The following is a 72,089-nucleotide window of genomic DNA, read 5'->3' on the forward strand; positions in this document are numbered from 1 at the left end:
AAAAGCTCAGTCTTTTCTCCTGAAGGCGTTTGGCTTGTGTGGGCAGCCGAGTCGAGCTTGAAGATGATGATTTTGGAGTAGGGGCTTCTTTCTTGGTTGGCACCCTCTAATAACTCCTTGAGCTTCAGTGGCTCCTGGGTTGTTCCTGAACAACCAAACCAGCTTCCTCTCATCTGAGGATGGCAGTCCAGGTCTTCTTCCAGATCTTGGTAAAGTGGAGACATGAGCTCCACAATTTCAACAACTATTTAATTATCATATTTACTCAAGATTAATATAACTTTTTATCAAAAGCCCTGAATGTGGAACATTTGTCCTCAATAATCCTCCCTAGGGTGGATTTGAGTTGGACACATCCCTCATTAACACACCAGATCAGAGGTTTGCAGCGCTGCATACCTACCCACTCATTTTGGTCCAATGTCAGAAATTGTAAAGCAACTTGAACATTTAATCTTAAAGAACTGCGTTGCAGGTTTCCTGTCAGTGATAGATTATGTCTTCAGGTGTAGTTTTGAAGCAGTAACACACCTGAGAGTAAACCTGCAAAATCACCCTGTGATGCAGCTAGATGCAGGATGCATGACCCAGTCATGACTTAAACTTTTCTCCTTTGAGTTTTCTGTCCTTGTGCAGGTGATGATGATGATATCTTCCTCCTTTGTATTCAGGCCACGTGGACGCAATTACTGTGTCCCTGACCTACATATAAGATAAGCTGTGCAGGCAAACCTTTCAGTGAACATCTGATTTTTGGAGAAGTTCATCCTGACAGCAGGAAGGAGGAGGACACAGCCAGCGTTTCACAAACCAAACACTAGTTTGTCTTTTTTGTCATAATTCAATTTATTTGTTTCAGTCAAAAGCACGTCAGTAGAGTGATTTGATTAGTTTAGAAAACTTACATTCATCTAAATGGAAAAATAGATCTCTCTTAGAATAAAGAATCAATCATTCAATAATCAGCATGACTGAAAAATAAAATAAAATAAAAACAACTCGTCTTCCCTTCACCGTAAACTTTGAAACACAGAAGATGACAGCGGTTCAGAAGCAGCAGATAAAGACAAACAGCAAATTGTCAGGTCCTTCATCGCCCTATCACTCGGATTTTCAGTCACATCGACCTACAGAGGAAAACTGGTCTGACTCTCCATGTATGGGCTCAAATTGTGATCATAAATATTTTGTACATACTTTGTATGACAGCCAAACCCATCTGTTCTCTGATTGGATTGTTAAATTTGTGATTGACGTGACATTGGCCAATCAGATGAAAGGAAGAAAAATGGGGTCAGCACGTGTCAGAGCTAATCCATTTCTCGCATATTTTTAATTTTCATAATAAAATATTTTCATCGGTGTCTCTAAATGTGTCCAAAAAAAACAAATGAGCATTTCTTCAGTTGACCCAAAAGCAGCAAGTTAACTGCACTGCCACACTTAAACCACCGGGGGGCAGCACAATCAAGGCACACTACCACAGGACATAAAACATTTGACTGCACTGAAAAAAAAATTAAAAATAAAAGATGTAAGTGCTCTAATGGACTCTGCATTAGAAAAAAAATTAAATGTTACATAATGTTTGCTTTTTCAGACAGAGCAGAAAACCTGCTGCTGCTTAAGAGCAGGTTTATTTTTCTTCTAAATTTAGTCAAATTTCCAGATAATTGAACATCATCATAGCAGGTTGATCCTGCTTCATCCCCCAGCTGGACCGAGCAGGTTTCCAGCACGATTGCACAAACTTAAATTAGGGCCCGTGATTCACTTATACTATGGAAGCACAACCTCGACGTCCCACGAAGGCTTTAACGTGGCGTTGGCAACAAGCGTACATTGTGCAAAAAACACGGAAGAGGGAACAAATTTTGGTCTCTAACGATTGAGCCTTTGCAGATTCAAACAGTCGTTGGCGTGTTGAATAAAACATGGAAACATCAGCATGTTTACTGCGACTCTGTAGGCACATCGAAGCTCCACAACTTTCCTTCGTATGTGGACTTAAAGATCACCGTCGCCTCTCCCCTCCCTCATTTTACTGCTCAGCTTGAAGTGAAACACGTCCTCCTCTGACTCACTGCATCTGGACAGTCTACTAATGTTCCCCAATGATTTCCCGGGGTGAGGGGGAAGGAACACAACACCGCCCACCTCATGCAGCATTTAACAAGTCAATATCTCCCCCTTCTCCTCCTCCATGTCCACTCCCTCACACTCTGTGTAACCAGCTCCACCCAAAACCCCTGTTTAAGGCTCCTCAGTGTTCACAAACATTTTGAAATCTGCAGCCATTTTTCTGTGATTTAAAGCTCAATGCTAAGGACACCTCGGTGATGATAAATCTGCCACTGTGTGTGCGCGCTGTGACTGCTCTGCAGTGGCACCAAAAGCAACAAATAGATGGCTGAAAGCAGAAGAAGATGATGGGTGCTATGGTGAGAATGACGGGATGGCAGAGAGCGAGGCAAGGAAAAAAAAATACAAACTGAAGCATCACGTAAGTGAGGAGGAGCAGAGCCACAGCTGTTTGAGGGAGAAACTCCACCCGCGAGCACTTAAACACTTGCTGGAGGTGTAGTGGTTTTTCTAAACGGGCAAAGAGCTCTGCAGCTTTTAAGGTCCGGCATGCAGCACGACGACACGGCTGAGGGAGTTTTGTTTGTTGCGAGTGTAAAAACAAATCGGGCTTAATCAGAATTCACATCCACACAAAATGTGCCTGTGAACATTTTTCACTGGAGCGGTTTCATCCTGCGAAACCAAAAAAAACAGACACAAAAACTGAAAACTGTCGCAAGTGAAGATGGAAGCGCAGCAATCGCCTCGCAGATTTCACACCCTGTTTATGTCAACAAAACCTCTAACGAATTTTCCTCCTCTGATGTTTTCCTGCCGCTTTATGAAAATCTCGTGCCAAAAGAAAGTCTGAGTCACGAGGGAAATATGAACGTGAAAACGGTGCCAAAGCTGTGTGAGATTTCTGTGGGTGTGACCGCTTGTTTACTGTGTTTTAAGGTGGATTGCTTCTTTACATTCACTCTCACCCGTCGCCATCAGTGACCCCAACTCTAACCCGTGATTCACTTAAACGATGGAATACATATTCGTATTTGTAATCTATTAAATTTGGCAATCAGGGAACCTCTCTCGCCCAGACAAGTCTGGATCCACTGATGCCAGGCAGCAGCTTCCACAGCTGAAACTCAATTTCCCAACGTTCCAGTAGGACTTCTACTTAAATTTTGGTGTGATTCACTTGCTGAGGCCCACACAGCCTCTAGGCTGGATGAAGATATGTTGAACACAATTCTGCTTGGACAAGTTAACGTGGCTGGTTTAAAAATCGGGAACTGGGGAGGCGCTACTGAATGTGTGAAATACCCTTTAGTGCTTTTAAGAAACAGGATCAAGTTAACGAGTTTAAGGCAACAATGAGAAACTCTTCAGAGAGCGAAACAACGTGACGGCCTCTGATCAGAAACCAGGAACGCTGGTGCAGGAGCGCCCCACGAAGCTCTGATACATGATAAAATAAATATAAATAAATTAAATATAAATACTTATATCTAATGATTATTTATACAATGTGCTTAGCTGCGGTTCACTTTAAGATACCATGAAGAAACAGACGTTTTCCTGCCTTGGCGTCGCCCGTGACACAGACGAGCACCTTCCCTCCTGAAGGTCAGGTCCATAAAGGCTTTCATTTACGAGTTTCAGCCTCTCTCACACAAACAGACACAAACACGCTGCACTGCAGAGGAGTGTAAAGGCCAGAGAAAACTAATCCCCCGTCGTTGCATAAGATGCTGTAATTCTGGCTGATGTGTTTGCTGCGACGCAGACAAACGTCGCTGTCCGTGCAGCCGCGATGAAACGAGACGCCGGGAAAAAGATGGTGATGGATTTTCGTTCTCCGGAGGCTGAACGTTTGATGAATGGATGATGAAACGTGTGGGTCTTTATGTGTTTGTGTTTTAGCTCAAATGAGGCAGGACTGCCGTCAGTTCACACAGTCATGGCTTCGGAGTGTTCAGTATTAAATTAACAGTCACATTAAATAATCAGAATTAAAAACCTAATGATGCTTAATACTTTTAAATGAAATCTTTTCACAATAACAGCCTGTTACATCAGATCTTTTTGAATTGTATGTGCTGCTAAATTAATGTTTATTTCCTCTTTTTTCAAATGTTGTAAAACAAAACAAAAACCATTAAAGAAACATATTCACAGACTTCAGGAAATGAGGAAAAACTGAGCTGAACACTCAGTTTGAGACATTTGTTTCTCTACTCTTGAATCTTTCTGATGTCGTCGAGCAGTTTTAAGGGAAGGGAAGCTAACTGTGAATAATAAAAAGGTCAGTTTTGGCTGTTCCCAAATTTCACACAGGGCTTTACGCATGTTTAGAGATTTGTGTCTCTTCCTGGAATTAGAACTGGGGCGTGTAAACCACTACACTGTGGAGCCACTGATGTTACTCTAGTATGGAGCTTGAAATGAGCCAATTGCATCAACTTTGAACGGACTCAGTTTGTGTTGATTTACAGGTCAAAATATCTGTGCTAAAATCTCTTATTGTGAAAAGAATGTTTAATAATAAAACCTAAGCTTGAAAAAAAGTCATTTTTAGTGTAATTGATGGCATTATTTGGAGTTTGTTTCATTATTTGTCTAATACTGAACACTCCGCTCATTTTAATGTAATAACATCAGGAGGCTTGAATCCGCTGCTTTGCTCCTGCAGCTGCACAGCTCCTGATGCGACAGGTGAAACACATTTATTGTTAAACGCCGTCACAGAGCAGAGATGAAAGCGGGCAGTCGAGATTGTTCAGTCTCATCCAGTGATTAACCTCGACAGGCCTCTGTGCACCGCGGCCTGTACTGGGCCGTACTCCACCACCTCTCCGTCTACTGTAATTATTCCTTTGGGCGAGTACGGCTCCAGCCTGAGCGCCCGCACCTTAGTGTACACCAGATGTTGGCAGTTAGTAGTCAGATGTGCACCCTTCTCCATAGCTAGGAACAGCCTCAGCAGCGCGGTGGGCGATATCCCCGCTCTAACGTAAAAAAGATGAATGACGCCGTCGTCCGGGGTGGCCTCTGGTGCCGCCAGGAGATCCTCCGCCAGGTGGGATTGGTACATGGCCAGCATGAGGACAAAGTCTTCCTCCGGCACCACCACCCAGTCGTCGGGCAGCGGCTGATCCAGAGGTGGCAGCAGGGAATCGTGTGGGCCGGGGAGGGCTTTGGTGACGCTTCGGGAAGGCGTGCTCTCCACCCGCCTCACTTTGAGGGAGTTGTTGGAGTGGCAGGAGTTGTGGAAGGAGGAGTCTCTTACAGCAGGTAGTGTCACGGGGGGGACCCGATCCTTGCAGAGCATTGTGTTACTCCTCAAAGCCTCCTCGCTGTTGTGGTCCCTGGTGGCGGGCAGGTAAGCCAGCCTGCCCTTATAGACACGGAGAGAGGCCAGCCGCACCAGCGTGCCAATGGTGAAGCGGACGGCGCCAAAGTGACGGTACTTCTCGCTCTCTATATCGACGTCGGCTACAAAGCCCCAGGCCAGAGACAGGAAGGAGAAGAGACGGGGGCTGGAGCAGAGATGGACGGAGACCATATCCATGTGGGACACCAGACCTTTGCAGAGCAGGAAGCCACAGCTGACCAGGAGCTCCTCGCTGGTCACAGGAGAGGCTCTGCAGGAGGAGAGGGGACATTTAAACACTTCATGGCAGCTCCTGCTTTCAGACACGACCACAGTTAGGCTGAAACAACCACATGAATAAATTATAAGTGATTTGCAAGTAAATTATTTAGGATGTATTGTGGTGATTAATTAATGTCGTTGTTAACTGTACATCTTCAGCTGTTGGATAAATGTGATTTTTAAAAATAACAACTCACAACAATATATCAGTTAATCAAGAAAGCAGTGTGCATATTATTAAATAATCAGAATATTCAGCCTTAAAGTAAATATACGACAAGATTTTGAAACGTTGACATGTAAATATGCAAGTTAGACATTTAAAAACCCAAAGACCACTTATATTTATTTTATTGCTACAGCTTAATTTAGAAATCACCTCTACAGGCCACATTCTCCTTGTGTTTTTTGTTCTGTACAAGCACATTTATGCATTTCCTGCTGCACACTCAGTCACATGGGAGGGGAGCAGGTTTAAGGGTTCAGCATTTTGCCCAAGGACACGTCAACATGCAAACTGTGGAGGTGGAGATCTCCTCCACAGACTTACTGCGAAATGACCTGCTCTACCTCCTGATCCACAATCCAAGCTTTATTTATAAAAAGAGAAACATCCACCTCAGAACAGCTTCCATTCTGGTTCCATTTAATCATTATTTGCAATGAAATCTATTTAAAAGTGAGCGACGGGCTTTTGTAATGTAAAGCAGAGGCGTCTGATCCAAACTGGAAACATATCTAGACCCTCAACTAAACTAAAGCTGATTTTCAGTGTTGATTTATGTTTCAGTTCATAAAATATCAACAACAAATCATTTGAGACTCTGCAGACAGAGTTTCCCCTCATCAGTCTGGCAGGAGGAGGCAGTTAAAAAATCTGGTTTCAAACACAAGATAAAGACACCAAAATATAACAGAAAGGCTCCTTCTGTATTTTTAGGAAGTGGGTCAAGGCATCCTTGTGTTTTTGTAAGTGAACTTTAAAAAGTGGCGTTATACAATACAGGGCTAACGGTGACCTTGTTGTGCTATCTGAAATCACTGAGGTGGGGGAGAGAAGAGGTGGAGCCCCTACAAAGCTCAGAGGGTGGGGGTGTAGGCGAAGGACAGTGTGGGCCTTCAGATAACAAAGACGACCCCATCTGGGAGAACGGATACAGAGGTGGAAGGTCACGTTAACACGCACCCACAGATTTGCCGGCTGTTACAGCCAACGGCCAATTACAGCGAGGAATGGACGTCTCAGCGGAGCTCAGATATCTCCATATTCAACATCCTGAATTTATTCATCAGTCTAGCTTTCCAAACAAACTCATCTACATTTTCACAGCTCTGTTACTGTATAATCACGCTCTGGTAAAAAGGTCAAGAAATAATCTGATTATAAGGCGATTTCCAGCTCATCCTGCTTTGCCTCTCAGTTTTATGTGTTAAAGGTATTAATTCAATTTATAGAGCACCGAACCACAACATGATTTATAGACGTGCTCTTGGATTGTTTGGGGTAATAAAGAGCAAAGAAATAAACCTTTGTGAGCAGCGTGCAACTGTGTGCAGATTTCAGCAACATTTACTTTCAGAGAGATAGTTCTGTCAATGTCAGAAGAAAGAGCAAGACGCGATCAGAGAGCAGCAGGATGCTGTTTGTGGCATAAAAATGTCAAACATTTAGCAACATGTTAGCAACAATGAGGTGAAATAAAGCAGGTTAACAAGAGAGATTCAAATACCCAAAATGAAAAACTGAATGCCTACCCAACGAACAAATATTGAATAGTCAAATATTTGGCCAATCATGGTACACGATCTTAAGTTTAGTGATTTACCTAACAAAAGAAAGCTCACCGGTTTGATCCCAGGAGGAGACACAAATCCCTTTGGGGTTGTGCCAGAAAGGCCATCTGATGTCAAAAAAACAAAAACAGAACATGTGGAGCTACCTGCCTACCTTGTGAATAGGGAACCAGCCAAAAGTAGCTCTTCATTGTACAATACCTTAAAGTATAGAGTAAGTGCACAGCAACAATGTGGAGGAGAAGCTCGGTGTTAACAGAAAAAAGCTTCAGATGGAGGCTCAAGAACGGCAGCCATCTTCCTTTGACTGATGTCCACCGATGAAAAGCAAAGTGTCTTAAAGGTGTTTAGCACATAAGTCATCGCTTGAGTTTAATCTGAGAACTACTGTTTCTGTGGTGTCGTGCGCAGCCGTATTCACTGTGTGTGAAGTGGACAGGAACATGAATGAGAACAGAGGGGGTCCCAGTATGCAGCCTTGAGGAACACCGAGGTTAAACTGCATTTATTGTCCACATTTCAATGCACTAATTTCTCTCCTATATTAAACATGCAGTGACATTAACTATAACACACACTCTTCTGCTCACTGATGATGCATCAAGGTCTATTTGTGGGTCTCACTCATGGATAAGAACATATAAAAATGACCTCCTGGATCACTTGACCTGTGTAAACATTTTCTAATTGCTTTAGGTTCTCAATCACTAGTTTAAAATCTCATTGATTACAACTAATAGATTAGATTAGAGTCCAAAAGAAGGATAAAAGTACAACTGCACTAAAAATGTGCTTTATCCTCTTAGACTTTGACTTACATATTTATTCACATTTTACAACACAAACATCCCACTGTATTCAACAACTAACTCATCAGGAAAGTGTGAAATTAAGTCATGGATAGAGGGAGCCAATGGGCCGTTTTCCATATCTATCCATCTTTTATTTACAGTCAGTAGGTCTGAATGTTAGTGTAGCTCACTGAAGTGGTTGGTCTCTTTCAAACTGGAATAATGGTGGTAGCTTTGAAGCATTGGGAGACTACAGCCTGTGACAGACACATATTGAAGCTGCTGGTGTTAGTTAAGCGGCGAAGCCTTGCTGCACCCATCCAGGACTCCTGTCAGGGCCTGCCGCTTCCGCGGAGTCTTCTGTCATGTGTCCACAGCATCAGTGGTGCGCCTGGCGCTGTGGGCTTTGCTCTCTGTCATTTCCTTGTTATTCCTGTCTGAGTGGGCAATAAATCTGTTGCTCTCCTGATGGGATGACGGATGTGGTGGGGGTGGTACCGTTGTGACAAGCGATATAGAACTGTATGGCTTGCCATTGATGGTTGGATGACGTTGTAGCTCCTGCTCAGAAGCAAATTAGACCCTCAGCCAGCAAACCTGCACACTGCCAGTGTTTTGCATAACACCAAATACATTCTAGCTGTCGCTCGTTTGATCCACGTAGCCTCGGTGAACCCGACATTCAGCTGGGAATAATACCAAATACAATCTGGCCAGGGCTACTGCAGGACAGAGAGGGAGAGATTTTCTGGATGCCCCGGGACTGTGAGAGGAGAGTAAACAATGCAGAATCTGGTCCCTTCCTCCCATTGTTGCTGCCGCTCTCACTGGAAGACTATTGTTTGAGATGAGAAGCTGATTGGCAGATGAAAGAATAAACCACCAGTGAGAGGTGTTTTCTTCAGTTTGACTATATTCACTTTAACTTTTATTCAGTCTGGAATCCCCCCCCCCCCCCCCCCCATTATTATTTTTTTAAATCCAAGACAGCAGGACAAAAAACTGCTTGACTACAAAAAACACCCGCCGAAAAAAACAACACTTGAGTGAAAAATTATTTAATTAAATAAAACAGCGAGGCGCTCAGATAAAGCTCATGTGACCTACAAAAAAAGAAGCAGGAAGCGCCTCAAAGCACTTAAACAAGCTTTTTTCCCCATTTCCCACATGGTGACTTTAGAGTATAAAGAGCAGAATATCTAAACACACAAATAGAAGCCACAGTTCAAAAGCTGTTTACATAGAGGGACGCAAATTTGTATAGAAATGGACCAAGAAGCCACATCTTTATGAAACAAACCAACCACCTGTAAGAAAATTAACTGCGTGTCACATGTTTTGGTACCAAACGAAGGGATGATTTAGGCACGTACACTCTCCAGTGGTGTGAGCTGCCTATTAGTGGAAATAAATACCAGTAAGAAGAACTGAGAACACCTGACACGAGCCACTTAAACAGAGATGCAAGTCCTTAACCAAGAAACAATTGTAGGCAATGGCTGTTGGAGACCAACTGCAAGTAGCTACAGTGACCAACTGGTCAACTTAACCAGCAACACCCTGAGGGCAACATGTTGCAATCAATCAATCAGTCTGTGTTGATTTGTGCAACTTGTCTGTAAAACATCTCTTTGCAATTGGGGCCTCGACTGGTTTGCAACTGGTTGCACTCTTGTTATATTCCTACATAAAATCAAGGCTGTGTTTGTTAATCATGTTTCAAATCTTCAAATCCAGTTGCTTTGAAGATGGCAACTGACTGCGAGTCGCCCATACCTGGTTCTTTCTTTGACTTGACCATTTAAAAGATTGTTGTCAAGACTGTTTCGTTCACTGCACACAAATGCAATAATTTGGACGTGCCCCAGTGTCCATCCACTGTTTTCTCTAATGTGACTGCAGCATCATGTTAAGATGCAACAGAAACGGCCGCACAAAGTGATGATTTGGCATCGTGCCCTGCTAAGAGTGACAGTCCTGTTTTATGCTTCTGGTAATTACAAGGAAGTATGAGTGCATAAAGAGTCCTGACACATCAAGAAGATGATTTAGGAGTCACTGGCCCAGCATGTGAAGGCAATGAGTAAATTATGTCATGTAACCAATAAATGGTTCAGTATTTACTGCAAACTGGAAAAAAATACAACAAAAAACAAGGTATGCTTCTTCTTCTTCTCATCATCATCATCATCATCATCATCATCATCATCATCATTATTATTGCACAGATAATTAAAAAAAGGAAAACATAACATCTGCTGCCACTGACCTTTTAAATAACAGCTTTTAATGTTAATATTTTATTCCAGATGTTTCCGTGTTATGATGTTATATTTATTGCATTTAACTGTTTGGTTGATGGTTGAGTGACTTCTGCTGATTGTAGCCCTCAGGGATCATTACGATGTCCTTGACCCCTGATGTACTGCAGGTTTCAGACTCAAACCGATGACACTGTACTTCATAAACAACGCCACTGGTCTTTTTCTTTTTAGACAGTAGTTAGTAACAGTTTATGCTACATGAACATTTACAGATAAACGTGGTCTGATACATATGCTGATATCAGCTGAGGACAGCTTTATTATTAGGTGATATGTGGTTAACTGATTTTTAAACTCCTCCCATCAACTGTGTTCTGAGTGTTTGAGTTTCCCACTAACTACAGACCAAACTGTGTCACTGCAGGGATAGTGTGTGATACGCGAGTAAGCTGCTTGTATGTATTTGTGTTATAATAAATGTCACTGCATGTATAGAGTAAACGAGTTCCTTTATCTTCTGTCCCTCTGACTTCTTCTTTCTGTCCTGTGTTCAGGCTGAATGATCTCCAAACAATAACCCATTTGAATGAGTCATGAATAATTAATTCAGATGAGAGGAGTGCATTTTACAACGAAAAGCACCAAAAGGAGTCAGGACCATGTGTGTCTGAGGTTCAGCTGTGCAAAAGATGCTGTATCTACAGCAACGCTGCACATAAATACGTCCTATTGATTTCTGTAACATGTCCACAACATTTTACAGAAAAAGCTGTTGTTATATGACTGATGAGAAACAGAAGGTTCAACAGGCCCCACTGAACCACACTTAAAGGGATCAGAGCCACGATTCAGAGTCCTTGTCTGCAGATCTTTGTTCTTACGTGAGAATAAAAATAGACAGACCTCCTCCTGCTACAATCACTTGCTAAGAAAGTAATTACTAATGACAGCTACTGTTTGGTTGAAACTACACACTGCATGTGATTTAAATCACTTAACCACAGGTATGTGCATGCTGCTCGTGTAATGGTGTGGCTCAGGCTGGTATGTTCACAGACTGGCTGGACTGGTTTCGGTGGAGCTCTACACCAGGGGTTCATCATGAGAAACGAATCATTTTTTACTACCGATTAATCTGCTCATTAATTATTAGCGTAATTTTAAAATTGCAAAACCAAAAGATCTTTATTTTTAAGATGATGTTTTACTTTATCTATCCAACAGTCCAAAACTGGAAAAAAAAAGGTTCAAGGTTTTGAGGTTTCTACAGAGTGCTGATGACTGATTTGTGCATGTGTGTGCGTGCCTCACCCAGAGTAATGATGTATGGATGCAGCCAAGGCGTTGCCTGATCCACCAGGAAGGATACCCAGCGGTGTCCGGATGGCCTCCTCCCAATCTGGCCTCTCTAGCAGACCATTTATCACCTGACGCACACAGAAAATACAGCCTCAGTAAGGTGGCCTGAAAAATTTACTGTGTCAGCTAGCCAGTGACAGATATACACTGTATGGACCAAAGTACGGGGCCACCTGCACATCAAACCAGCAGGAGCTGGTGACCGTGGAAAGCCATGCAATTAAGATTTTGCGCTGATGTTAATGCAAGAGGAGGTTTGGAACTGTAAGGCTGAGGTTCTGTGGTCCCCACACACTTCCACTTTGCAATAATAGCACTTAGAGCTGATCATAGAATATTTAGGAGGGAAGAAATTTCATAAACTGACTTGCTGCAGCAGCGGTATCCTGTTACAGTCACACGCTTGACTTCAGTGAGCTCTTTAGAATGATTCTTTTCACAAGGTGTTTGATGAAAGCAGCTACATTCAGATATCAAGAGAAAGTGTGGCCCAATTTTGTCCATAGTTTACTTGCATTTACAATGTATTTTTTGCTGAAAGTACAGTAATGCAGGTTGTAAATATTGATATCATATCAACAGTTTATGATACTCTTAGAAACACCTGCAGTGCATGCAGCAGTGCAGCAGAGTCGAATGGCATCTGCACAGCAAGTTTCCAACCACCAATCCATCCATACACTTTTTTAACTGCTTGTCCAATTCAGGGTCGTGGGGGCCTAGAGCCTATCCCAGTTGTCATAGGAGAAAAGGAAGGGTACACCTGAGACATGATGCCAGTTTATCACAGGGTTAACATAAATTAATCACCAATCAACCGAATACGCACGTCTTTGGACCGTGGGAAGAAACCAAAGACCTGAACAAAATCCATGCAGGCAGGGGAGAAAACACAGAAAAGCTCCTGCTGGCTGAAATGTTCAAACTAGGAAACCTCTGTGTGGGCTGACAACGCTAACCAATGCTACACTGTGTTGCTGAAATTTCTAGCATTGTATATATTCTATGTAGCAAGTATTTTATGAAATACTGTGGTGGGGAGAAACAATAACCCATGATTTTTCCCATTTCAACTCTAACACGTCATTGTCATCAGCTCCAAAAGTCCGGTATTGGTCAGGCTCCAACAGTCAGCATCCAGCCTGGTAGCACAATCTTTTGTAGTACTGTGGAGTGCTAATATTCATGTGCTCACAGAGAGAATAGAAAACTAGTGTGTTTACGCCATTGTACTCACTCATTTTACCTTTTAGGAATGCAATTTTAACCATTTTAGACCGAAATAACCCAGGCAGAGCCTATGTACATTTAACCTAAAACTGTCTGTGTGATGGATGACTGTGAGGTGAATTTGGTGGGTTGAGTAGCTGACTGCTGTTTCTACTGGCCTGCTCTTTTTTGATTGGCAGGCTACATTTTTAGTTATTTGTCTAATAAATGTCAGAAATTGCCCATGTCTTTAAAAAATGACCATACAATCAAAACATTTATGCCCAAAAATGCTGATTTCACATAATTTGCTTTTATGTAAAACGATGTAAAACATTATTTTTAATAGAATCTGGCCAAATGAAACATACTTGACTGTCATACATACAGTTTATAAAAAGTATATTTGAATAAATAAACAGCTGAGTTCATATATTCCAGCTGGATTGGTTTTGAGATTACGGTGGTGTTTTTGGTTATGAACATAGTGCACGTGTGTGTCTTTACCTCATACAGAAGTCCGTCTCCTGACATGATGACTAAAGCGTCCCACTGCGACAGGTCGGCCTCTTTCACCATCTCCCGAGCGTGATTCTGCCGCTCTGCAAGACAAACAGAGAAAATATGTAAAGTATGTTGACTCATGCAGGTTTGTCTTTCCTGGAAGAGAAATCTGAAAAGGGGGACACCTTCTCAAAATGTCAGCTTCATTCCTCCTCAGAGGAAGGTCATGGTTGGCCCTCAGAGGTGTAGCTACTTGTGTTACAGCTGAATAGCATAGCTGTGCGAGGACGGCCAAAAGACAGCAACATGACACAAACACGAACATCTGAGGCAGTCTGAGTAGATCCCTGCTCCTCCTGTAGTTTTAGTCTTCCTTCCCTTCAGTTTCCAAATTAAAGTATCACCGTGGGAGGGAAAGTTGATATATGCTCTTAAATGAAGCGCCTGTCACACCGCCAATTAGATTGAGAGAGCTAAATTACTCAGGAGCACTCTGTCAAATTACTCCGAGAATGAATAATCTGATGCGCGTCTGTCGCTAATGGGCCAGCTGCTTGGAAGGTACAGGAGTAAACTTTTCTACTTTTCTACTTTTTGGTGTTCATGATTAAAGCTTAGACTTTAAAATGAGGAGAAAAAATCCAGATGGGTACAAAGCAGGTACACGTGTACAAAAGTTCAGAAAAAGGGTGACAAATCCCCCCAAAAACTAATTATTGTGGACATACCAACAAACCACAACATCAAAACCACGAGTATTTAGAAGGTTTTGTGTTTGTAAGGCTGTCACACGTGTAGGGCTGTGCGACATGACCAAAATCTCATATCCCGATATAAGAATTCTATCGTCCCGATAACAATATAAATCACAAAAATGTAACATTTTCTGTAAATTCTGTGAATCTCGGGCAGCTCGACTTGCGGGAAGTGTTTCCAGCTGCGCGTCATGTAGCTGGAGTCCAGTGTTTTAACAGATGTATGAAACTTTACATTTTTAGACATAAGTTGTAACGGCCACCGTTTTCTTTGTGAGTATTTATTAAATGGTAAATGGCCTGTATTTATATAGCGCTTTACTAGTCCCTAAGGACCCCAAAGCGCTTTACATATCCAGTCATTCACCCATTCACACACACATTCACACACTGGTGATGGCAAGCTACATTGCAGCCACAGCCACCCTGGGGCGCACTGACAGAGGCGAGGCTGCCGGACACTGGCGCCACCGGGCCCTCTGACCACCACCAGTAGGCAACGGGTGAAGTGTCTTGCCCAAGGACACAACGACCGAGACTGTCCAAGCCGGGGCTCAAACCGGCGACCTTCCGATTACAAGGCGAACTCCCAACTCTTGAGCCACGATTGCCCACATTACATATTACACAGCGTGCTGCGGGGAAAAGCCTGTCCTAACGTTTGAGTCTAAGGTCTATTTTTTAGCACCTGGCGGCTCTTTTTTTACTTCTCATCCGTAAATAATCTGCTCTTTCACGTGATTCAGTTTATTTTGAAAAGTCTCAACAGGATCTTGAGCTTTATTGTGAAAGGTTTATGTGGAACATAAACAAGCGGACACGCAATGGTTTTACCGTCGTTGTTGCTAACCACAACACATAAAAACAGGCGCTTGTCCGTCCTTAGTGTGGTTATATAAAATATAAGAGACAGAGAGAACTTTAAGAAATTAACGATGGAAAAATATTGCCGTAAAAAGTTTATTTTGCGACACCACGAAACAAACGATAACGTAAAATAAAACATAGACGTTTTTATATCGTCATCCGATATATATCGTTATATCGAACAGCCCTACACACGCGTGTCACATCTGAACATTTTATTGCACAAGCCTCGTGAGTTTTCTTAATCAGGTTTTTGAATATTCCATTCGCGTTTGTCTGCTCTTGTAGGAATCCTCTGTATCGCTCTTTCACTGTCAGAGTCTCCTTCTCAACAGTTTCAAGGTTAAAGGGCAGAAGAAGTGCTCTGAGGTGTAAAACACACACTCACACACACAGCAGCACCACTGGTTTGTGTTTCTGTGTTTCATATTTCTTATTTTTTCTTTACAAAGCAGCAATCATTCTCTCATTTGATTAGATAAGAAAAAAAATTAAGGTAACGATGAAGCATTTCAGTAAAGTTGGACTTTAGGTTGTTGAAATAATGGAATCACTGGATTTCTCACTGTATCCCCACTAAAAGTATCAAGTATTTAGACATTTAGTATTACATATTCAACATGGTGCTTATATTTCATACTTACAAAAGCTATTAAGAAGCTATTAAGAACAACTTTTTTTTTTTTAATACCACCACGCACTGCTTTGTTGAAGATGGGTTTGGTTTTTTTTTTTAAATAGGAACACAGAAACCAGACACTGCTCTCATTCAGCAGCCTGTTAGTTATGCTAATACACTAATACGCCTCCAGTGCCGTTGCGAGCCAGTTTGGTCCTGGTGTCTTTTCGGACCAGACCACATTTTCACAGCTCTGAGAACCGATCATTACATACCATAAATAGCAGAACGTGAAATATGAAGAAATATGAAGTAATTCATTACTGGGTTACTTCTGTAAAAATGCCTAAAGTTCTGATTTTAATGCAAAGATACATGCAGATTCCATGCATTAATTAACCCAGCACACAGACACACATGCACTTCTCTCTAGTGACGGATCTATTTTTTTCTTCCTTTCTTTCTACTTCCTCTTCCCTGAATCCCACAGAATGAAGGGATCAATTCCTCCTCATCAGTCCAGTCACATCACATTTAGTTATTTGCGCAGAGTCTGAACACTGAAAAGGTTTAAAAGGCCTCCAATCAGCAACAAAGCTGCAGAGCAGCAACACTGCGGTGTGGCTGAAGGATAGCTCCTCACATCGGTCAAACCATTAGGGGATGGTGGAACTGCTTGTTATGGTTTTTATAGTAGTTGCTGCAGTGGAGAGGAGACAAAATCAAGTGCTGTTGAACTTTTGTGTTTCTAGCTTTGAACAGGTACTTAACAGCAATGTACCGACTGCAATTTCATGTTGAGCAACATTTGACTGACTCTGGAACTGATTGGCACAGATTGGCAGAGCTGTGAAAACGAGGGCAGCAGATGGCTACAACAGAAGATTACAGGCCACTGTGAGAGGATCACGATGAAGACAGATTCCAGCCCATAATCAAATACATGCTGTTTCACAGAAAACATTGTAGTAAAAGTCAACATCCTGTGTGATTTTCTTTTCTGCACTGCATGCTGTCACCAAACCACAAACTTTTCAATTGTTTGTTAAAACCCGATGGTCAGTGATATGATATATGCAGTTTTTAGGTCCCTTTGAATATTGAAATTAGAGTTGAGAGACTCCACATTCATTTACAAATGGGCCTGCAGGCATTACTATAATGGCTGAGAAGTGGTAAGACTTACTTTTATAAAGACTTTATCATCAATCTCAGCCTACTGGCTTACAGTAAAATCCTGCCACCAGCTGACTGACCGGCCCATCTGTGGCACTGAAGCATCAGCTCCTGCAAGGGCTTGAACAGCTGCAAGAGCACAGTGTCACTTGAAAATAAACAAATCCTGTTTGGGTGCACTTCCTTAAATGCCATTCTTCTTGAGATGACAGCCTCACAAATGACATTACAGTTCTCCACATATCAAATTCCTCTGTTGTGATGGTTTAAGTGCATGTAAGGTAACAGAAAGCCTCGTCCTCCTGTCGACCTTAATCTTCCAGCTAAAGGCAGCTTAATAAACCTCCACCTTGCTTTTTACGTTTCCTGCCCGCAGCAATCTTTAAGCAGCTGCACTCCTCCAGCAACATGACAGCAGGTGATGACAGTTAAACAGCACAACATACCGAGTGTGTGTGTGTGTGTGTGTGTGTGTGTGTGTGTGTGTGTGTGTGTGTGTGTGTGTGTGTGTGTGTGTGTGTGTGTGTGTGTGTGTATAGAGCAGGAAACACTAAACACTGCGACAGCTTTCTCAGCTGCCGGGAGCGGCCTGACGGTGAAGCCACCCAAAGTTTGTACACACACAATTGTAAAAATTATATCCCCCTCCCTCTCTCACACACGCACACTCTGTTTAATTCTTGGCTTTCACTCCACTGACCCAGCACTTCTGAGGTTGTAGTAACAGTAACAGAAAAACATCTCATCGCAGATCCATGGAGACACAGATGGGCTGACAGACATTTCCCGCCCTCAGTTCGGCCTCAAGCAAGATCAGCCAACAGGAGTTTAAACACCACCGCCCTCTTCTCCGTGTGTCCGAGGAAAACGTACCTCGACTCAGTGACAGTAAAGCCGTGGACCAACTTTACAAGTTAGTTGCAGCTTAACACAAACTATGTGGTGGTTAAGTGGAAACCTCCATATCAAACAAGTATTCCCACAATTGTTATCTACACTGGCTACGCAGCTCTCAAAGCCTAAAAATGAGTGCCTCCATGAACGCTAGAGTATAGAGGATAAAGTATCGACATAGACAAAGTATAGTTTTCTTAACTGATTTTCAGAGTATTTCAGTATTCCAGATTAACAGTCTGATAATATTAGATTGGTTGTGGTTTAGGAGACATGAGTAAAGCAGTAAAAACCTAAATAAATTGCACAAGACATTTTTAAGACCAAAAAGAAGAAGAAACAAGCAAATGAATATTTTTAAATTTGTCAGACAAACTACTTTTCTGTCAGTTATTTAATCGTTCAGGCTTTAAAGGGTTCATTTCTGGTCCCTCCTGAGAGTCGCCACAAAATATGGACTGTCAAACACTGTAATATGTATCTTCATGTGTAAAATTGGCAGCACTCCCCTTTAAGCATCACTGCCCAGCCAATTTTGTACCCGGGTATGCTGTGTTATCTCCCAGGATTTCTGGCATTTGAGATCAATGTCTCCTTACTATTTTGAGCCTTTTACTTGTCTACAGCAGCTGTCAAAATGTCACTCGCTTTGTGCAGCTTTATTGCACAGCTCCAGTGTGATTTCCTGGATTCCTGCTTAACAGGAGGCTGCGATAGATTTTTAAACAGTTTCCTTTCAACATTTTGTGAGATCTAGGAAAATTCCTGCTCTCTCGTTGCCCTTTCTTCTAGTGTTCATGCAATAAATGTTTTAACATCCTCACGTGGGTCACAACAGAGAATAAGAGCTCCGAGATGTACAGCAGATTTCAAAAGAGCATGACGAGTGCTGTCATAAATGAAAGAACAAAAGACTGAACAAGAAAGACAGCAACGGAGCAGTTTCAGGGAATAGCCATCTCTTCTGGTAAATATTTGTAGTCTGTATTGAGTTTATGAGCCGGAGCAGAAAAGCATGACATTGTTTAATTAATACTGTCTGACAGTCATCTCAGAGTGCCTGTGAGGAATCAGCAGGCCTTCTTCACATGTGCACTAACAAGAACACAACCACAGACAGAACAACACACTCTCTCCTCTACACTGGACCCCCACAGCAGTGCAGTCATCCTTCATCCATCCTCCACCCCTGGCAGTGCCCGCAGCTGCCACACAGCAAGATTCAATAATGACTCTGTCCACTTTTGTTAATATCCGCTTACAAGAGCATCCACAAACGCTTCCAGCCGTATGCTTCATACAGATGCCACGAACACACAGGAGCAGACAAACATGCTGTTACAAAGTAAGGGTGCCAAAAAACACATTATAAAGCATATTTTTCACAGGCAATGAGCTAACACATGGGTATAAACAACTTAAATTGACCACTTTTTAATTCCTTCTCAAATGACAGGAAAACATATAATAATACAAAATAGTCACAGGTAGTGGAGGAGCTCTAATGTAATGACTGGAACTAGTGGATGAGGCTTAGCAGAGTCCAGAGGCCAGTACAGTATTTCGCACCAGGCTGTCATCATGCTTTTTAATGCAGCAGAGTGGGATATTTTAACATGGGAATCTGTGGTGATCGACTCTTTTGAAACCAGCCTCAAGTTGCCACAAGAGGAGCTGCAGTTTTTGGCACTTTTGTTTTGGTTTCATCTTTCGACTCGGACGCTGCACCTTAGTTAACACTCTTTTTCGGTTTTTCTTTCTTTCTTTTTTAAAAAAACAAAACAAAAAAACAGCAGATTAGCAGTTGTTGTATTCCAGTGATCTTTGAACTAGGACTGTGCCATATCATATCGCAAAGAGGCATAAATATATGAATAATGTAAAAATGTCAGACAAACAAAGAGACACACCCAGGAATGAGCAAGAATCACACGTCAGGCACAGGTATGGTGTGGACCAAATGTAAATAAATGACTCAACTGAGCGTCAGTAGTTGCATTCCATATGAGAGGAAAGGCAAGCAGTAAGTCCATATTACTGACGTGGTTACATGGTCGTAAAGGATGGCTTTAAGGGATATTACGATCTAATATTGAGGTCATATCGTGCCCCCTTACTTTGAACTTAAAGTTAAAGTAACTCAAACATGAGTTTCGGTCACTGCTCGTTCACTGTGATGTTCCACCTTGAGTGTGCAAAATTAAGTATGTTCAGAGTTTGAAAACACTGATTTTACGTTCACCTGCAGAAAAATCATAAACGGTTCACAAAGTACACAAAAAACTGTGAATGCCAGTGTACAGATACTACAACAGGAATGCAGATCTTTAAAGCAGAAAAAAGGCTTGTGCTACTTTTTGCACTTTAAACTGGACTGACTACACCTTGGTTAGGAAAGCATCACGTTTGTAAATCACCTGTAAAACTACCCACAGTGCTATTTGGGGATCGTGCTCACACACTATTTTGCCCTGTTTAATGACGTTTTGTCTTTAACCACCTGACCTCTGGTCTCTGAACATGCCTGGTGGAGATATTTAGTACTGAGACATAATTCTAGGCTATTTGAGAGAGATTAGAGAGAAACATTTATTTCAGAAGTTGATCAGATTGTCCATCGCTGTTGTAATCAAGTTCTCCTGTCAGTGGCCATGCTGTTACATAGATGTAGATTTGAGGATTAATCTATTCTTATTCGTTCTCCGGGATTAACTTGTCTAAAAGTACATCTCTGAAATCATAAAAAGTCTTTTGTCTTTTCGACATTCTCTGCACGGCACCGTAAGAGGATTTCTTCTTCTTTCTTCCTGACTGTGATTTGTTCTCCCTCTGCCCTCCTTTCTTTCTTGGTGCACCGCCGACTGTGATGAAAACCACTTTTTTTTGCCTGTTAACCTACACGACACTGATTCACGAACAAACACAGACACTCAAAGAAAAAAAAAACTCCACTGATTTGATGAATTATCTGTCTGCCATGATACAGTTTTAGATGAGTTTCTAACAACGCACTATAAGATCATTACTATCCAGAGTAGATTACAGAGTCAACGGTGAACATGTCAGAATTGGGGCCCGTGAGATTATATCAAAGCACATTACAGCTAAAGGGGATTTTGTGTGAATGTGTGTGTGTTTATGATGGACCTGTTTTTATCCATATGTGTATTTGAGTGTGTGCACACAAAGTTATTACATAACAGCACAGCATGCTTACGGTTCAGAGGCAGTTGGTCAACATAATGGTGGCAGCAGCATGAAAACAAGAGGATTTGGGCAGCAGTAGATAGAGAGACAGAGAGAGGGAAAGAAAAGCAGATCCATGAATGGAGGTGTGGCCTTTGCTGAGCTGTGTGTGTTGGTTGGTGTCATCATTGACTCATCCTGCTAGTGGGAGGTTGACTTGTAAGTATGCACTGCTACAATATGAGGTGTGATTAAAAAATTACAGCAATACATCCATAAAAATTACAAACCTGGCCTGTTTAAGATCATTGACTCACCCTCCTCCGGACCGATATCAGTGCATCTGCTATTTTTAGATTCCTCCCTGGAAATCCTATTATGACCACTCGCAATGTTCCCTCGCAATGTGATTTCACCACAAACTTTAAGCATCCACTTCTCTTTTAAAATGATCAAACCCACGTCTAAGGCCTAAGCATAAATTCAGCGTCTCAGCTAAAAAGAGATGCCAAGACAAATCTGCTTATCATTTTTTTAATACACTGACTATGTTTTGCTCCATGAATTAGTCCTCCAATTCACTGCAGTTTCTTTAAGGTGCTGAGGATGAACATTTAGCGTGTCACTGTAACTTTTCTGGCCACACCAACATCATTGCTGCTCACTACCTGCCTAATCACCAGCTGTGTCTCCCTGTAACTTTATCCACTTACTGAAAATTAAGCTAAAGAATAACGGTTCTGACACACTGGAGAAGAGGCACAGGGTCAAGGGAAGAGAATGGAACTTCCTTTTAAAAAACCCACCAGATCTGAAGGTGGTCCAAACATATAAAATAATATTATCAGCCCATAAACATCAAAACCCACACCTGATAACCCCCTTGTACAGTGCTGTGAAAAAGTATTTGCCACTCTTAAATCAGGAATTAACTGTGATTAACGCAGTTTTTAGGAAAGCTGATTCATTTTCAGTAGTCAAATTCAGGTCTGATTAGTGCCAGATTCAAGAAATCACTTCAAAGAGCGACACATCTGACAAAGAGCAACACATCATGCAAAGAAACAGCTGAGAAACAAAGTCATTGGAATCAGTCTGGAAAGGTCTACAAAGCAATTTCTAAGGCTTTGGGACTCCAGCGAACCATGGTGAGAGCCATTATCCACAAATGGAACAGTGATGAACCTTCCTGGGGGGGCTGGCCTTCCAAAATTACTCTAAGACTGCATGCCCGCATCAATGACTTATCCAGGAGGTTACAAAAGAACCCAGGACAACATCTAAAAACTGCAGGCCTCACTTGCCTCGGTTAAGGTCAGAGTTCATGATTCAACAGCAAGAACGATCTGGGCAAAGATGGCATCCAAGCCACGGCTGACCAAAAAGAACAAAAAGCTCGCCAATTTAGACTCGCCAATAATCCTCATACACAACATCTTTTTAACTGTGGGAGGAAGAACATGTAAACTCTGTGCAGAAAGCTGACTGTGAATCTTTAAGCTAACCACATAAACGTTCCCAATTCAGTGTCTTTTTATTCCGTTATTTTATTAAGCACTCAGTCAACTGAGCCAGCAATTCAAATATCCCAGAAGATGATTTGATTCATGTATAATAGATGATTTCTTTCAGTCCTGTGGAGCAAACAGAGATCTTACTCAAGGACTTTTTCCTCCTTGGATGGATTCATTAAATATTACCAATTTATCTTAAAAGTCAGATACTCATCAATCCATCAGGCACAAATCAAGTGTCTGTCTCGTTTTTCAAATGAGGGTAAATCAGACAAAAATAGAGTGAATATTAATTTACATTTTCAAGTCTTTTTCAGACTTGAATGAATTAGTTACAGTTATTGAATTCTCTGGGAATAAAAAGCTTGACTGATTTGTTTTGTTTGTTTGCAGCTCTGCTCTCAAAGTGCACATGTGAAGTTCTTTTTAATAAACATCTATTAAAAATCAAACCAAAATGAGCGTAGAATATGTGCCTGCGACTCACCCGTGATAACCAGAGTGTGTTTAATGCCGGCTTCATTCAGCATTCGTTGGATGTGGTTGTTGTACAGCGTGAGTGCTTGTCCTTTCCCACTCTGTGGGTTCACCAGCAGCATCATCTGGCACGGGCGGGACATTTGGCTCATCAACACCCCTACAATGCAGAGGAAAGAAAATGTAACTAAAGGAATCCACAAATATGATCAGAATAAGTATGACGGGTTTGAAGATACACCACAAATTGTATACTGGGAAACTGAAACTTGACTGCTTCTTTGAGAAATGATTTAAAGAAAATATATATATTATATATTATATCGGATATTTTTCATACTGCACACGTCTCTGTGTTATACTATATCTTTGATAGACCATCATAATTCTCGCCTTGTTTTCTTTAGTGTTTTGTGCCCCTTCAGCACCAGTGGGAGGACGGCCTGGCAGGATGATGTATGTGTTCTGTAGTGCCATAAAAAAAATGCTTGTGAATAAAATGAAAAAACAGAGATGGAGAGATGAATAGTTTTTGTTTTATTTTTATTTTTTTATGCACACACGATGCAAGGTTAATCAGGGTAATGTGTTTACATCCACTGTGCCAAGCTGAAATGCAAATTTGCATTGAGTTGGCTAATAATAAGGTCACCCCCTAGCATTTAGACATTTCAGTAAGGGTACACACATTGTACCAAGAAAGGAAGTAGTTTTTGTTGAAATGTCATAAAATATTAAACACAAAAGACACAGCACTAAATGTTCCTACATAAGAAAAGCCAGAAGCCAGGACACCTGGGAATCTGCACACTGGTATATTTGGAGATGCATGCACAAACAGTAGCCTTATCTCTCCTAACCAGCTTTGGCCTCGTGTAAAGGAGAGGATGGAGGTGCAAAACGATTGTTACTGCTAAAATATTTCATTAATACCGCAACAGGAAGGAACCGATGGAGTGCAAGCCTGAATCGCCTGCATAGACCCAGCGGGATAAAAGGTCATGATAATGAATGCCTTCAGCGACAGAAACATGGGCCATACACAGAAACACTTCCAGCATGAACTAGAGCCTTGAATGTTCTGCACATTAATGTGAACTGATTTTTGGCTGATGCATGCATGTGTTGACCCACTGTTTTTGGTATTTTTTCTGCATCAGCTGATCTTTTGCAAATTTTGTGCATTCTTTTAATGTGATAAATGTACTTTAATGTGATAAAATTTAATTTTGTGATATTACCTGTAATGTACCTGCAGCTGCTATGAAATACAGCTCATTTACTTAAGAACCCACTGATAAGGAGACTTTGTGCACAGACCTGACAGAAAAATTTGTGGACGCAAGCAGAAACAAAGGTCAGTGGCACACACTAACTTAGTCCAATGACACAGCTTGCATCTCAAGATGAATGTGCACAGCTCTGAGCTCTTTGCTAAATTTTTAACTGCGGGGTTGATGCAAATTGGGGATTGAAACAGTTATCAGAGGGTTACAAAGATCTCACAGTGATCTTTTTAACACAGTGAAGAAGACTGGGTGTGGGGGCTTAAAAAAAACAGAGAAGAACTGCTGCTGGCCTTCTGTTCCTCTGAGGAGGACTAATTAGGTACAGCAATCCTGAATGCAATCTTTTCAGAGTGCTCTTTCAGTCAGTTTTTAAAACTCGAATCCTCGTGATGGAAGTGAGAGGGGACGTCCTTTTGAAGAGCTCTGACTCTAATCAGAGCAGCAGCATCCACCTGCAGTTCTTATGAAGGGGCGCCCAGTTAAAGGAACGCTGACTTAAAGGGAAAGAACTGACTGACTGGATTTTGTATTTACCAGTATAAGGTAAATAAGTGCTCATTTTAATATAAAAATTACACATTAGCCTAAAAGGTCCATTTTATCTGAAAGATTATTACTTAATATGCAAAGTACGATACGAGCTCTGAGAGAGAAACGAAAGATGATATCATGGTGATATCTCAAATGTTTTAGAAAGTTATAGAAAGAACATTTCTTGCCTCCCCACACAAAACCTATAAGCAAACTACTTCATGAATTTTCCATCTCATTCCTCCTCTCCCTTTCAGTGTGTTTTTGTTGGAGGTCAGATGGGAAATATTTAAAATAAAAGGCAAAAAAAAAGCTCTGGTGAAGTTATCCGCTACATTTGACAAGCTGCAGCTAAGGGATCATTTTACAAACAGGTACGGGGGGGGAATAAACTCTTCTAAAAATAGTGTGATCCAATAAAAAAAGTCTGGGTGTCATGCTATATTGTTTCAACTCAATATCCAAAAACCCTACAGTGATATTCCTGAGAATTCTCACAGTTGATTCTTGCAGTTGATTGGATTTTCATCCTAGCACGTCTGACAGCTGAACAACTGAAATGCTTTAGTGATGAGTGTGTCTAACTGGTTAAAAACCTAATTGACAGTGATACCGCTGGAATGCAGAGAAACCGGTCGGAAAGAGGTTTACACGTTACGGCACCTTAACAGTTTGACCTGAGGTGAACTCTTCAGGCGTTAAGTCTTTTTTCAGTAATCCTGAACTGAACCATTGCCATAACTTTATACACACTGCTGCCACTTTATTAGCACTATCTAAGTAATATTGCAGCATCTGTGGATTAAACCGGTAATTCTGGAATCTGGACTATGTGGTGCAAAGCTCGATCTTTGCTCGTGCTTTAGAGCCAATAGACACACCTGAGTATATTTGCTTGTTTAATTTATTCTCATTTGTTATCTCATTATTAGTTTGCTGGAATAACTCAGAAGGGAACAGCAAATAAAGGAAAAATACAAGTGTCACAATGCTCAGCTACATTTAAATCACAGTATAATAAATCAACATGAATCAGAATCCCCAAAGTGAGTAATTTTAAATATATTAAAGTATTTTAGTGACAAATAAAACTTTATCCATTAATAGAGGACAACCCACACTATCCCCACTATTATTTTCCTGTATAAGGTCATCAGTGCTCTAGACACTAAGGAGAGGTTGGGGACTTGATTTAAGAAGTAATATGATGTGGTTTTCTGTATATTTTCACTTCAAGTATGCAATTTCATTTTAATTACTTCTCATTTTTCCCAAGAATTCAATTTTTTCCTTTTATTTCAGTAAAGCAGAAGAACTGGTAAGTATTACTCAATACCCGTGTCCTTGATTGTAGTAATTCCAGGAATACATGCACAGGTTCCTCTATTTTGTTAATCGACCAGACTCTCTATCCTTCCTCTGACCTGCTGACTCCTCGTCCTCTCTGTGCAAACTGACGAGGCTTCTGCTGAAAATACACCCAGGACTACTCTGACCGGTGTGAGAGCAGTTTCTGTGTCACTTCAGAAATGAGCCACACCACATTTTGGTGGAATTGCAAGATAATGCTTGCAATTCCACCAAAGCATTGGTACAATAAGCTCCAACTCAATTCAATTCAATTTATATAGCGCCAAATCACAACAACAGTCGCCTCAAGGCGCTCCAGTGGCCAAGGCCGAGCCTGAACAAGTGAACTGTGCACAATTAAGTGCAGGGTTTCCCCTGAGCTGATGCTTTGTGGGATGGATGGATCCAGGAAACAGGAATACTTTTTTCTTACTCTCTCCGTTGTTTTATTACCTTCACAGTAACATAACCTAAAGTAATTAAGGTTATCTTCACTTCACTGGGCTCTGCTTCATGTATCTGAGAAGAGGGTTTACATATGCAGACACACATACAGGGAGGGAAACTATTGTGACTAAATGAAAGCAAAACGTATCAGCCTATCACTCTGAGCTCATATAAAATGAGAGCATATAAATTAAAAAAAAACAAAAAAAAAAACATTTACACTTTTCTTTTTCGGGTTAGCAGAAGGTCCTTCGGGTAACGGTAATGGCAGGTAAAACCTGTATGTAACGGTACACAATAATCACATTAGTCTATAAACTGGCATTCAAGAAAGGCTGGTTATGTCTTTTTATAAATGCAGAGCGTTAACGTCACATTTCCTTGTATCATTCAGATGCAGTAATGTCAAAATCATAGCGACTGGACTCCTGAGGGAAAGACAAGAAAGTGCCCTCATGAATCAGCTGCACGACAGCTGGCACCGAACGCCCTGACCTTGGTCTGTGTCTGTGTCTGTGTCTGTGTGTGTGTGTGTGTGTGTGTGTGTGTGTGTGTGTGTGTGTGTGTGTGTGTGTGCATCCCAACACCCACACAGCAGTTCTTGCTGGCTAAACCCAGTCCTATGCCACTTCCTGTGTGGCACCCCTCCTCTTCTAAATGGTAAATGGTAAATGGCCTGTATTTATATAGCGCTTTTCTACAAACATTCCAGAGGACACTATCTTCTCGTCTGTCTGTCCACGCTCTGGGTTTCCTCCTCTATCATTAACTCTGCTGCAGCAGCAACATGGCACTGAGCCAAAACATCTAATATAAGATGCAAAAGACTGTAGCAAATATATATATATATTTTTTTTTTCTAAACAGTCTACTGGTTGGAGTTTTATGACAGCAGATAAGCGTCGTGTTTGTTTATTTGCTGATGATCTGTATAGTCCTGATGAAAGCCCTGCTGACGCAAATGCCAATCAATTTATCATAAAAAAATAAAGCATAAAAAAAAAATAATAACAATTGCAGCAGAAGTCAAACTGGAACATCTTCACACAATTGGTGAAAATTGGTGAAAACAAGAAACTCAGCATCTTGGATGAGGCGATTAAGGGAACTGTGTAAATTTAAAAAGTAACCTCACAAACAACAATCAAGATACAAAATGACAGGAAACTTCCAACAACAAAGCTATGCTCTGCGCCTCAACTACGTTTACTTGATCTGTGATTACAGACGTCTCATCTCCTCTCTTCAAACCAACAGCATTGGAACCGTTCCAGATCTTAATGGAATAATCACTACTGAGCTATTCGCCACAGGAAATAACAACCTAAATGAAAGGGAAAACCCAGGAGCAGTAAAAAAAGAAAAGAAAAAACATTTAAAAAAAAAAACACACATTTTCTGGGAAGGTTTCTTATAGTAGCTTTCTGGGTGCATATATAGTGTGAGAACAGACAGCTTCCTTTTTCTTTTTCCTGCTGTATCTGCTTGTATAAACCAGACACAGACATGAATGTCTCATGGTAAACTTCAAATGCACTTATTCCAATTTTTTTGTGAAAACTTCTCCAGTCTTTTTAATACTCTTTTTAATTGAAGTTATATAAATTCAGTGTTTGTATTTAGGAAGGGACACAGGGATATTCATCAAGCTGCATCTTCATTATTTCTATGACCTTACATGGTCACTGTTTCTGTTTGAAGTGTGATCACTGCTCTACGACTCAGTCTGACTAACAGTGATGACTTGCACTCATCAGTCAGTAGTTCCGGTATCTCAGTTCCCCTTCAGCAGTGAAGTATGACAAAGCATCAACCGTCTGTGATTAGGAAATTATAATGTTGCAATTTTTGATGAAAAATTCCGAGCTTTTCATTACGCTTTGCTGAGCCCGCATCTCGGCCAGCATAAATCTGCAGATGGGACCAGTCAAACTGTCAAAACTCAGTGAAAACTGGGGATTTAAAGAGAGAGATGAGACATCGGGTTATATTTTGCTCTAAGTCTTAATGTCCGTTTCACATATAGGAAAAGATGACCATGATTCAGACAATGATTACAACTAGCCAAGAAGTAAAAAAAAAAACATTATAATTCAAAACTAAGAGATAGGTAACTACATATATTTACATATATTTGTGTTAACTTAACCCACAGAAGAGTCTATGAAATCCCAGACAACATTACATGACCTTTTTTGGTAGCTAATATTATTGCATAAAATTCACCTAAAGAACATGTAGAAGGAAAGACAGATACACCACAGGCTGTGCTCACACTTCTGCCTGTTGCTCAGTGCAGATTTGCACTCTAAGCCTTGACAACACCCATTAGGAAGGAATCCAGTTTCCACATTTAAGAGATTATTGGATTAACATCTATTTCGTACTGTATTTGACACAATACGTGCTCTTCCAGCTCTGCGCAATGTGACAGATTCAATGAGTTAAACTATTTCAAAATCAGTAATTCTCTTATGTCGCTCTAATGGGTTTTTTATTTTAACGTAGCCTACCAAAAACATGAGGTGAAACAAAAATTAAATAAATAGTGGAAGCCACTTTAGTGATTACATCTGAGAGAAATGTTTCTAGGGTTCTACAACTAATTGAATTTTAATCTCATTCATGATTTTGGCTTCCCACAATTAAATGAGCATGATGGAGCGAAATTTAAAATGCACCTACTTCTACATGAAACGCAAAGCAATAGAAACTCAAGCATTTTCTAAATCAGAATGTGACAATCACAGCTGTTCCTGGACTAGTCTAGATAAGTAAGAACAAATTAAAAGACAGATATACAAACAGAACAACAGGGCTTGACAAGCTTGTTTGGAAATACTTCGGATTAGATAGAACCACCTGAAAACATACCACAAACTGCACTGTAATTAATGCATGAAGCCCAAGAAAAACAATGAAGTGGTTGCTACCATTAATCAACTACCATCACCTCAGACATCCATCAAAATAAGCCTGTGTAGGTTTTGAAAATACATGCTTAATCATCCAGGTAAGGAAATCCCAGAAAGTTTATTCTGGTCACTGAAGTCATCACAAGGACGAGTGACAAAATGTTTCTCCCACTGAAAACGCTACCTGCAGGTGAACAGACTCAACTGACTGGCAAACCAGAGCAGTGCATCCGTGTATCCATCCAGATCGCAAAGATGCACTGAATCCGCCAACCAATCGCACCCATTTGCCCAAGAGATGTGTTTTCCAACAAACACATACCTTCGCCAAAATATCTATCCATCTACCTACCTAAGAAGCTATGTGAATAAAGATGACCATTTTTTTTTAAATACAAAATTTAGATGTGAAGACGTGAGAGCAGTGTTCTGTTTACATGAGATGTCATTAAAATCAATAAATAGTCATGATAAATAAACGTGATCTCAATACTGAACAAAATGAGAGCCTTAATGAAAAGGGTGCAAAAATCACCATATTTTCCATGTTGCCATTAATTATGTTTTTGTAGTCAAATCAACGTGCAAAATCCTTTAAGTATACTTATTAGGATCCTATAAATTCATTACAAGACAAACTGTGGAGCATAATAAGCTAATAAACTGTTAGGACATTGAGTTTGTTGCATGTATATGGTATGGTTTATAATCCCAGCTGAACTGTGGGCTCCATCGTGGGAACAGTTCCTCAACTATTTGTCTTCTTTAGAAAGTTAACTTTGGATAAGTGTTAAATGACATATCGTGCAGACGAGCTTCCGATACCAAACCTAAACTAGATTTTCTTCTTTGTTGGAATTCCAAACACTTGGTTTTGCATATTTTACTACAATACATTCCATTTGAGTTTGTTATTGTTTGTGTCTTTGTGACGTTGATCACACTATTGCATGCTTGCTGCTGCTTTCCTATTGGCTGGTTAGCAGCTGTAGGTCATAGTGGCAGTCACATTGTGAGTTGATCATCCCAAATTTCTGCCATTGTTTAAAATTCTTTTTGTAGAAAGATCGACCTCATACAGAAGACTGTGTGAGTTTCGAAGCCACGACAAACAGTATCTTTCACGCTAGTCATCTTTCATCAGCACAGTGTATACTCAGCTTTACCATCTGTGTTTACCAATTTAAATAAATGAAACTTTCCATGCTTCAGAAAACAAAGTGTCCATTAAAGGCCCTGACAGAATATTTTAAAGTGATATTTTAGGTTAAGACTTTCCTTTTGAAACTGAATCATAGGCTCTGCCTTTAAAGAAACCACATCTCGTCTGACTGGAGCTAACTGCAGGAGCACTTAGCTGCACTGAGGTGATAACTCTTCAAGCGGTTTGTAAATCAAAGAGTGGAAGCTCCTCAAGCTCACAAGCAAATTTCTGCTGAGCCAGAACCACAAAGGGTGTGGAAGGCTGAGGAGCAGGAGGAGGTGGCAGTGGTTAGCCTTCTGTAAATCTATATTAAGTAAGGCAGAGAGTTTACGACACTGAGGTTTGAATTGAAATCACCCTGCATGTATATTACGCAGTTGCCCTTACTGTATCCTGAGCTAAGAGATAAATGGAAAGGTTGTGAAAGGAGAAAGAGGATTTAATAGCTGTCTGTCTGTGTATTTTAGGCCCTAGAGTGAGATTGGGGAAGGGAGGTTAGAAAACAACCAACAAGTAAGATACTTAACGTTATCCAAACTGGCCTTTAGTTCAAATTTATTATTATTATTATTTTTTTTTTACGTAAAGTCACAAGACAAGAGCACAAAAAACAAAACTAAAATGCAGCAATATACAAGAAAAAGTGTACACTGCTGCTGTTTGGAAGAAATGTAAATGTTTTCCACCTTAAAAAAAACCCATAACCACATTTTTTTTTTTAAACTAGGAAAGACTGACTTACTCTTAGGTGTAGCAGCTGCTCTGCTGTAGCCTGAATGGACTGTGGTTGCTGCTGTCGGCGTATCAAAGAATGACTTGAGAAGCCTTTTCTGAGAATAGAAATCTGGCGAAGCACAGAAAACTTTCTGCACTCACTGCTATAATGTACAGAGAGTCATCTTCTTGTTTTGTATTCAGCTCCTGCATCTATATCCAAGTCTCACAGGGTTTCTTTGAAATGTATTGTACTGTTTGCATTTTTTCATAGTTAGACAGAGAGGGGCATTACGGACACAAAGCTGCAGCGAGCCTCAGTACCTACAGTGAGCTCCGGTGAGAGAACGAGACACTGAACTCGAGCTACAGACAGCACATCAAGTTCTATTGCTGCGTATGTTGGGTAAGGTCCACTGGGAGAAAACTGCTGCTGCCACTGCTGTCTGACTGCACACACCAATGCCTCCAACGCTGCAGTGAGAACTCATGAAGCTCTGCTTATTGTAGACTTCTCTTTTGATCCTGTACAACACAGACAACCTGCTATGAATAAAATATGTAGGTTCACTTCCAAGAATTGAGAAGCGTTATTACTACTGACAGTTCACGACCGATTCATCAGAAGAGTGTGAACCTAAATTAAACATGCTTCTAAATGTGAGAAAAACCACACCCGGGTTGTTGTTCTGAACTTCTTCAATCTGACTAAACAAATGCCACGATTGAAGAACAGTAAAACTGCACTATACTGCCCAAACTATTCACTCATCAATCTAAATCAGGTGCTCAAATCGCTTCCATGGCCACGGGTTTATAAAGTCAAGCACCTGAATGCTTAAGCATATCAAAACAATTTGGACAATTTCACGCTCCCCTCTTTATTTGAACAATTTGTCATTATTCCAACATGACTGCACACCAGGTCCATAAAGACACGGATGAGTGAGATTGATGTGGAAGAATTTGGCTGGCCAAAAAGAACAGATAATCTTTGGGATGAATTACAGTGGAGACTGTGGCTACGACAATAATAATGCAGAGCTTATTTAGTGAGCGTAACTTATCTTATTTTTTGTAGCTACAATTTACAGATGCCCATTAAACATACAAGAAAACACAGAGTTACTGTTCTAAATATAGGACAGCTATAACGATAAACTTGCTGAATGTGTGTGTGTGTGTGTGTGTGTGTGTGTGTGTGTGTGTGTGTGTGTGTGTGTGTGTGTGTGTGTGTGTGTGTGTTCGATGTGTGACTGCATCTGTTCAAAACGTAGACGTGCAGGATGGGCAGACTGCAGTCTGCAGCTTTCTCGAGAACCGCTCATCTAAAAATGAATGAATGACTGAACTCATTTGTCACAGGAAACCAAAGACAAACATAGAACGCGTGTAACTACATTCCTATAAAGTAATGCAAATATGCCTTTTTAAGGGTTAAGACTTGGTGTTAGGGTTATGCTGAGAACATCATATTTAGGGGTGACATGCTTGAAAATTATGCATTAAATTAGTGTCACCAAAAAGCCTGCCTAGCCTGTGTGTCTAGGTATGCTTCCCCTCCACAAACAGGGTGGAGAAGGTAGTGGTTAATTTAGGGGAAAGACTGGTTACAGTACATAACTTTTAGTTCAAATATGACCATCCCAAAAAAAAAAAAAAAAGTCAAAGAAATGAGTGCACTTTCTCAAACGACTTGCAATAGACAAACCAAAGTTGACAAAGGCAAAAATCAGATGAAAACATAAATTTCTTGAAATACAAATACATGTATTTGTAAAATAATGGCACCTGCTCTTTTTTGTGTCTAATTATCAAATGTACTTATTGTGTTTGCATATGCACCCACACTTTTTGTACTTTGTGTTTACTGTGTACGTATTTACTACATTATAAAAAAGATCTGCGTTTTAAAATATGTATTTTTAAAATACAGGTCTTATGATGTAATGAACCCAAATTTGAAAATTTTGGTATGCAGGAGAAGTACAGCAGTGAATGTCTACAGCCAATTGTAAAAAAAAACAAAAAAAAAACAACAACAACGATGGATCCAGCCTCTGTCAGAGTTTGAGCCTCCATTTCAGCAAGTGGTGTTGCAGATCTTGCCAAAAATGACGATAAACTGACTAAGAATTTACAAGAAAGCTTGGGTGAGAGAGTTCAGACTATGTTGAAGAATAAAGGTGATCATACTAAATATAGACTTTCAAGCTTCTTAGCATTGTTCAAACTCTGTTTCTGCCTTTTATACAGTCATTCCATGTATGTTTGCACATTTTAATAAACTACTACCCATGTCCCATTTTCCTACCAAATCATAAAGAAATGAGAGGTGACTCAAGATTTTACAGTAGCACAATGCTGTACGTGATTTTAACTATGAAAAGTATCCTGTGAGCACTCCCTGGTAGTCAAATACCTCTAAACGTTTGGTTTCTGACAGATGGTTTCTACTCTTCTCTTTTCCTTAATGCAGTCATCTCAAATACACAGCTCCACCCACCTGCTGTTCAAACCTTCTGTTTGTAATGGGCAGCCAATTAGAAGAAAGCTGGCTTAAATGGAGAGGAGTTAATACTGCTTATTTCATACAGTGATTGAACGGGAGTGCAGCACCAAGACCCAGTTTAAGACAAATAAGCATTATTTACAGATGTGAATCTCTGGTACAGTCCAAGAATAAAAACATTGAGTTTGCTAATAAGAACAAATGGTCGCTTCTAAAGATTGATCACTTGTTCATATAACATAGAACTCTACTTTGCACTTATAAACTATTGCAGCAGGACAAAAACCAGTGTCCCAGCTTCAACTTTCTCAGCCTGAGGTAACGTGTTAGTAACGGCATCGACTGGCTGAGAGAGGCCTGGATTTTGCAGCTAAAAGAAGCCATGCCAGTCCCCTCGAGAACGTCAGATAAGATCCTTCAGAGCCATTTGCATTGTTTCACACTCATATTCAGTTACACTGCATTAGCACAAATCATTATCCCTGTAGTGACTCAAAACATTACCTTCAGTGTATCACTACAGTACTACCTGAACAAAACCCTTACTCATGATTTCAGTTACAGAGATAAATAATAACAGTCACAGCAGTGTTGTTTGTTCTATACACACAATACCTAAATTATCGTCCAAATAACGAAGGCTGTAAAGGAAAACTAGAAATTGGGGTCATGGCTGTAGCAGATGCTGAAATTCAAAAACGTCTGATGGTAAAAACACACACAAGCAAAATCATCCAGACAATGAGGAACTACAAGTGACAATGACATTGTCTCAAGAGGCCAAACAATGACACCGCTCTGCCCTGGAGTTCAACTCTGCACTGATGTTGACTGACTACAAAACCCATACTAAAAAAATATATATATTATATTAATTAATTAAAATAAATGTAGTAGTGGTAGGACTGCAACTCTAAACTAAATGTTAGAAAAATTCAATGGCTGATGTTGTTGTTCTACAAATTAGTGCAAAATCCTAGTGACAATCTTAGTGACTGCATGATGCTAAGCAAAAAGTGTCTCTTTCTACACAAACAGCACATCATTCTACAGTTGACACTGAGCCACCAACATCACGAAAAACAAGCTGCTCCCATATTATCATCCATCTAGTATCATCACGTTTTCATTTTTTTGTTTGTTCCTCAAGGACACACTATTCAGGTTTACAATGTGCCCCATTCAGTCATCCCTGTGAATAAACAGTTTGCTTGTTTGGTTTTGCTAATATGGTCGATTTGTTCCAAAACCCTTTATCACACTACACTATATTATACTGTTACAGCCATTCAAACTATGTCCACAGCAATATACTTGGGACCAAACACACAAGGAAGTTTTTCCCAACCAATTGGAATATATATTTTTTCCTAGCAACTGGTGGTAGCTGGTGGTTCAAGTCGCAGTCATGCATGACTTTAGCGATCCTTTTGCCAAAGACTGCCATTAACCTCCACCAATTACACACAGCCAGTTGGGGAATGATCATTTTTCCCCTCATGACTGATAGTTACTAAATGATTGAGTACAGGTCTCTCAACCTGTGTGAACAAAGTGACTTATGTCTGCAAAATCTCACTAAATATGCCAAACAAATGGACAGAACCATCTGCTGTGACAATACGGAGGGGAATAGAGTTTCTTTGAGTTTAGCTATTGTCCCTTTAATTTCCCTGTTTACCATTATTATGATTTGCTCTGCTAATATAAATGGCAATGGTAAATGAACTTGTTTTTATATAACGCAAGATACATGGGCATGTAGACTGGAGCAACCACAGGGCTACAGCTACACCACCTGGTTGAGATCTCTGTAATTTGATTGGGTCAGTTTGCTGAGCTAAGGTTTTTGTATCCTTAAGCAGCATTTTTGAATAGCACACTGTTCTCTTTCACGGGCCCATTTTTTCTGAGAAATAGCCTGTTTTCATTGTCATTTCTTTGTGTTTCATCATTTTTGTCTAATTTTAAAGCTCTCATAGATGTGTGTTGTTGTGTCACACAATCTTCAGGTTTTTATGCCATTTTTGGAAATTTGTGTAGCCACCAGTAACATTTTCGTTCACAGATTAAATGGAATTACAATAACTGCTGATTACACTTCCACTATATACACTGCACTGCAGTGCTGCAGTTCATTATCATTTGACATCAGCAACCACATGCTCGAGCGAGATGACAATATATTCTGTCGGGTTTAATCAATACTTGTAACCTCTCTGTCTGATACCATCGCCTTCCTTAAGATCATAATGCTGTCAACAAGTGAATTCAGTCTTTTCATTCAAATTTTATGTTTGTAACCTCAGGACAATACCATTAAGAAAAAAAAACACAGGTAATGCAGCTGAGGTGTCAGTTGTAATTTCCAAAGAAGGAATGTATCAGTCTTTTTTGGCGCCATCGTGGCGAGTTGACTCATCTGTCACCTCGTGTCATTTTTTCAAAGGTTTCACATCATCACACCACAGAGCTAACCGACAGCTGGTAATGACCTGCAATGTATTGTTCACTTCCTTTTTCTGAGCAAGCAACGCTGTGTTCAATGTCTCTCAATGAAAATACTTTAATTGGAATACAACAGTGAGAATAAGTACGACAGACTATTTCATTGCATAATTACAGCGGTATCATGATCAGCCTGTGACCTAACCAATTCTCTAAGCCACAAAAAAAGCACCAAGTGGTGGTTTCAGTCATGCCTCTAACAGATGTTTGGATAAATGATCATTATCATGCAAACTAGTATGTGTGATCTAAAGTGCAGCTGACTCAGTGTCAACCATTAGAGCAGAGAAGCAATACTGGACAAGTTGAGCAGACATGAAATATGCCTATATAAGCTATCTCACAAGGAAACAAACACAAGGAAAATGAGTGTATAGAAAATAGATGTTTTCTGAATAACTCTTTGAGCACACCTGACATTAAGCCAATGACACAAGCATCAATACTGATGGAGAGGTCAGAAAGGATTGCATTGACCTCATTTAGAGTAATGGTTTGGATGCAGAGCTCCTGAACATGATTTAGTATGGTTCATGAGGCCTCGGGCACAATGAGTAACTAACTGGAGACACCCTTTCAGGCTGCAATCATATTAGCCTGTTCCAAAGATACCAAAGACCCTGCAGCTACAATGAGGTTTGAAATTACCACAACTGACTGTGAAAATGTTCAGAAATCTAACACATCAGCAGGTAGCGCTGAAATAGACTCATTTTCAGCTGATATTTTATTCTCAGTACTTCTATTTGATTCTTTATCCTACAAAACCCAGACAGGTGACAATAATTGAAAATCAGCATTCAGGTGATTTCATCGAGGAGTCATTAATCTTTTATTATTACTACAACTATCAAATATAAGAGGAACACTTCCTCACTCCAATGTTTCTAGACCCCCAAATCAGTAACTAGCAACTAAAATTAAAATATCAACAATTTATTATAATATAAGGTACCAATAAACCAACTGACTAAAAAATTACCCCAGCAAATCATATATAGCATAAACACAGTTTGCCACAATCAACCTGTCTATTTTTCCACATTTGAAGTGGTGTGAATGTAAAAACAATACTTCGTGCATACTATTTTTTACTGCTTGTCAGTGTAATGAACAGTTTCCAACTCACACAGAAAGTAAGAAAGGAATATACATACTGTAAGTCTGTAACAGCTCCAGCTAACTAGTTTGCAACCAACAGTAGCAACCAAAGCATAGCATCCAGATCTAACCTCAGCAGAGAGTATATCCCTAGTAAGCATACATAATGCAGCAGAAAAGCTGGCCATGGACGCAGACCGGGAATCCCAACTGCACGCAAAAACAGCCAAGGAAAGAGGCAATCAAGATCAACTGGAAAATGTATAAGAATCAAGAACAATATTCAGTGTTTGTTATCTTAACTTCATCCATCTTCAATGGAGCTGGAGTCTACCCCACCTGTGAGACAGGTTGCCAGTCTGTCACAGGGCTAACACAGATTTATTCACGCTCACACCTATGGCCAATTTACAGTAAACCAAACACGCAATTATCCTAATAATTAACCTAACATGCATGTCTTTGGACTGTGGAGAAGTGGAGACCATGCTAACTCCACACAGAGAGGCCCCAGCTGTGAGGTGATGGTGCTACTGAACAATTACTGAACAATAATAATAACAATAACAACAACAACAATAAAAGAAGAAGAATTCCAAAAATAGTAAAGTTTTTGACTATGTAAAACCTATGTATTTGGTAGTCAAGGTAAGTGTAAGAGATTAGAAAAAACTCAGCAACTCTTTATCTGGTTTACACATCAACGCCTCTTACAAACGTGAGATAAATTTAATCTTTATCAAAAAACTCTTTATCTAACAAAGCTTTTCCCATCTCGTTTGTATTATTATGTAAAACATCCTTAGGTTTCTTGAAAGGCACAATACAGATCTATGTTATTATTATCATCATCATCATCATTATTATTATCATTATTATATTATAAATCAAACCTATTGTTTCACAAAACACCTCATGCAAACATGAAAAAAAAAAAAAAAAAACTACAAGTACTACAACCAAAAAGAAATAGCATTCAGTGGAACTTCAAAATGATTTATCTCCTTTTCTTTACTTTTGCTTGAAACTGAGCAACCATCATTGCAACAATGACACTTGATGTGTTAAATTAGTCAGTAGTATACAGCGTGAGAAGCAAAAACTAGGCCAAAAACAAAGCATTGGTCTGAATAAACCAGTAATAAGAGAGGCAGAGCTAGATCAGGTGAAGTCATTGAGCCTCTTTTATTTGGGTTGCTGTCCCAACCTGGGACACTCATTCAGTCACTGTATCGGATTACAACCCGTGCACTTATATTACAAGACATTTCAAAGCAAATGAAACTTTCCAGAGCTACTAAAAGTCTACTCTCTTCTCTTCTGGCAATGACAGGCAGAGCAGAATTGCAGTATATTTTGTCTTGTTAAAAATAAATTTTGTGGAAAATGCTAACTGGGTCACAGTGCTCTGTGTGAAGGAAATAATATGTATGACAGAAAATGGAAAAAGTGTTTTGGATTTTTGTTTTTTAAGGACAAATAATTTCTTTACTTATCTTTAGTATAATCGTGGGTTATAGAATAGCTCCCACTGGAATGATCATACGTCTCAGCATTACGTTAACAAAAGAAGCAATCAATATTGTCTCATGTTTCTCAGGTGTGTTTTTATGTCAAGTGGGTTTGTTTGCAGGAGGCTGAAAATACTGAACTGAAAAGTGACTCTCCATAACACACCAGGACAATTGTTTTATCCATGTAAGCAGGAGGTTAAATATGATGAAGCAGAACTGATAGTAAGGACTCTGTACAAGACATACCTCTTCACTGGACCTTAACTCAATAGCAGCAATAATCCCTTGTGGGTTTTTTCAGGTTTCTTAAAAGATCCTGAAACACGACTCTGTTTAGACTGGCTCTTTTGTTTTATTAATCCAAGGAGCAGTTTAAAGGTATTCGGGAGAGATCTGACAAAGTGCCAAGAAACCTGTTTGGTATAGGAAATGAATAAGGATACTAACAGCTAAGTAACAGTGGTGCTTCGGGGAAAAATTTAGTGATACAAGAATAAGCCAAGAAAGAAAAACCAGTGGGCCCTGTATAGTAAACATTAAGTGCAATTGTACTTTACAATTTCATAGAACCTGAAAAGTGAGAAATGCATTTTAAAAAAAGGAAGACAAAGGTGAAGTTTTAAGGTGATGACTCATCAATGGTACATTGCATTGCTTTTAATAACCACTTAAGGCTTTAACGATCTAACAGAAACTGAACAGAAATAAAAGCCACCTTATATTTAATCATGCTTCTGGTATTTGTGTAATTGTGTTAAAAAAAAAAACAACAACAACAAAGAACAGACTTAGTGATTCATCACCTTTTTTAATCATAGGGTAAAAGCAGTTAAAGCTCCTCCCACTACAATCCATGACCATAAATAACACAGTATGACTGTAACAAGATAATAAGCTACTCTGAGTAAAATTAATTTTAAATCAATTAATTTTCAAAAATGTTCAACATTTTAAGGTCAAAGCTTCCAGCTTGTAAGGATGCACCGCTTTTCTTTTTCATATGACAGCAAACTTCTAACTTTTTGGACTGTTTAACATTTTACAGACCACAAATATGTTTGAGCTTACCTTTAAACACAGTGCACTGTGTGCCACTAAAAGCCTTTATATGCTGGATTAAAAGAAGATGTAGGTCAACACCTACATAGATTTTGAAGTAGGTTAAATAGTGTGTGTGTGTGTGGGGGGGGTAATTAACTGAAATAGAAGAAATAGAAATAGAAGGTGACTTACACGATGTTTTGCACTTACAAAACGAAGAAACGAAGTAAAAGAGAATAAAATATTAAAAAGTGTCTTGTTTTAGTCTTTTTTTTAAATTATATCAGCAAAACGAGGCGAGGACAACTGAGCATACTGATTTTAGATTAAGCCTAGCTTTTAACATGTTAGCATTTTGCTTATACGCAAACTGCCTACTTTTTGATAAAATATACATAAAAAAGGCGGCACCTTTCTCGTTTCACTAACCTTTCTCTTTCACCAGTGAGCAAAGGTGTGGGTTAACAGTCATTTGGTGACGACTGAAACTCATATTTGCCTCAGTATCACAGTGGTATACTCATTCAGAGATGAATGTAATTGCAGCGTGGGATCCTGCTTCTATCACTACCTGCAAACTTTCCGCTGTCGTTGCTATCCAACACTCACCGTTTCTAGGGAACTGTTGCCGGGCAGAGCGCTCTCGGACAGCGCGAGCCCACTTCTCTGCCTCCTCCAGGTTAGCTTGCGGGTCCTGGAGCGAGGCGAGCCGAAAGCCCTGCTCCACTCTCTGCCGCGATACCTTGGAACTCATCCACCGCCGTTTGAGCGGGTAAAAGTAGGCGACTAAGTACGCTGCCTTATCCGCACTGTCATTTCCCCGGTAAGCCCGGCAGCCGACACAGTCCTTCAGACTGAGCACCACCTTGTTCCGTCCGACAGGTGCCGACGTGAGCCTCTGGACGACGAGGTCCTTCTCGGTCAGGATGACGGCACACCTGCCTTTTCGGTTACTGGTCCCCGTAAATTCCCCGTACAGCTTCACCAGACTGGTGGACTCCAGTTTAGCTCTGCATTGATCCATCCTGAACAGACGCCGGACCGGAGAGACCGGGACGCAGAGGGGGTCCGGGAAGCAGAAGAAGCAGCCACACAGTCACATAGCTAACGTGAATGATGCGAGCAAAGTAGACCGGAGGACTGACAGGCTGCTCCGGACCGCTGTGAAGGCTGACGGAATCAAACGCTACATATCCGGTGACATTTCAAAATAAGAGCCCCAACACTGAAAGCGTTGCAGCTCCTTGTGGGACGCTGCCTAAGGTTTCAAGTTATAGTTATTTAGGAATTGCCAGGGTTTAGTCAATGGCTTATAGTCAGAAAATAAAAACGTAGATATTTCACGCAGTCACAATATTAATATAAATAAAATTATTTAACACTACAAAAATGTAAGTTTGTTGTTTTGTTGTGGAGCCATTTCTGGTATTTCATGGATCATATGACTAAATGAAATCCAAATTTTAAAAGTATTTTCAAACTACTAACAGGATAAAGATAAAATAACTAATTGATGACTGAAAGTTTAATTAAGAAAAAAACAATTAAATATCTCTAAAAAGTAAGATATTCCAATAAAATGTTATTTCTTTTTCCTTTATTGCCAGCTAAAAACAAGTTTCTGCTATAGGAGAATCAGTCAACTTAACATTGCTTAATCGACTTAAATCAAAAACCTTATATTTTTTGTTTTGTGTTTACCGAGTTTTTATTTATGCGATTTCATAGATAATGGCATTTACAGTCCTGGTGAAATCAAAACCTGTTTTCCTTTAGCTTTATTCAGGTCCGTGAAACATGCACATTTATTTATTTATTTATTTACAGATATACCCTCATCATCCGCTGTATGTGATTTGTATTACGCAAAATCCAGCTTTTATTTTTAATTCATCCCCACATTTGTCGGTGTTTTTCTTTGTCTGTCGCTGGCTTCATATTCAGTTTTCACTGAACTTTGCTGTGCAGTAGTTTTCTCCGGCTGCAAAAGTCGCAGTATGCTGCCCCCTAGTGTTTATGAGAGTGGAGTAACTGTGTAAAATTTTAAAAAAAAAAGTCCCTGAACAAATAAAACTGAACTGAGTAACAATTACGAACAAAACACAAACATAGAACAGATGCGCGCCTGTCATCACTGTCATCACAGCAGAAAACCACTGACCACTGAGGCATTCAGTAATGCAGGTTTTTAAACAAGCACATGAAGAATAACTTAAGAGTTAAAAAAGAAACTACCTGCACAACTTGTCCTGAACACACCTATAGAGAAATGTTTAACATGTTTTTTATGTTTCCTTTGGAGGCGGCTGTGCACTGTAAAAAATAGTCTACAAATTTTATATCAAGTTACTGTAAAACATTTATAGTATTTCTACTGAATTTTAATATATAGTATTATTACTTTATTTTATATACCTTTCCAGGATGTAAAATAGTTAAGGACATCACTGCTTTAAGTGGCAGCTTGTAAAATACCTACATTTTAAAAAAAATACATCTTTCTTACAACCTGGCTTATTTCATTGATGTTTGCGGACATTCATTCATGCACAGTTCTCTTACGGTCCTGCCACAGCATTTCAGTCAGATTAAAGTCTTTACTTTCACTGGGCCATTTAAACACCTTGAGGTATTTTAGCCAGTCTGTTGTAATTTTGCTGTTGTGATTGCAATTGTTTCCTTTACCTGACCCAGTTTTGGCCTCACAATTGACCCGTAGAATACTTTAGTATGTAGATAAGTTCATGATCTCCATGACTGCAAGGTGTCCAGATCCCGTGGATGCAAAACAAGCCCAAATCCTTACCTTTATACCACCGTGCTTGGTGTGTGTTTGTGCTGATATGCTGTGTTTGGTTTACCTAACATGGCGCTGTTCAAACAGCATTCCCACTTTGTTTTCTTATCTGAAATGGAAATGAATGGATGGATTTAAAAAAATGAGTTTAGCTCAAATATCTCTTTGTGGGCTGGAAAACAGAAACAGAGAGGAGGAGTCTAATTTCATCTGAGACCACTTGTTAAGAAAAACGATGAATAATTATTGTGGATTAAGGATGCCCTTTTCTGATAATCGCTTGTGGGGCCATTTGGGCCAAGCAAAATTTTGTTGTGACCACAGACCTGTTGAAAGTGGGTCTCACGTGATGTGATGCTTTACACACATCGTTTCATTTGTTGTTGTTTTTGTTTGTTTGTTTTCTGCGCTCTACATACTCAAAAGGGAAATATTTGTCTCTTTTGCTGCTGCACCCTTTTAAACTGCCTGTCTTTGTGTCTGTTTTATGGTCAGTGAGAAGCAGGCAGTCCATAGATCTACTGAAACCTTCTGGGGAATGCACATTTGTAAAAACGTTAAGAGAAAACCTGAGAGTGGATTCCCAACATGAAGAAAAAGCTACGATCATAGTATTTTTTTTATTGTCCTTGGGCAAGACACTTTACCCTACCGCCTACTGGTGTTGGCCAGAGGGGCCGATGGCACGATATGGCAGCCTCGCTTTTGCCAGTCTGCCCCAGGGCAGCTGTGGCTACTACTGTAGCTTGCCTCCACCAGTGTGTGATCCGGCGACCGCACAGGCCACTGCATGACAGAATAACAGCTCACTGCTTCTTCTCTAAATAGTTCCTGCATAGTTTGGAGCTGTGCTTTGGGTCATTGTCCTGTTGTTTGAGAAAACTGTCTCCAACAAAGTGGCAGCCACAGTGTTTTGGCAAAGGTTTGCAAAATGGAATGACAGACTTTATTGTTCAAGATCAATTTTATCCTGTGCATAACTCGCACTTTACCACCAAACATTTCCTCCATCACCCTCATCAAATGGAGTCCAGCACTCGTCCAGTATCCGTTTATGTTTTTCCACATTTTGACCCAAACACCTCCAACTTTTATCAAAGATCCTCTCTCCAGTGTCTGTGTTCTTTAACTAGCTTAATTCTTTCCAATCTCAGATATGGCCCATTTTGCAACGTTACAAGTCCAGCATCCAGAACCCATTTCATCAGTGCTGACTTTGAGTCATCATTCACAGGACAAGGACACAAAAGAAGACTCTGGAGACAAGGAGAATTAACAAAAAGTGAGCAAACTGTGAGTTTGATGAGACGGCTTGTAAAAGTCCACAAGGGAATGACATGACTGTGACACTCACTCACTCACTCACTCACTCGCTCACACTGAGGGCTAATCAATAGAATGAGATGCTGAGGAAACAAGACAAAGGTGAAACTAATGAGGATAACGGCACAGAGGAAGTAAAAATAAGTGCAAAACACAGGAGATACACGACTACCAAAATAAAACAGGAAATAAGAAACAAAAACTGAAACAGGTGTTCACAGAGACTTTACAGAATGGATGACTACAGATGAAGGACTGAAAGAACGAATAAACTCAAACTGCTAACAGAGAAAAAACACCCAGAACATAAAAGTAAGAGAATACAAGTGAAAAAGCTTGAAATCACACTTACACAATAAACAACATTAAGGACAAGACACCCTGAAATCCAAAAACAGACAATAATTCTGTTTTTGGATTCATACATTTCTAAAACGAATAAAACCTCAGATTCAAATCCCAGAATCATGACACTTTGATGGGTATTTTATGTATTGAAGCTTTTGGCTGAGAACTTGTTAGGTCACCTGTTTCTTTAACTGGAGATGCACTTGTTTGTCTGTTTTGTACTATGGGCTTCCTCTTCTCTTTCTACTGTAGTTAGAGATACTTTGTGCTTTTATGAGTCCACACTTTTGTATGTGTTCGCTTTTGGTCGCCAGCCTGTCACAGCTCAACTAACTATACTTATTCTTTTTAATGACCCACGGTGTTAATGAATTGGAAAAGTTCTTGTTATACATGTATAACAACAAAAGTCAAAGTCAAAGTCAACTTTATTTGTCAATTCTGCCACATGTACAGGACATACAGAGAATAGAAATTTCGTTACTCTCAAACCCTAGATGAAATAGCAAATGAACATTTAAATATAAGAGAGTGATTAAAAAAATGCAAATAAAATAATTAAAAAGTAAAAATTTAAATAAATACAATACAAATTAACAAGAAAGCTATGCAATATACAATATACAATATTCAGGTAAGGGTAAATGACATTGAGTGTAAACCAGGCAGAGTAGTGCAACAAACTATTCTAAAACATGAATAGTTAAACGAGCATGAAATAAAAATGTAACAAAAAGGAATTAGAATAGAATATTGCATAAACATGTACCAGAGACCCAAAAGTTTTGAACTGTGTCATTTGGGGATTACATTATCTTCTCATTTACAGCATAATGGCTGGTGTAATGATAGGCTGTCCATTTAAAAAAATATAAAGAACTCTAAACGTTTGGCTTTTACTTGATGAGGCTAGTAGCAAATATACAGAAGTGTGCTTCTATTTTAGCTGTATTTACTGAAACGTGCAAACATGCATGGAAATGCAGCATGAAAAGAAAAACCAGAGTTTGCACAGTTTTGTAAGTGTGTTTGGGATCATGGTCATGCTGAAGAGTACACCAATCAGACGCTTTCCAGGTAATATTGCATGGTGGTACTTTTTTGTGTTCATAACTCCATCAATTTGAACAAGATCTCCATCACTACCGGCTTAAATGAAGCCCAGAAAAAAACTCAACACAGCCTCCACAGAGTTTTACAGATGGCTGTAGACACTCACTCTGGTGCCTCTATGTTGACCTTCTCCTCATATTTCCATCAGACTTGTTTCCACTAATTTTCAGTCCAGTTTCAGTCCTGTTTCCCTTCCTTAAGAACGGCTGCTCAACAGGTGCCATTTCTTTCTTGAATTCAACACCTGTGGATTAATTTGCATTATTATCTTTAGTCTCCTTTCTTTTCATCTCTGCAGGTACAATAAAAATGTTGTATTCAATCTTTCTTATCATATGAATACAGCAGCTGCTTCAGATGGCCAACAGATGGCAGTGTTAGCCTTAGAAAAAGACAGTTGATGGCCACAAAAGATGGTTTAAAGTACACAGACTTTTAAATGTGACTATCACCAAGCAACATGAAAAACTGAACAAAATTTCTGAGCTGTGCAAATGAACATATTTTTTATTTCGTTTTTCACAAATGATATCTGGAAACCTCAAAGGCAGTTGTTTCAGGTATGTTTTCTAGCACTGGCGGTTTACCTGATTACCTTCCACACAACAAATGCACCTCGTATGATGCATTTGTTGTGCACAACAAATGCATCATACGAGGTGCATTTGTTGTGCAAAAGATCACTTTCAGTACATGAGTTTATTACTTTTCAGTGTGCAGTGCATAATGTATTTTGTCATCGGCGCTGCTATAATACATTTCTGTCAACATACGTTATGTCTTATTATTGCAGGAGAAAGATGAGAAGATAATAAGAAGTTGCCTGATTTCTCCTTGGTCAAATCAAAGTCGTTCTCACATTTTGCTCCCGGCACTGGCACATCATCCACAGAGGGAAGGAGGGGAGTGGGAGGAGGAGGAGGTAAACATATAGCTATACAGATGGGAGTTAGTGGTCCCAGTAAACACCTGGAGCCAGAGGGGAAATGAGATGATCTTATTCACATGCAAGTCTTGTGCTGCTAAAATTGCACAGCTTTTCATCCACTTCACACCAGAAGATAGGCAGGCATCACCTTTATTGCTGCTTTAGCTGTGAATAATTTTTTTTCCCCTCTCTGCTGACATTCAGGGTTCACTATGAACATGAACATATTATGTAATTTACTGCAAGGGGAAAAGAAAATGCCTCTGAAAAACGTACAACGCAAAATCATTACTCACACTCTGGGCTTCACAACAAAAGAGCCTTTTCAATCCAAACTGCAGGGTAGATGCTTATTTCCTAAAAGCTATTGATTGAAAATGGCACAGCTGAGGAGCGGCACAGGAGCCGTGAATGGAGACAGTAGAGTCTCACTTCCAGCCTTCTCCAGCTGTGAGCACTATTGCCGCTTGGTATTGAAGGAGGGGAAGAGGGCCGTCCCTGCACACGGTGTTTTTCATGCCACTTGTGAGACACTGCTGTCACTCCCACAAGAGATTGAGCATATAGTTTCGAGAGGTTTCCTTTCAAAAAGGCCAATGAACACGACCGTGTCTTCGCTGTATGCTTCCACGTGTCCTGGTTTGATGTAATTGCCATCACTAGCTATCCACACCATCTGGTTTCATCTCCTGAGCATGAACCCATTGGCACAAGCTTAATAACTGATAAGCAGCCATTATCTGTTGTTAGGGCAACTCGGTGCAGATGTCAGCTTAGTGCATATCAATACAGTCGATACATTACCCTCATTATTGCTTATATAACGTGCAACTCAGAGAGCTACTCTGCCCTACCACCACCCCACACCCTTGACGCGCACACAAACACAGTGACAGATAACTGAGTGGGAGGAAGGAATGTCATATACCTCAGAATTTAGTTTGCATTGGCATCCAACATGACAGATTCCCTGTCTGGGTTGCTTAGCACTGATGGCTCGCAGAAAGGTTTTGCCTGTCTGCCTGACTCTCCTTCAGTTGCCCCTTAATTCTGCTCTGTTTCTTCGGATGCCCACCCTCCCCTTTGTCAAGGAGATGCCATAATTATGTAAGACTTATGTAAAGCTGTCGCTTGCTGGCAAACAATGAAATATTTCTAGCTCTGAAATCATAGGTTTAATGGTGATAACAATGAGAAATGTACACCCACGCATTGTGAAATGTATCATTTAAAACTAATAAAGTTGTCATTGGCTGTGTGCTTCATGGAAAGTTAAATATATATGCCTGTGTAGTGTTAGCAGCTCAGTGAAGCTGCAGGGACTCTGTTGTGCTTTGATGCCAGCATGTTAACATAAGGGGGCAGTTGCAGTGGAGGCTGCTGTGACACCCTTAATAGAAACGAAGTAGAGTGGTGACAATTACTCTGCACATGCTCAGTTGCACTCTGTCGCTGCCTGTGGAGCAGCAGCAGGATCATTTTTACCGTGGGAGATTTCAGAAGTCTTTTAAAGTGTTTTAATTATTAGATTGACAGTTTTTTTTCCCTCCTCTCGGAATTTTTCATGTGTTTAAATTCTAATGTCAGCAAGTATGCAAGATGACATGGCTGCAACACTGGGGTACATGGTTGAGCTCTTTGTCTGTCTGTGCTGATACATATTTCTGCTATACCAAAAAATAATGCATATTTTATGGTTTCAAACTGTATTAGAAATAGAAGATGCTAATTATGCTAATCATATTGCATTAGCCCAGTCAATTAGGAGACATGGTCAAGATGAGCTGCTGAAGTTCTAAACAAAGGGTCAAAACTTAGAAAAAAGGTGACTTGAGTGATTCTGAATGTGGTATGGTTGCTGGTGCCATATCAGCTACTCTGCGTACTTCAGAATATTTATGTGCTGATCTGCTGGGATTTTTCCACTGAACCATCTCTAGGCTTTATGAAGGTGGGGTCCAACAAAGAGAAAATATCCAGTGGGCGGCAGTTCTCTGGGAGAAATGTCAGAGGTCAGAGGAGAATGGCCAGACTGCTTCAAGCTGATAGCACAACTGTAACTGAAATAATCCCTTGTTCCAACCAACAAACGAAGCAGATGGGCTCCAGTAGCAGAAGACCACACCTGTCAGCCAAGGACAGGAAATCGAAGCTACACAGGTTCAGTAAAATTGAACAGTAGAAGTTTGGAAAAATGTTGCGTGGTCTGATCAGTCTTGAGTCTTTCTGCTGCAACATTCAAATGGCACAGTCAGAAATTAGCAGAGGATGGTTTCATCCTGCCTTATATTCAGTGTTGGGACTAACGCATTATTAAGTAACGCGTTACAGTAACTACGTTATTATTGTGGTAACGAGCACAGTAACTAGTTATTATGCCAAAATCAGGAACGCGTTACTCGTTACTGGGATTTAGATAGGCTCGTTATTCGTTACTTCTTGTGGTGGCTATCGCGGAGCTTCCATAGATTCAGTAACATTAGCAAGTGGTGGAGGCCAGCAGGTGGATGAAGGAAAAGGGACGCAGAAGGAAAAGAGACCCGAGGCGGCCGCCGGTCCAAGTGTGAACTGAACTTCAGGTAAGAAGTTATGACCTGCAGTCTCTCTGGGTCAGATATGAACCAAGTTTAGGTGGAGTTTGTTTTCGTTATCCTGACTTTTTCCATACTGCGTGCTAGCTAGCATGACGGAGTTTCTATACAGCTGGGTGGTGCTATGAAGTTACTGATGTTGAACTTTATTTTGTTCATAAGTTATTAGAGTTGCCAACCGTCCCGTCTGGTATTCAGAGAAAATATTACGCGTTTCTTATTGAGGTGAAAAGGAACAGTTTGTCCCGTAATTCAGCTACAATGAAAAAGGCACAAAGCTGGAGTTATTCTGTGTCTTTGCTGCACAGCTGCCTCTTCTTCTTTCATTCTCCCCCCTCCCTCTCCCGTTTCTACTTCAATCATGAAAACTGATCAATGATCAGCTGATCGGCTCTCTTGTTTGTTTATCGCTCACTCACTCGCGCTAAACAACAGCAGCACGTTTAAGCTTGATCAGCTATTGTTAGAATTTATTTAATATTAATTTCTAGTGTCAGCTGATGTTTGCTGGAGCCACAGCTGTAAACCTGCTGGTCATGATATGGTTTGGTTATCTGGTGAGAGGGAAACATGAAGATGAAACCAGGAGATGTCCTTACTGAATCATCAGAGCTGAACAGGTGATGGAGAAACAGGTTTACCTTTTAGGTGACATGAATGAGTTGAAGGGAAGTTATGAACTGTTTCTGAGAGACAAATAACACCAGGATCCTTTTTTAGGTAGCTGACAGCTGGTAACTGTGCAGGGGCGGATCTAGCAAAGTGTTGCCAGGGGGGCAGGTAGGGCATTAACGGGGAATGGGGGGCACAAAGAAATACTTTTCTTTCTTATTCTCATTTAAAATGTCTAGCTTTTAAAAAAATTATTATCTGAATCTTACAACAAACAATTGATAGATTGATGCATATATACCATCAAAACAGTGTACATCACTGTCACAACAGTGTTTATTTTCATTCAAAGGCTTTATGATTTTTCCTATAATGGTGGTCTAGTCAAAATGCCCGGGACGATTTTTTTGTCCCAGTCCAGCCCTGTATGCAGCTCATCTGCAGTCTGGTGTTACCTACATCTTCCTATTCAGAAGGCAGAATTTCCGAGTTCTGAGTACAATCGAAAGCACCACGACTGCAGTTTTTGTGTTGGATGTAAAAGGCGCACATGACGCTGTGACGTAGGCTAGAATCATGGCAGCAGTCAATGACGGTCCAGGCGTGGGATTTCTCTCGTGGAAATGTGCACATTATTTTTCCTTTCTATTGGTAGGTGGCACAGTGCACTGTGGCAAGTAAGCAAGCTAGAAGACTGGCAAAGTTATGGAAGAAACACATTAACAAGAGAATTCTGAGTAAAACCAAAGTTACTTTCCCTAGTAACTAGTTACTTTGAAAGTAACGAGTAACTTGAAGTAACTGAGTTACTTTTGAGAGAAGTAACTAGTAATGTAACTAAATTACTATTTTAAAGTAACTTACCCAACACTGCTTATATTAATGGTTAAGGCTGGTGGTGCTTTGACGTGTGGGGGATATTTTCTCAGCACACATTGGGTCCCTAAGTACCAAATGAACATCTTTTAAACATCAGAGCCTACCTGAATATTGCTATTGGCCATGTCCATCCCTTTATGACCACAGTGTACCCACCTATTGATGGCTCTTTCCAGCTGCTCCATATCACAAAGTTCAAGTCTTCTGAAAGTGGTTTCTTGAGCATAGCATCCAAGGTTATCCAGATGTGGTGAAACAGGACATTCACATCATGGAAGAGGAGCTGTGTGACACTGTCAGGAAGGCAAAAGGGGGTCCAACCTGGTACCAGCAAGGTTTACAGTATCTAATGTCTGGTGAGTGTATATTACATCATTAAATATATATATAAACTCAGTTTTTGATACTTCAGTCTGAACCGCAGTTGTGGATCAGGCAGACACTGCTTTCCGCTCAAGCATGGCAGAAAACCAACAAGCAACTGCAGCGAGCAGACAGCGACAGCACAACCTGCACAACGCTAAAACCGGCAAAGTTTAATTTCTCTCTCTGTCTGACTGGTTTTGCTGCCTTGTTTTCCTTTCTTGTTTCTCTTTGTCTTGATTATGATTAATTATTGTTACCTCATCCGTCCTACCATCCACTTTTCATTGTTTTACACATGTATTGTTTTCACTTAACTGCACAAATAAAAAGGCTCTCATTGTCCGCTAACAGTGAGTGTTTGTTGCTGTTTGGCTGACAATTCAACGTTAAATCTGTGGAAACGCTGCTGCTGCTTCATTATGCTTGCCTGCACTAATAATAGACTAATTAATCAGCCAATGATGCACTCTATTATTTCTTATTCAATAAAATGTCAAACAATAGCAATGGTTCTCGCAATCTCTCAAAGTCCAAATTAAATCAATTTGTTATGTCAAAATGACAAGTAATTCGTTTCTCTAATACCATTTTATGTTTTAATGGGTTTAAATATATCAAGTAGCTCTCATGTGGGAGATGCTTGTGTTATTTCTTCTCAGAGGTTTGTTTGACTTAAAACACAACCAGCAACAAATTGAGTTTAGCTCAGCTTGAGCTGCCTCCCGGCTGCCACGGGGCATCCAGAGGGCTGAGTCACTCGGTGAACTGAAGTTATGCCAAGAGGAGCAGACAGGGGGAAAGCCCAGGCCTCTTCCTCTGCAGTGGGGGAATCACTCCTTGTTAAATGTGGACGTGGTTTATTGGGTCACCTCCATTCTCGTGGCCTGATTAGTGGAGCATGGTCATGCAGATTTGAGCAGAGGCAGCTGGATTAGCATGATGCTCCAAGCACTGATACATTTTGTGTCTCAGGGGTGAAATGCAGGCTTGCAAAATGACTGAATCTATTTGTCTGGGGTTATCAGAGGGAGCTCTTCAGATTCAGTGAATATCTTGGCCAGTGGGCATTACTGACAAGCCCTGGGGGTGTGTTTACTGAGATGTGATGTGGGCTGCAGAGGGTGAAATGTGATGGCTGGCAGGAGTCAAATCTTCAGATTAAAGCATAAAGCTTATGTCAGTCCCGCTGTAGGTGTACAAATCAAAGGCACGCCATATTTATGCTCATGTTTCTAAAAAAAAAAAATCAGTCATGGATCAAAATTCTGTTTTTTATTTATTTTTAGCTTATTTGAAAGTATGTCTGACCTCAGCTCTGTCCAGCTCCTTTGCCACGATCGTGTCTTGTGGTTGTTGTTGTTGTTTTTTCTCTTTAATTTTCCAGTTTTGTCCTCTGCTCCTTCTTTTAAAGCCATCCATGTGCAATCCAGTCTCATTCTTGGGTGTTACATAATATTGTCAGTTGCCACCGAACCTCACCATTCTGCTCAAGGTGCACTTTTTCACCCATCCTTGAAACACTTGCTGCATCAATATTAGCTATCATTTTAGAGTTTTAGCCACCTACAGCATCCGCAAGTGTAGGTTAAGTGAGTGGAGGTGATGTAAGTTGTAGGTTTATGATCCAGGAGACAGTGGTGGTCGACTTCCTGCTGGTATCTTGATGTTTTCCACTTTGAAATTTGTGGTTTAGAAACCTACAAGCAGCTCAGTTTAGGGAAAGATTATTGACACACCATCATATTTCCTATCCCCAGGAACAGCTGGGCATATTCATGTTATCTAACTTTTATTTATACAAGTTGTCCCATTGAGACTAAATGTCTTATTTACAAAAGACCCTTTTCAGACAAACACATTGAAATTACAACAATTAAAGTTACTTCATATTTCAAACCATAGGGAGCACACATGAATCCAACTGTGGTGCGTTATTCTTTTAGTTACTTATATTTTATACAATCCCAATTCCAAAAAAGTTGGGCTGTGTAAAATGTAAATAAAACAGAATATAATGATTTGAAAATCTCAGTGTGGTAGAAACAGAAGAAAGGGGTGGGGCTAAATAAGCTTCTTCCTAATCTTTTTTGAACATGACGAGTTATGATTTATTAGGATTATTTTGTTTTCCCTATGTTTTGTGTTTGATTGATTTTTTTTTTTTATATCAAATAGCAAGTTTGACCTTAGACCTCTAACGTCTTCTATAAGTTCAAATAAGGTCAAACTTTCATAAAATGCCTTTTATTTTTAAAACTTTGCCTAAAATTCTCATGCCTTTGTTTGTATTGGCCCGCAATGCATGGTATATGGGTATTATAAATATCGCATTATAATTGGCATGTCAGATTTGACCTCTGACCTCACTTTTATATTTCATATCTGCCAACGGGGCAAATAATAAAAGCCAAACATTGCACTTGTTTTTACTGCACTACAAACTTATAAAATTATTCTTTAAAAGGACAAATAAAATAAATACACACAAAATACAAACTATTCTCTTGAAAGTAAATCCTGCCCAGAGTGTGAACTGCCTCGTGATTTTTTTTTTTATTCACATTTTGTATCAGATTTGGGGTCATATGTGGACTTAGGTTTTCACTTATGTTTAATTTATGGATTGTCACACATGACATACACTGCCTATGGCACAGGTTAGGGTGGTGTGTGCGTTGCTGACAGAGTCTCCAGAATCAGAGCTCACGCTCCTGATGTTTTTGGAAATTTACCTGTTTCTAAGCATTCGCTGATTTCGTGGTGCAGGAGAAAACTCCCATAGCTCTGAGAAAGTCATTTACTGTGGTGATATTCTGAGTGATTCAAAGACAGAAGCTCTGCAAACATTTTCGCCATTTTCAGTGTTCAACCTTAGATTTTTAGCCTACAGAATATTTTAATGCTTTTAGATAGTTATATTCTCTAGACACAGTTTAAAGAAGGTCACCATGACAATGCCCACATACACACAGCTGAGTGGCTTACGAAGAGCCCTGACCTCACACCATCCGAAACCACTGGGATGATCTATGACACAAGCCTCAACACGACTACTGATGCAAATCCCACAAACGGGCTCCAAAAAGTAGATTTAATCAGTCGTGTGGAGCTCTGCCTTTGACAGTGGTTTATGGGATTTTGGTTAGTTTCATTAAAATATTATTAAGGGTTATAGGCTACATGTTTTTCATTATTTCTTGCAAAGTTTTGTTCGTGGTCTGAGTCTTTAACAGGCTATATTGCTTTTTTCTGGCTTTGATGAGTATGAGGCAGCCAGCCCACTGCTGTGGTTCCCTGTCACCTCTCTTCCTCCTGCCACAGGGTCAGCTCTCATGATGCTTAGATGCGACCCTTTGGAAGTAGCTCTCCTGTATATTGCCCCTCATGGTCTGAAGTGGTACCTCGGTGGTGCTGAGAGAAGAAAGCATGCTGGTTGAGCAGACATCATGCTATTCTCATAACCTCTCCATCCCACTCAAACCCCCCTGTGACAAAACCACAACCTATACAACCCCAGAGGAACAGCGAAAGAGTGTTTGCATGCAGGTGTTTCGATGAGAGTTTGAAGGGCGGTTATTGCTGCTGTTCTGTGCTAATTGTGTCTGAATGACATTTGATCAGACTTTTATTTTACAGTCTCCACCTGTGGCTGGTTATCAGGTGAGGATTACAGGAGCAAATGTGAGCAAGAAAAAAATTGCACTGCTGTTTTATTTGAGATTCTTCTTTTATTCTGTGTGGACATCATTTTGATTGCAGTGGATTATCCTCTACGATGGCACATAATCACTGAGAATGCCCCTGTGAAGACAACTGGAGATGCAGGCTTCTTAGCATGCAGTAAGACTGCGGAAAGAGCTTTTTCTAAAACCGAAGGAGTACTTTTTCTGCTTAAACCCATCCATGTTTTTTCCCTATACCTGTGACTGTAGGCAGACCGAGCAGTCAAACTCATGTCATGGCACCTTGTTTTGTTACGTTTGTTATTTTGCCCCTGCTATATATGTGTTCCCCTGTTTAGTCTGTATGTTACGATACAGTTTTCTAATGTCTCATTAGTTTCACCAGCATTAAATTGTTTCCACCTGTGTCTCATTTCCAATGAACAAGCTATAGACAATGTTCTGTCTTCACTCATCAAGGCCCTGACCTCTGACAGGTTCAACATACCCAAACTTTTTTTTTTTTTAATCTGGATTCACTTAACCTATCATCAGTACTCAGGATAACAGTCGCACGGAGCGATATCAGCATATTGTTAAGGTAACCCAGGTATTCACCTGCATGTTTGCATTAAAGGGGCAACATTAGCAGTATCTGCCCAATCACAACAATGGATAAATAAACTGGTAGAAGAGTGACGAATGCTACAGAGGAAGAAAAATAGTTGATACAAGAAAAATTCTTCCTACTGCTTTTTCTCTCTCTCTTGGATCCAGTTTTGTCTTCTTTGCCCTTTTGTGGGTTTAGAGTGTTTTCTATCACCTGGTAAAGTTTAGCGACTTTAGCTCAGAGGTTCAAAACTGAACTGAAAAAGAAAAAAAAAAGAGAAGGAAAACCTAGGATCATCTGAATAGAAGCATGAACGATGTCCTTGGTCAGCCTGGACAAGAGGACGTGAGGTGAAAACTGCATCTATCCACTGCAGCCACATCCTCGCGGTACTGTCACCTGATACCAGTGCAGATTCACGTTCATTTTGCCTCCTATACCAACCAAACAGTCAATAATAACCAGAAAGTTTTTAACCCACTAAAAAAGTAATGTACTGATTCAGTAATCCACCACATGTCAAAGGTTTTTTGCTTTTTCTTACAGTTTGCATTCTTAACTGTTCGAACGTTTGGTGCATACCTCTTTGCATACATTTGCAGTTATTTTGCCAGCCTCACAAGAAGAAAGACCGATTAATTCATAGACACCTTACTCTCAGGCTAACTGAAGACCAAAAACTGATGTTGCCATGGTAGCAATATGTGACACCTGCTTCGACTTGTGACACTCGACAACAACAACACAAAAAAGAGGAAATGGTGGCTTGTAATTTGAGGGTTTTTTTATTATTAAGGAAGCGATGAGATGCAGTTTTTAGAGAACCCATTGAAAATGAAGAGCAGTGAGGTCATCGTCAGCCATGTTTGCCGGAGGTAAGCACCCGCATGAAAAATTAACAAGTCACGTTAAGAAGCCGGAGCATCCAGGCCCTGCTGTGGGTTTGCACAGCTACTGCTTTCTGTCACTGCATTTGTTTCCCAGTAAAACGTCATCATAACCGTTGAATTCTTCCCAAATACAAACATTTTCGACCACGGTAAATAGAGCTGGGTGTTTAGATACTGTCACTCAGCCGTGTTCTTGTTATTTGAAAAAAAGTGTCTAAACTTGTCCTGCCTAACATGTCTAAGACTAAACTTCTTTGTGCAGCAGATGAATCGATGTGAAAGTCCATCTTTGTGATGTCTGACCTTGTGGTGAATAGGAGGATGTTTAAGAAACTACTCGATATTATGGACAATGCATCTCAACCGCTGCACTCCACACGTTAGCCATAGACACACTCCCCTTCTCATTTCCACTGCACATCCATGACTCCTCTCCTCACATTGCAGTCCCAGAGCAGAGGAGGTGAGGAAAAGGGGTATTTAACAAAATGATCCTCCTCACCTTGCTTTAAAGTTACAACTGTGGAAAATGTTTCACACTTGCACGTATAACATCTTCCAAAAACTTTTATATTAGATAAGAATAACCATACTAAATGTAAAATGCAGTTTTTAAATGCTGATTTGATTTTTTTTAAGACAAAGTTTATCCTTTGTGGAAAAAGTTAATTAATATTGTAACTGCGATTAACCACATTTCTTTGTGGCTGAGTTCACTTTCACTGGCCATTCCTAGGCCGGCTTACTGCCAGGCCTGTTGAATCACAAAATAAAAATCTGTCTGACAAAGTGAAGCAGGCTAAAATATCTCAAAAATAAACAGAGCATGTCATGATCCACAGAAACATCTATCGTCTATCATTCTGAAAAGGGTTACAAAGACATTTTTAAGGCTTTGGGACTCCAGTGAACCAAAGTGAGAGCCATTATCCACAAATGGAAACAACTTGGAACAGTGGTGAATGTTCACAGGAGATCAACGACTGATCCAGGAGGTCAGAACCCAGAACAACGTCTAAGGAACTCTGTTCCTTGTCTTGGTTAAGGTCAGAGTTCATGAGACTGGGCAAAAACAGCATCCATGGGAGATCCAAGGAGAAAACCACTGCTGACCAAAAAGAACACCAAGACTCGTCTCACATTTGGCAAGAGAGAAAGATAAGAACATCTCGACAATCTTGATGATCCTCAAGACTTTTCAGAAAATATTCAGTGGACTGATGAGACAAAGGATGAACTTTTTTGGATGTTTTGAGTGTTGTTACACGTGTTATAAATTAACACAGCATTTCATTTAAAAAACAACAACAACAAAGACCAACAGTCAAACATGGTGGTGGTAATGTGATGGTCTGGGGTTGCTTTGCTGCTTCAGGACGACTTACTGTAACTGATGGAAACATCAATTCTCTCTACCAGAAAGACCTGAAGGAGGACGTCTCTCCATCAGCTCATGCCCTGAAGTTCAAGCTCAGTCAGGTTATGTGCCAGGACAATTATCCGAAACACATCATTAAGTCAACCCTTTAATGTCTTTTTTATATTTATGGACAATTTTAATTAAATTAAAAATACATAGAAACAGTAATCGACAGAAAATCCTTCTGTAAAAGGATACACGTGTGTATCCTCCGTTATCGTTCTTCTAGCGAAGCCGCCGCTCCGCTCCGACCTGCAGATGTATTTTTAGGAGCTGAGACACGTCTAACAACATGGTGTACTGAGATTGATTTCCAGGTCACACACAGGAGGAGGCACAAATTAGTGAAACAGGACAACCGACGTGAATACGAAACACAACCATCAGTCTTTATAACCTCTCCGATGTCAGCGTGCTGGGCCGTTGACTCAGCATTTTGAGTGCATTTTGTATTTTTGATCCCTTTTTGCTATTTTGGGGAAATGTTTAACTTCTAGTGTTTGCAGTTTGCATAGAGTTTAGACCTGGTTAGGTTGTAAGTTTAATTAGAATTATGATCCATGTTTTCTTGTTGATGTGTATGTATATGTTCGTTATGTCTGTGTCTCCCTCCGTGTCTCCGCTCGCTTTTCTGTTCCCATGTTTCATGTCATGTCTCCCCAGCCCTTCATCTCCCTCCGTTTCCATGTTCTCCTGTTCTTTCCCGGTCCCAGTGTCAAGTCTGTGTGTCTTAGTCTGCGCGATTCCTGTTTTATTTTGATGGTCTCTTATCTCGTGTTCAGTTTTGCTTCCTCTTGTGTCATTAGGCCTATTCATCCCAGCTGCGTTCCTCGTGTGTTTCCACTTCCCTCGTCACCCTCATGTGCATTTATTGCGTGAGTTTCCCTGTGTTCATCATCAGGTTGTCTGCGCACCTCTCCTTGTGTGTCCAGGATTCATGGTTTCTTAGGTTCTTAGTAGTTTTCCCAGTTTATGTTACAGGTTTGGGTTACATTCTGTTTTTTTCGTTATTTTGTGTCTTAGTGTAAAACCTAAAAAGGTTCACAAATTTAAGTTTGTTTCCACACCTCGTTTTGTCTGCGTTTGGGTCCTCACCTCAAACTCCAAGAGTCTGCAGCAGCAGGCTGTAGCATCCCATTTCAAAATCAGCTAAAACATTAACACTTAAAACAGTATCAGTGCAGAACGACTCTGAACAGGTCTGATTGCTTAAATGCTCTGTGTCCTTAACATGCACGACTATCATCAGCATCTCTTGATTCCTCTCCTGCTTTTGCAGCAGCATCTGAGTTTGGAGCGCGCAGGAAAAACAGGTTTGAGTCTCCATGTGTACCTTTCTTCCAGCTTCTCTCTCAGGCAATTATGAACCATGGCTCTCTCCCCTTCATTAGATTATCTCCCATGGTCTACCAGAGTGTTCAGGAAGACCATAGTCATTACCCAAGCTACTCCACGTTACCGGCAGCACAAAAACCCCGCTTTCACCTAGTAATTTGAGTCAGACAGACTCATCAGGGCAGGAGACAACAGTGAGATATGGAAGTACTACTGCCACTATCTGCAGATATCCATGTCCTGCACCGCCTTGATTACACAGGAGGATTTAGAGTGCACACTTGGCAGAGGCGACGTTCCTGGGGACATATTAGGCTCATTAGTTCCCCGGGCTTCTGCCAGTGGAGTACTTCAGCCGGAGGGATTTGTTGTACACAGTTGTCAGAGTGACAAACAGGGATATTCACAATAATGGAGTTCTTAATAGAGTAGATGCATAACAGTCGGCCATATTCCCGCCACAGAGGCGGTTTTGGTCCCTTTTCGAAAATAACTTAGCGGTCTGTCGCTCCCACTGGAACGTATCATTAAACGCACACTGGTATCTCTGGGGCAGCGCACAACCTTAATATCAATAAGGATCCAATCACTTATGTAATCAGGCAGGAAATAAGATCTCATTTGTCGGCAAGGGAAATGATGCAGCCCATAAAAAGATGAAAAACAGTATTAATTGCCAAGATCCTGTGCATAGGGGGCCCATTGTCACGCTATATGATTTATTCGTAATTCGACATGCTTGTGAATCCATGTGCAGAGCAAAAGGCTCAATTATAGAAACGAATAAGCCAGGGAGCTTTAATTTTTTTGTGCTGCTGGGAGTGTGGGTGTGGATTTCCCTTCAAATAAAGATGCAGCAGGCTGTGCGTGTACATCACAGAAAACACTTGTTTATTTCTGGTCTGGCAGCTCGGTAATGACAGAAAGTTTTTCAGTCATTCCAGAGACCGTCAGGTTTTCATCGCTTATGGAACAGTTGAGTAATGATACAACCGGGTGTGAAATTGCTTTCCTCCCTGTAATGTCAAACAACTACTTAAGAGGTGAGATTGTTGCACAGGGATTTTAGCAAGCCAAAAAAAACCCTCCAACAAAGCTGCCAATCACAGCAGGTTTGGTGCTCGTGGCACAGAGCGTACACTTCTGTGGGCTCTTTGTTGCTGGAATAAAGAAAAACCGGCAACAAGAAGTGCTCAAAGTCTGTCTACTCCAAGTGACTGTTTGGGGCAAAAATATGGGATTTGTTTTGCTCAGAAAGTTGAAAAGCATCTAAAGTTGACTTTACGGATCAGCTTGTTGACTGGAGCGAGACCTGCTGTGGCTTAAAGGAGATAGAGGACCCACTGGGCTGTTTCCACATTTCGACTGAGGACATTTCTCCAAAAGAGAATTCTGAGGAAAAAAAGAAGAAACTTTAGTTTGATGCTTCACTGCCAACATTAGGGTATACATTTGAAAAAAACATTTAAACACAACTGAAAATACACAGTCGTTACTTCTGCTGAGGAGACTGTATGACTGGTTCAGTTTGTTAGCAGGTTACTCAAAGTTTTGGAAAATTTACCAGAGCTGAAGGTTTGCCCAACTTCAAAGTGATAAAGTCAACCAGAATCTGAACGATGTCCTTGACCTGCTCTACCTCCTGGCTGTGATTCAGGAGGTAGAGCAGGTCATCTTGGTGATTTAATCCATGAGTCTACATGCCAAAGTACCCTTGGGCAAGACCCCTGAGTTTCTCGTCATTTATTGGAGTGTAAATGTTAAACATACCCCACATCCGGTAAGGTAGAACAGCGCTACATAAGAGCAAGTTCTATTATCACTGATCCATCCTTTTTCTCACAAGATATATGGTAATATTAGGGGTTTGGGATAGATTCAGCAGCTCAACAGCTGCTAACATCCATACCTAAGGCCAACTTGGAATAAAGTAGCTAACCTAAGAAACACTTCCTTGGACATGTATTTGGAGTCTCCATCTATCTGACCAGGAGGTTCAAAACAAGTAGTGATGGGATTTCCGGCTCTTTTTAGAGAACCGGCTCTTTTGGCTCGACTCACTAAAAAGAGCCGGCTCTTTTCAGCTCCGAACTGGCTCTTCAGGTTTTTTGTTGCTTTTTTTGGGAAAAAAAACCCCACGGCTCGCGATAAGGAGCCGGCTCGCGTCGTTCACGTCAAAGATCCGGCTCTAAGAGCCATTTCGTTCACGACCGACACATCACTAAAAGCAAGAACCATCTTGCTGCAGAGTGACAGCACTAACAGCTGTGACATTCTGCCCCCTTTCACAAAGACATGTGAAACTGAATTTGTAATGTTGGGAGATGTTGTCTTGGAGTTTTCAAGAAAATATCACAAATAAATCCAGATCTAAATATCCAATTCGATTCACAGATTCAGTCCATTTACGGTGTAATGCAGCGGTCCCCAACCTTTTTTGCGCCACGGACCAGTTTATGCCCGACAATATTTTCACGGACCGGCCTTTAATGTGTCGCGGATAAATACAACAAAATAAAACTAGTACCGGTACCGAAAAAAGGAAGATTTATTCATAACACGCGTGAAAAGACCCAGGAAAACAGAGTTAACGATAACAAAATAACGCTAAAAACCCTGAAAACCATACATTTCACACCTGAGCCTCAACTCTCGCGGCCCGGTACCGTTCCGAGGCCCGGGGGTTGGGGACCGCTGGTGTACTAAAGGACATTTTCAGGCTTGGTTTCGCTCAGACTGCTTCTCTTATGCATCCGTGACCGCGACTGGCACTGCAGCCTCGATGGATGTGCTGTGGGAATACAAATAGGCTCTGCAGTTGGAATAGATTGGTCATTAAATGGCCTCTAACCTGCGTGATGCCTGAATGCACACTCGATGCAAATAATCCACACACTGTAGTGAGAGGCAGCAATCAGAATATAACTGATGTAAAATGCCTCCTGCTGCAGGGCAGTTTCTCCTGACCCAATTCCACCTACATTTTCTGGAGTTTATTACCATCCATTCACAATTATATCCACACCTACCAACAGTTTAGAAACACCAGTTTAGCTAACAAACAAACAAAACTTCACACGGAGAGGTTTGAACCAAAAGTGAGAAAAGCGTGCAAGAAAGAAAAACTTCAGACGATGCCCTAAATTAAAATTTTTTAGGAGTTTACCATTTTGATTTAGATTTATTATATAGTAATATCTATTAACGTTTATTAAAACAGACTTGGATCAACTTACCAGCTGTCTTTCCATGGACCTGAGCACAGCTTCCACATCTAAAACCCAGCTCTGTGTGGAGCAGGAGGTGGGTGCGGGTTGTCAAAGGGGACACAGGGAAAGCAACAAAATGAAGTATTTCATCATTTAAAGAAAGATGTTGCAAACGAAATTGGCTCATGCGCCTTTTGATCACAGCAGACACAGATCTGAGCATACAGAGAGCTTTCACATTTTGGTTGATAAAATATTAAAGAGGCTCCGGGAGGCAGCAACCTTACTGTACCTCTAATGCACACAGGTGGTCTGCTTCAGTTTAGATGGAAAGGGCAGCCTTCAGTGTAACCAATTTAAACAACATACCTCACTTTACAGGACACGTTTTCTGTTTGAAGATGCTCTACATTTGTCTCAAGGTCATGTTAAGTGTGTAAGGAGGTCCAGCATAAGCACAGTTTTTCAGCAATTACAAATGTTTTCTGGTTTTTGTCTCTTGTCTCATTGATTTGGAGTAAACCTTTACAACGAGGGACACAAAGTTACTCATTAGTTATTTTTTTTAAGTAATTGTTGTTTTAGTTGGTCATCAGGAAGAAAGTCTGATTTATGCATCATTACTATTCTTTTATACAGTATATATAACACCAGACTGGACCCCATTTTGTTTCCTTCAGAGGGGTGTTAATTCTTTGTAACACAGACTCAACAAGATGCTGGAAATATTCAGAGTTTTTGGTCCATGTTGACGTGACAACATCACACAATCATTGCAGATTTGTTGGCTGCACATCCATGATGTGAAACTCCTGTTTCACCACATCCCAAAGGTGCTGTGCTGAACTCAGATCTGGTGGCTGTGGAGGCCATTTGAGTGCAGTAAGCTCATTGTGATGTTCAAGAAACCAGTTTGAGAGAATTTGAGCTTCGTGATTTGATACGTTGTCCTGCTGGAAGCAGCCATGAGTCAACTGTTGTCATAAAGTGATGGACCTGGTCATCAACAACACTCAGATAGGCATAACTTATGTCCAGTTGGTGCAAAGAGGCCCAAAGTGTGCCACAAAACATTACACCACCTCTGTCTCTGCAAACCCCAGACAAGGATATGTGCAAAAAACCCAGCAGAAATACTCAGACCGGCCATGACCAGTGACTTTTATAAATAAAAAGGATAAATTAGAGTCTGTAATACCAATGTGTCAGCACTGCAGCTGTACTCAATTCGTTGAAGCAGAATCTTTGTCATCGGTAGTAGTTTAGTGAATGAGTCGCCCATGGCAACTTGGGAAAAATGGTGCTTTTATAATTGACACAGCCTCCCGGGTGAAAGGGGTTAAGGTATTTAATTTCCACTTAAATTAAAAGTTCACACACAGCTGGAGACAGATCTGTGCCGATGGGCTGATTCGTCCTCGTCTCTCTTAATATTTGCTGTGAGCACAGCATGGTGCAGTTCTGCTTCATGGTCACTGTGAGGTAATTTACTTGTGTTCACAGCTTCATTAACCAAACTAATTAATACTTTAATTGGTACATTTTTTAATATCAGCTCAGTCAAAAAACACAAAAAATGTAGGTGGGCTTTAAGAACTTGCCTGATTGTAAGGCAGTGTTTTATCCTGTATTGGTAAACATATATATAAGCATGTATAGACAAGACATCATTTAATGGACGATCTTGAGCACTTGACTCCTGCTGTCAGGTGATTTGCTGGCCCTCACGTCATCCTTTAAAAAACTTACGTTCATCACCCTAGGGACCGTTTTCTGCCACGCCCGAAAAATGCTATAAAAAGATTATATATTCATATTTTTTTCCACTTTAAATTAGCCAGTCTTTTAAAACTACTTCTCCCTGAACTATCCATGTAAAGTTTTAATTATATTTCGGTGGACAAATAAAAAAATTACAACTCTAAGGCCAGTACTGCAAACGGAAACATAACCGATCACGATCGATTTGACCGTAATTTTTTTGCCGTGAAAAATAGCGTTTATAATGGGTTTCAATGGGGCACAAAACGGTCCCTAGGGTGATGAGTGTGAGTATTTTTGCTGCTAAGCCGTGTTAGGCTGATGTAAGAAAATCAGACTGAAAATTTGAATTTTTTACAAAAACGAAACCGGGTGGCAAGTTTGGCTATGTTACACCCAACACAGCGGAAATGGCGTTCATACGAATGAAAAAAGTGGCACAAAAAGAGCCCAGTATGACGTAAGGGCTGGACATGTTTTGTGTCCATTTTATGCTTTTGGAGGAAAGGGTCCATGAAAAACAGTACACAGTTATTCTGAGTGTTCACCTATGGTGAAACAGTTTTATCCTATTTGAAGTGATGTCTTTAAATCTAACAATGCCAAAAGGGCACATGGGCCAACTGAACGAATAGATGAGTATGAAAAAGATGAAAATTATATGCTATGGCCTTAAATGTCACCAGTTAAACACCTATGGCAGATTTGTACTGATATAATTGACACCATTCTTCATCACCAAGTGAACGAATGTGTGTTGAAAGACTCTTTTCTCCCACATTTTTACTGGTTCTGTAGAAAACAAACATTTCTGAAGTCTGGCTTTTACCCAATGTACATGAAGGGAAGGCTTTAAAAAAATTTTTATAGCAAGTAGGTTGGCCTGTGTAATGCCTTACTCATCAAGGACAGTAACAAGTTACCAAAAAGTCACAAGCTTTGCAGATTTTAAGGAATATAAATGATGGAAACTACCAGGATGAAAATGAGAGAGTCGTTTATTCTGAGAAACAGTTTTTGTTACGAGTTATTTTTCAGATATGGCATACCTAATCTATGGATACATCCAAACTATCCTGTTCTCCTTCACTGGTTCAGGTGGGTTTGCTATCCACAGAACTACAATATTTTGATTTGGAGCATTCAGCCATTTTCTCGTCCGTCAAGCACTCAAACCGAATGTCTGAACCTGCAGTTCCTGTTGTAACTAACCAGAATTACTACTGCAACAAGGCCTCATCAGTAAGATCAAATTCTCCTCAATTTTATTCATAAAGTGCTAATTCACAACATCAGTTGACTCAAAGTGCTTTATATTGCAAGATAAAGACCCTTCAATATTAAAAATAAAATGCAACAATCAAACACCCTCCTATGAGCAAGCACTAGCCAACAGTAGGAAGAAAAAACTAACATGGAAGAAACCTTCTGCAGGCTTTAATGAAGTAGAATAGTAAGGTATTGTAAGATCTTTAAGTTATGACAGAGCCAGATTTTTCAGGATTTAAAATTAAATTAAAATTGTAGATTTAACAGGTAATAAATGAAGAGAACCCTCTATGGAAGAAATATGCTCTCTTTCCAGTCCTTGTCAGTACTCTTGTGGAGGCATTTTGGATCTGCTGAAAGCTTTTTAAGGAACTTAAAGGAACAACATGACAAAAATTAATTACAATAATCCGGGAAGTAATAAACGCATGAACTAGCTTTTTAGCTTTAGTCTGAGACAGGATGTTTCCCATTTTAACAGTACAGAGCAGATGAATGAAGGCAGTTCTCCGTATTTGTTTAATGTGCACATTGAGGGACATATCCTGATCACAAATGACTACGAGATTCCTCACCGGTGGCCATGGTAACGTCATATAACAAAAGCATCTGGTTATACACCAGTTTCTACAAACTGCGTACCTAAATTTTAACTAAATTTAGAAATTAGAAGTCATCCAGGCCTTTATTTCTTTAAGACATTCCTCTAGGTTAACTAGTTGATTTTTGTCATTGGGCTTAATAGATAGATAACGCTGGGTAAAATCTGCATAGCAATAAAAATGTATACACAGTGTTTTCTAATAATATTGCCTAAGGGAAGCATGTATAATGTAAAAAATATTAGTAAAACTAACCTGTCTCATGATGGTTTGTAATGGTTAGCTTAGTCAGTTCAATCTGACAAACACTAACAAGCTCAATGCATTAGTACTTGTGATGATGAGCCTTAAATTCATTAACTGCTGTATCCTTGAAAGAAGCAGCACGAGAAAAGCCATATGCAAATTATTCATATAATTTGCAGACATAATAAAGGAGCAGTGACACTGACTGATCTTCTGATCGATAATCAGTGTGTTATTGAATTGACCAAAATAGAGAGCATGCCGTCTAAATTACTGAGTATTGACTGTGCTGGCAGTAGTCAGCAATGTGCAGATGCTCTCAGTTTGTTCTGTACCTAGAAAACAAGACTAGAACATGCTCAGGACAGCTTGTGGAAAAACAGTCTTACTCTGTGGCTTTGTCTCTTCTCTATGCTCCACTCTCTTAGATCCCTCCAGTGCCCTGGAAACAATGCATCGGCTGCCCTGCTGTCTCCTCTCTTAGCCATGATGTCGCCTCCACGCAGTGTGCTGGATCACAGCACTGACCACAACCAGCTCCTCAAAGGGCCAACACAGTTTTCACAAAGTGTAACACGAGTCTGGAAACTGATCTCTGTTAACACAGAGCCAAACTGTCGGTGGTAGTCATTGTTTTTGGACGTTATAAGGTGCTGCCTTGTTACGGTCCCATTATCAGTCCAACAAAAGCTGAGAGAATGCACATCTTTTAATGATAGATTGCCTTTCAGTGCAGCGTTTCTAAATAATGGAAGATGCTTCAGCTGGCTTTGGGCTGTGATCATTAGAGGAGGCTGGGGTGCGGTATGAGGGTTTTGCAGAATAATGCAGGTCTCACCTTTCCAGCATGCTCCTATTGCGTCTGAACATTCAAACTATTCATACTGGAAGCTATGGACAAATAAAACACATTTAAACAAACAGGGCACTGAATATAGGAGCTGGATGTTCCTCAAAATATTTTTGACAGGAATATGAATATGAATTGGTGGCTGAAATAAAGGCTAACACAGAGGGAAAGGCAACCATTCTCAAATTAACCAATTTAGAATCACCATTCAAGCCTTAACTCACTAATTAGATGTCTGCCCAGGAACAATATCAAAAGTAGTAAAAACTATATGAGCAAACTAAGACTACTGGTGCAGGTGAATCGGAGAGAAAAACAAAACAGGAAAACAGCACTTTCTGAAAAGAAGTTGTGCTTCTTACATCAAAAAGTTGTTTTACAAAAGGGTTCACCGATAAATGCCACAACAGAAGCTTTTATCTGTGATTATTTAATGGAAATGATCTGTGGCACCAAAATCCATTAATGCTTACCTGAGTTGGATGTCCATTAAGTGAGTGTCACTTGTCAGTGTCTTTGCTCTCCACCGATGGTGACTCCTTCTCCCGCGAGCCTTTTGGAAAGCTGTGAAGGAAGAGGGAGTGGGAGAGTGGGGGACAGGGGGGTCAGAGAGAGGATACGGCAATGAAAAAAGTACTTGTGAAGGTGATAAGTGATGAGATAATGGAGGTATAAGATCAGCATTCTGGGAAGAAGAAAAAAAAGTTCTGTTTTGCTGGTCAGCTTGCACTTGTTTGTTTTCTTATAATGAGAAGGATCTTTTATGATGCGAACCTAAATGGGAAGTGAAATGTTCCCGCTTTGATGTAATTTTCTCTGCACAATAAGTTTCTGGAACAACAACCATGGTTTTGCTGCAGTTTTTAAAGACGCGTTGTTAACTGAAGGAATTGCTCAGAGACCACGCAGAAAACATGCTCAACACCCTAATGATGACTGTTCAATCCCTTCGAGGACAAAATCAGTGCATTACACTTGGAAAACAGCTATTAGGGTCTTCATAGGAAATTTTCACAACTAACTTTGGATTGTTTTAGAAAACATAGATCACTTCCCCCCCCCCTTCTCCCACAGCAGGAAACAGGCTGCTTCAGATGTGCTCGCACCACCAAAACATTGTATATGGTTTGGGTGATGATGCTGCTGGATCGAGCGGATAAGGAGCAGCAGGAGCAGGAGCTATTGATGTGAACAGCACAGAGAATATATTATGCTGATATAACATAACCCATCATAATATGGCTTATATGCCATACAAAGGATGTTTTACAGGCTAACCAGTATCAAATTCTCACATATCAGGTCTACGGTGCCAAAACCCCCAACCCCGGATGAAAATGGTCCCCAAAAAGCCTAAAATGGTTAAATATAACAATGAATTATACTGCAAAACTATAATTCTTAGGGTTAGGGTAAGATGGCTTTACACTTTGGGCTCATTGTCTTCATTTTCCCTAAGCAGACCTCAAATTCCAACATGAACTTCTATGAGAAACAATCTTACGCTGAGGCTCACAACCCTTTGATTCAATCTTCTTTGCAGATCATTGGGTAGAAACAGCTGATCAAAGTGAACATATTATGCTTTTGTTTATTTTCTGTGACATAATAGTAACTATGGTGGATGAAAGTACAAATATTCTCTATGAGCTAAAAGCTCTGGCTTCAGATTGCTCTAAATAAAATGTTTTTGACCAACTGAGTATCACAGTAAATGTGTATTAGACATGGCGGTCCACTGTTTCTGTCAGGGCTCGGTGTGCGGGCAGGCAGAGACAAGGATCCAAACGCAGGACTCTGAGACTGAATTGCAACTGAAAAACCTCCGCTTTATTGCTAGCGATGAACAAAACGTGAACTGAACAATGACACTGAGCACAGAACCACAGGCAACTCTGAAGGTACGACGCGACACTGACACAAAGAAACACGGGGCTTAAATACACTGAGGAAGTCATCAAGGATGGGAAAAAGGAGGGAGACACAGCTGGGAGAGATTAGGGCTAACGAGACAGGGGGAGCAAAGCTAGACACGCTGACATGAGACAAACCGTCACAATAAAACAGGAAACAAGAAACAGAGACGCAGACTTGACATTGAACTAAACCTATACTAAGCACGAGACAACCTAAGCACTAATACCTCACCATGAATAACTGAAACATAGATTTATAATAATAATAATAATCAACAAAGCATCAGAGAACCAGAAAATAATCCATAAGGCTCTATCACCTGCTGTTAAAACCTTCTGTTTGCATGGTGCAGCCAATCAGAAGAAAGTTGGCTTATGATAAGAGAGCAGGGGGATAACAGTCTGTTTAAGACTAAGGAACAGTGTACCACCTTGAAACAAGATATAGATAATTTTGAACTGCAACTATTGCAAATGTTTAGTAGAGTGCAAGAACAAAAAATATTCTTTTGTAAATTAGCATAATGGGTTCAATTAAAAGTGTGTGAAAATGTACAAATCAAACAGACTCTACAAAAGGGAGTTTGGTTTGGTACTGGCATGATGTGAAATGTGCATAAACTCTGGATATAGGTATGTTTGTGTGAAAATGGATCGATACACGTCTCAGTGGCAGTATGTTTAATATTGTATCATAGGAATTTTTTAGCTTGTGTGAATTTGTTTCATATAATTACCAATTCATTTAAAAATCAGCTCTCAAAACTTAGAAAACCTTTTCCATTAACCCACATTCAATTTAACCTCACAGGAAATAGAGTACGGTGTAATTGGGGTGTTTGTTCTGTATTTATTTAACGCCAGAACAAAAGGATGCGTATTACTGGATGTGCCGGCATTACTGAGAAAACTGACAGTTTAAATCCAAGGCAATTACTGAGCAAAATAGTGCTCCTCAGAAAAAGGCCTAAATCCATCACAGGATATATTAACAGGCTCATATTAAACTCCTATTCAGATATCATACTTGAGATAATATCTGCGTTATTATGAGACTGTATTTAGAACTCTGACTGGTGTTAATAGTCAGGAGGCCACATTTCAGATCAGTTTTAATATATGTAGCACCAGTCCTCAACAAAAGGGAGCTCAAGGTACTTTTAAAAAATATATGTCTTACAGAGAGATACCCAGCAACCCCATATGAGCAAGCACATGACAGCAGTGGGGAGGAAAAACTCATTTCTAACAGAACCAGGCTCAGGAAGTGCAAAGCAATCTGACGTGACTGAGGGTGATGGGAAGCACAGCAGTAACCCTCTTAAACTAGAACACAGTGATTAAAGCGTGCCTGAACAACCCCAAATGACATTCAGGTACTTCCAGTTAACAGAACTTGAATCTGATTGGCAGGTCAATGCCTGGTAATGTTAAATGAGGTGATTTTTCATGTGCAGCCTGGCATTGATTGTAGTGGTGACATGGAGATGCCGTCTCAAGAGAATAATGACATCCCACAGCTTAAAGTCTCAACACGTCCTTCTTCCTTCCTATTACTGTGATGTGTTCATGGTGCAAATGTCAATAAAGTTGTGGTTGGAGCTAGCTAGCCTATGATAGCGGAGTTAGCAGAAACAGATTTTTATTTATTTTCCAATTTTCATTGGCAGTAATTTCAAATGCTTGAACCAACATCTCCAAACACGCAAATTCTGCTCAGTAAAATTAGATAAACCCGAAAGTCTAGATAAATATAGATACAGACAAATAAATATATGGATCTAGATACATTAATATAGAGTTACAACAACAACAACAACAACAACTATCATGTATAGATCCTGAATCTATACATAATGTGTTACTGAATTATGGATGAGATTATCTTTGCAATTGTAGTCTTTTGGTTAGTAGTCTTTTAGCAGCTCTCACCATAATTTTGGTATTTCCAGTCAGCTTTTACTTCTTTCTAGCTATAAATAGCATCCAGTTCTCAGAAATTCCCTTCAGTGAAAGAAACCACTATGAAGCTGACTAATGGTGAAAGTCAACAACATTTCACAGTAATCATTGCTTGTTTTCCAGCACACAGTCACCTCTGAACAAGTCCTAAACTGAACTGTTGTTCACACTAAATAATTGCTATGTTCATCTGTAAGTGATGAACATCATTATGAGGTAAAGATACAGAGACAGACCAAGCCCAGGGACTGCACATTTGAAGGCAAGAAGAACTCACGTTGCTGTCCGTGCTTTCTCATACTCTGGCAGTAGGCATAAATCTTCAACCGAGGTGCCGCACCACATTATACATAACCGTGTGGACAAATCAGTATGTGCCAACCTGAGAATGAGCACATCTGAAGCAATGAATCCTAAAAAAAGACCCCTTCTCATCGAGGGCAGGTGATGAAAGCAAAATATATTCCATTGCTTTTTAAAAAGTTACCTGATTCTCAAAGATTCTGAGATATGGGATCACATAGAAGTAGCATGATGCTTATGATTGTATTGTTGAGCAAGGTCAGAGAGTAAAGACATTTTGTGCTTTTTTTTCCCATTAGATCACTACTTAGAAGGGAAGGTTTCCTAGAGAGTGCTGAAAATAAACCAGAAGTCAGGATTTAAACCAAGAAGCATGTTAGTGACAGCAAATGCGCACTTACAGTCATTAAAACTGCATCACAAATATGTGTGTGTATGCCTTTGTCTCTGTGAAAGGGCAACAAAAAATTGGTGTAAATACCACTAACGACTACAATGAATACATGAACAAAATCTTATACTCTACATTTGCATAAACGATTAAACATTATTTTCTGGAGCATTTAAGAATGAATTTGACTGTTAATGAGCATCACTTTAAAGGCAGTATATTAAGCTGTCACTCAGCTTTGTGTTTATATTCTTCCATTCTATAAACTGCTGAACCTTGGTGAGCCTCTTCAGTTCATTCTCCATTTGCTGCTGCTGTGTTAGCTCGTCCCACTCAAAGGCAACTTACTGATGATTGGCTTCCCCTTGTAAAAAGGTGTGAAGAGCAGGTGGGCAGAGCTGTTGTGTTCACAGATAAAGCCATGTGCTTGAGATCACCATATTGGGGATATC

General features: G+C 40.2%; 1 protein-coding gene and 1 long non-coding RNA gene across 2 annotated transcripts in view; both read right to left on the reverse strand.

Annotated features, from left to right (window-relative positions):
- Positions 1-821: 821 nt before the first annotated feature.
- On the reverse strand, positions 822-41,652 carry LOC113023970 (sphingosine kinase 1). Its single transcript, XM_026170478.2, has 5 exons — positions 40,864-41,652; positions 23,139-23,288; positions 13,644-13,738; positions 11,880-11,995; positions 822-5,708 (listed from the first exon to the last, which is right to left on the reverse strand). Exons 1-5 carry the CDS (start codon positions 41,276-41,278, stop codon positions 4,850-4,852), a joined length of 1,635 nt encoding a protein of 544 aa, XP_026026263.1. The 5' UTR covers positions 41,279-41,652; the 3' UTR covers positions 822-4,849.
- Positions 41,653-59,998: 18,346 nt separating this feature from the next.
- Positions 59,999-72,089, reverse strand: part of LOC113023971 (uncharacterized) — a 22,059-nt gene continuing 9,968 nt past the window's right edge. Inside the window, exons 2-4 of the long non-coding RNA XR_003272619.2 lie at positions 67,539-67,629; positions 62,365-62,415; positions 59,999-60,520 (exon numbers count right to left, since the gene is read on the reverse strand). This is a non-coding gene — a long non-coding RNA (uncharacterized LOC113023971). The remainder of the gene's footprint in view (positions 60,521-62,364; positions 62,416-67,538; positions 67,630-72,089) is intronic.

This window comes from Astatotilapia calliptera, chromosome 6, assembly GCF_964374335.1.
Source record: "Astatotilapia calliptera chromosome 6, fAstCal68.1, whole genome shotgun sequence".
NCBI classification, from domain to species: domain Eukaryota; kingdom Metazoa; phylum Chordata; class Actinopteri; order Cichliformes; family Cichlidae; genus Astatotilapia; species Astatotilapia calliptera.

What these genes read in the sequence shown, in the direction of transcription:
- LOC113023970 (XM_026170478.2), bottom strand. Translation starts at nt 41,278, where the DNA reads ATGGATCAATGCAGAGCTAAACTGGAGTCCACCAGTCTGGTGAAGCTG. An exon ending in ACACACTCTGGTTATCACGG is followed by an intron (nt 13,739 to 23,138) that starts GTGAGTCGCAGG and finishes TTTGTCTTGCAG; the next exon opens with AGCGGCAGAATCACGCTCGG. An exon ending in TCCATACATCATTACTCTGG is followed by an intron (nt 5,709 to 11,879) that starts GTGAGGCACGCA and finishes CTCCTCCTGCAG; the next exon opens with AGCCTCTCCTGTGACCAGCG.